General features: G+C 44.0%; 2 protein-coding genes and 1 long non-coding RNA gene across 3 annotated transcripts; 1 reads left to right on the plus strand and 2 right to left on the minus strand.

The window, feature by feature from the left end:
* Positions 1 to 4,398: 4,398 nt before the first annotated feature.
* Positions 4,399 to 25,549, minus strand: LOC144325635 (uncharacterized). The gene is made up of 3 exons (XR_013390824.1): positions 25,442 to 25,549; positions 15,959 to 16,147; positions 4,399 to 4,588 (listed from the first exon to the last, which is right to left on the minus strand). It is a non-coding gene; the product is annotated as an uncharacterized LOC144325635 (long non-coding RNA).
* Positions 25,550 to 25,678: 129 nt separating this feature from the next.
* NEFM (neurofilament medium chain) lies at positions 25,679 to 36,757 on the plus strand. The gene is made up of 3 exons (XM_028708098.2): positions 25,679 to 26,858; positions 31,937 to 32,061; positions 34,584 to 36,757. Exons 1-3 carry the CDS (start codon positions 25,788 to 25,790, stop codon positions 36,190 to 36,192), a joined length of 2,805 nt encoding a protein of 934 aa, XP_028563931.2. The 5' UTR covers positions 25,679 to 25,787; the 3' UTR covers positions 36,193 to 36,757.
* Positions 36,758 to 47,448: 10,691 nt separating this feature from the next.
* On the minus strand, positions 47,449 to 57,125 carry NEFL (neurofilament light chain). The gene is made up of 4 exons (XM_028708465.2): positions 55,798 to 57,125; positions 51,058 to 51,182; positions 49,539 to 49,849; positions 47,449 to 48,100 (listed from the first exon to the last, which is right to left on the minus strand). Exons 1-4 carry the CDS (start codon positions 56,851 to 56,853, stop codon positions 47,907 to 47,909), a joined length of 1,686 nt encoding a protein of 561 aa, XP_028564298.2. The 5' UTR covers positions 56,854 to 57,125; the 3' UTR covers positions 47,449 to 47,906.
* Between the last annotated feature and the right edge of the window lie 14,659 nt (positions 57,126 to 71,784).

The following is a 71,784-nucleotide window of genomic DNA, read 5'->3' on the forward strand; positions in this document are numbered from 1 at the left end:
CTTCCTGTCATACCTGTTGGGAGCCCCCTCCCCTTGAGTGTGACCAGGTAGAAGGAGTGACCCTAGCTGACCCAGATAAAAGGGCTGGACACACAGCCATCTTCCTCTTTGGGGATTTCTCTTTGGACCTTCTCTTTTGGCCAGCTTTAGCTCCTGGCTCTTAGCCAGCACATGGCTCATCTGTAACAAAGGATGAGACTTAGCTCAGACTTCTCTTCCCGACACTTTAATCAACAACTGTACCTGTAACTGCAACTAAAGCCTGCCTTCAGATTGCTACTGAATGTGAGTACACTTTATTCTTACTTTTCAAGAATACTGTATTGTGCTATTCTTATTTTAAGAGTGGAGTAAAGGAGAAATTATCAGGAAGAATCCAGTGTGCACAAAGGGCACCCTGAATTGCTTAATTAAAAGACTGAAACCAGCTACTCAAGAAGCTTCCTATGTATCTGCAAGAAATCGCTCACCTGTAACAAGGACGCAGCAGAAAAAAACTGCTTTTGTTTCCTGTCTTGTCTGGAAAATTTGATGCTAAGGAGTAACAGAGTAAGGGGGGGGGGACTTTTGCTCCATTGCTGTTCACTGCCACCAATCGAGAGGGATCGGTATACAATAGGTATACATTTGGCGCCCTCCCCCCGAATTCGGCACCCATGTGCCCCACACCCCTTGCACCCCCAAGTAAAGATGGCCCTGGTCAGGCCATTGGTCCATCCAGCAGGGGGTCTGCAGGGTTTCAGGCAGGGCACATCCCTGGCCCTCGTTGGAGTTGAACCTGGGACCTTCTATATGCAAGCAGGTGCCCTATCCCTGAGCTATGGCCCTTGCCCATCTCTGGTGTACATATGGGTTGTACCTTCGAATCCTATGATTCTACTGTATGTAAGAGTGAGATCTGCTGGTTAAACCAGTAGATACTGGAGATTATCCTGAAGACCTGGCAAAATGCCCAAATATCTTTCATTTTGATTGTGGAACTGTATTCTACTTATTTTTACACTGTCTATCAAACAAAGTGAGTGGTTTACAAATTTACTTTAAAAACACAAAATAGAACCAGTAGGGGGGAAATCAGAAATAATAGAAATCAGCTAAATGCAATTCAAAGTGCTGGTTTTGACCTATAAAGCCTTATGCAACTCAGGAGCCCAATATCTCAAGGACCATTTCTCACCACAAGAACCAGCCCAGCCCCTTTTTCATGTGCCTCACCTGAGAGGTGGAGACAGTGACCACATGAGAACTGGTATTTTCAGTGGTACCTCCCCCCCCCCGCCCCCATTTTATAGAATCTTCTCTCCAGGGATAAATTTCACAAAATAAAAGTTAATTGGAGGAGACAAGGTTGAAGGTATATTGGAATACAGTACAAAGAGAAGGAAATAAAGAGAGAAGATGAAGCTGTTAAGAGGTAGAGGGAAGTTAAGCCTTATAGAGAAATAGATGAATACGAATATGTATAGAAAGAAAAATAGATTATGTATGTAACTGTAAAGGAAAAAGACGCTGTAAGATCTGTAATTTTTAAAAAAGAATCTTCTCTCCAGGGAAATGTGTCCTGGCACCACTGTTTTCAGTTTTTAGGTGTTCAAGACCTTTTCATTTACCCAGGCCTTGGGTGGTGAGGCTGGGTTCTACTGTGCCGTAGTTTGTATGCCCACTAACCAATGCAATAAATCATTGTCATCAAAATCTCTGAACAATGACTACATTAAATAAATAAATCAAATCAACACATTCCTGCAACCCAGAAAGCCCTTAAAAGCAACCAGTGGCATCTGCAGCTGGCTTTGGCATAACGGGGAGCCGTTGTAGAAGGGGATTTACTCCCCCACCCTTCCCCTTGCAAGGAAGATGTGATTCAAGCTGCCTGTGTGTGAAGAAACAGCAGTTGGGGAGAAAGCTGCAGAATGGAAGTGGGCAGACTTCAGGCCTGGCAGATTTACTCTGATTGTCTACTAGAACGTCAAGATCAACCAAGCAGAGCCAGGTGTAGTCCCAGATTTATGTATAAGCTAAACAAGCTATAGCTTAGGACCCCACTCTCTTGGGAGTCCCAAAAAAATTTAAAGGGGAAAAAACTAGATGTACACTTCCAAAATATAAGATAATAAAATAAAATAAAACCTACATACAGCAGCAGTGTTTTGTGTTGTGTAGGCTCCTATGATGTGAGTAATGGGCATATACAGCATATATTCAACACAAAAAAACAGCGACAATTTGTTGTTGACAAAGGAGAGCTGGACATATAAAGGGCCCCATTGCCTTCATTAGCTTAGGGCCTCATCAAACCTAAATCCAGCCCTGGCCAGGTGCAAAAGACATTAAATTAGAATGAAAGGATGGGGTACCTTACCTTTGGCCCCTTACCTTTCCCGCCCCGACCTGGCCACAGTGATCCATGCGACGGTCCCCTCTAGGCTTGACTACTGTAATTCGCTCTACGCGGGGCTGCCCTTGAAACTGTCCCAGAAACTCCAGCGGGTGCAGAATGCAGAATGCTGCAGCGAGGCTCCTCATGGGGTCCCTGCCATGAGAGCATATTCACCCAGTGCTTTACTAGTTGCACTGGCTCCCGGTGGAGTATAGGGTCAGGTTTACGGTGCTGGTTTTGACCTTTAAAGCCCTTTGTGGCTTAGGGACTCGTATTTACTGGAAAGCCTCTTCTGGTATGCCCCACAGAAGACCTTAAGGTCCATGAATAATCATAGTTTAGAGGTCCCGGGCCCTAAGGAAGTCACATTATCCTCCACCAGGGCCAGGGCCTTCTCAGTGATGGCTCCGACTTGGTAGAATGCTCTGTCCCATGAGACCAGGGCCCTGCAAGATTTAACTTCCTTCCGCAGGGCCTGTAAGACAGAGCTATTCCGCCTGGCTTTCAATTTGAACTTAGCCTGATCTTTTATTCCCCTTACTTCCCTCCCTCTCCCCTTTTTATGAAGATTATCTGCTCTGGGATCCCACAGCTAATTCTCCCCTGGTCTCCTCGCTGGCCCAAATAGGACTAATTTAGCCAGCTAGCCCTCGTGATCATCTAATGTTTATTGGATGGATTTTCCCCCTAAATTGATTTTTGAATTCTGAATTTATTGTTATTCATGTTTTATACTGTATTTTATGCTGTTTCTTGTTGCATCAATTAAGTGTTTAAAATTTGTTGTTAGCCGCCCTGAGCCTGGTTTTTGAACCGGGAAGGGCGGGGCGTAAATAAAATTTTATTTATTATTTATTATTACCTCTGAGCTAGGGGTGGCATGTAGCATTTCAACTGCCTGAGGTGAAATGGAAAAGTGCTGCCCCCCCCCCCGACTCCACTGAAGCCATATGCTGGAATGCTCCCCCCCCCCAAAAAAAAAACACACACACACATCACATGAGCAGCAATCCATGAAAACCACAGGAAAATTATAGCACACAACCAGGCAGGTAAAAAGGGTTGCAAACCTCTTTTTAAAAAGTAAGTAATTAACATGGAAATGAACATTAGACTTCTACCAGATTGTGTTAGATTTCCAGAAGTGTATTTTGCATTATGTGAAACATCAATAAAATGTGAAAATTAACAGGGAAGAAAATGTGAGGAAAAATGGAATAAAGTGCTGTCTGAATATAGTAATTAGGTGGAACTTTTAAAGGTGCAAGTTACGGAGATCATAGAATCATAGAATTGTAGAGCGGGATGGGATCACGAGGGCCATCTAGTCCAACGCCCTGCAATGCAGGATCAAAGTGATCAAATAAGTATGTATATGTTAAATAATTGGGAGTCAGGAACTCTTGCAGATCTTTGGCAAATCACGCAGAGGTCTACTAGTAGATTGAGGTCTACATCCTGCCCACCCCGGCATAGAGAGACAGGGTGACATTTTTGTTTGGGCTCTGGAAGTAGGTTGTTTCCCTAGAGATCTGATGTGAAAGCAGTGGCATGTTTATAGCTGTGAACCTTCCCCTATGTTCAACCTCAATGCTAGTTCCAAGCACTGAAGGGAGGAAGGGCAAGAACCTTCCATGGGCCGCTGTTTCCTCAGTGAGTCTATCCCCTCCATGCTATTATTGCCAGAGGCTTCTCTTCCTCCATTTGCTATGTGCTTTTCAGGCAAAAAATCAATGAGCAAGCAGTCTGTGGCTCCTGCTTCTACAGCTCTTCCTTCAAACCACCTGGCCAGAGTGAGAGTCGGATGAACAAGCACATTGCAGTGGTGAAAAGGAAGAGCGGGTCCAGGGGGCCCATTCAGTAGACCCCTGGATGGCGCATGGGATCACAACAATTGCCCACCCACCCCAGCTGTTGACACAGAACCTGCTCTGCCTGCACATGTGCAAATAAGTGCAACTATTACAAAGCACAGAGAAAATGCAGAGAAAATAAGGATCAAATGTGATTGATAAAAGGACTGGACAATCCAGAAACTTTTATGCAGTGTGACAAAACATTATTACATTAAAAAATCAAACAATATTAGATTATTCTCCATCGCAAGCTAGTCTCCAGGTATGGACCTTTTAAGCAACATCACTGGTAGGAATCTTTCATTTTTTGTAGGTCGATATTGTCATGAGATTTCCTCTTTGATTGATCTTCCTGTAAAAGACAGACAGACAAATTTAACTCGATTAGCGGGAGAATGCTGGTAGATAAATACCCTTTAACATTTGATGAACATGCTTGAGAATTCCATGTCATGTGTTTTGTGCTCTGTTGTTTTCAAGACAATCTTGGTGCGGCAGAAACTATTTCAAAATGCCATATGAGTGATCTCCTTCCAAAGGAACATACCTCTTTTTAATACCATTTTAAATACTGAATTTTAAATTGTAGCCCTGGGACTTACTGGTGAAGTACAGGCAATAAATGTAACAACCACAAAAAGCATGCTGCACCCCTGGAATTCTTGGTATTCAGAGAACTGGGATGAATATAACAATATTTGAGGTTTTTTTCTATTTCCAAACACAGTTCTTTCACTTTTAATGTATGTTGTCAACTGCAGATGTTGAAGCTCATAGGAGAAAATAGTTACTGAATAGTCATGCAAACAAGCTATCATCTCAAGCAAAAACCTTATATGTAGTTAGGATATCAAGCTAGACAAGTCAAGTGTGGTCTTATTTGGAATACTACCAGTCAGCCCCCATTTTCAAATGGGCCAGTGGCTGCTAAAATGTTAAAGGAAAATACCAGTTCACCATCTTCTAACAGATCAGCCTTCTACTCTCTCTCAGTGGCAATGTTTTCCTTGCCCAATGCAAGAAAGAAGTGCACCAAGCAAGGCAGATTCCTTTAAAAATGAATGCTGATTAGGAGAGTTTTGAATCTATTGGCAATGGCAATTGGATGAATGGCATCATGCATTACACAACTGTGGTGAATAGCAGGATAAAACCATATCCAAAGCAATTTCACATGGTCTCTCACCTCTAACTACTTTCCTGTAAAATAAGTCCAATTTCAGTGATGATTATCTGGAAAGTGCCTTTACACATTGTGCTAAGATTCACCCGGTTTTGCGAGCTACAATAATTATGCAATCATGTCATGGCAGTTAAAGTTAAGACAGAGATAGAACAGAGAAATAGCACTTAACTTCAAACCTCACAAGGCATTCTTAAGCATCAAACACTGAGGTTTTTAATCGTCATAGTGAAATGAATTTTCTTCTGTAATTAGTGGAGCTGCACATCTACGGTATTTCAGTCACTCCAAACCCTTCCCATCCACCAACCAGGTATTATATTTCAACACAGCAATTTTCAATGGAAAGATGGCCAGTATGCTAAAAACAAGAGCAATGATTTAAAATTACTCCCCACTTTCTTTCTTTGTAAGCCATTTTTTTTAAAAAAACAAGCACCCAGTCTTCATTCATTCTATCACAGAATGTTGTGTATACACAGCATAAATATCAGGAGTGAGAAGCAACTGCTGTCCTTTCCAGCTGTGCCCCAGATTGCATATAATTCAGTGGGGGCCACTGAGATCCAAGCCAGCCCCTCTTCCCATAGTCTTTCCCTTATTTTCCTGTACAGGTCATGTTCCTGTAGTGTGTAATCCATGAGATTTGGGTGGATTACAAATTCAGTTCCCTTGTATTTCCAGAATGTATTAATTTGGAAAGAAAATACTCATTCCCCATCAAAGCCCTGAAGTGACCCCATGTAAAAAATAAAGACATTTGCACCCACTGTATTAATGCTGCAAGGGACTTTTTTATGTGTGGTTATGACCTACTGGTGGTGGAAGGAGCGAGCCGCATTCCGGTGAGTGAGCCTGTCTTTGGCTGTGATGCTGGTTTTAGCCCTCTCACTGGTCGGAGCTGAAGGAGCTAATGGGCAGAGGGATTAGGAGAGGGAGGCTGGGGAAGATGAAACAGGTTTGAAAAGGCAACTGAAACCAGTTTAGGTTAGATTACTTTTCAAAACCATTGGGCTTTTTTTTTTTAGAGTAAATGAAGGGATTTCACTCTGCTGAAATTCATCGTTTACAACTTTAAAAAAGGAACACAGGTAATTTTCATCTGTGATCTCTGCTGTGGTTGATTTCAAATACTGCACGCTGCATATATGTTAGTCAGGTATTTGTCCCTAAAAAGTGTTAGGAGAGGCATTAATTTTTAAACTAAAAGGAAACTGAAGAAAAATAGAAGATCAAAAAAGACTTAATCCTAATAACACAGGGACAGTAAATTGTAGACTGATGATGGACTTTGAGAATGTCCCCCCAAAAGACTTTAGCCAAGCAAAATTTAAACTGAAAACTGAGAAAAATACCAACATGGAGATTTTAAAGAGAACCAGGAAAATTAAAAATCCTGGACTGGAAAAGCCAAGAGAAAATAAAGATAAATGAAGGTATGTGAAGGGGGGAATCAAGTTTTATTTACCTTTCAAACTAATGAGTATTTGGATGAAAAGAAGGAGCACATGAAAGGGTACATGGATATGAAGTCTGCTTAAAGCAGTGGGAGAATGAGTAGGGAAAATAGAAGGCTTTTCTTTTAAAAGCCAACCAGACAAGTCGTTTCATGAGTGGAAAGTTTGAGTTTTTGGTTGCTGAAGCTAGAAATGTGCATGTGGAGAAAAAAGAGAGCAAAGAAGACAGGGAGAGGACAAAACCGTTCCTTCTGATTTCATATTTGCTCAGGTTGTCTTGGAAGGAGAGAAAGACAGGTAAGTTAAAAACTTGCTGAATAGGCAAATAAAGCATTTTGAGGATGAACCTGCTGATGGCGACTGGAGAGTGACTGCTCAGGGACATGGCAAGTCCAGGATCCTGTGGGAAAGTGCTTTCTCTGAGGGAAGTTCCTGAGAGTGGCTAGAGTGGTGGATTAGGACCTGGGAGTCTAGAGTTCAAATCCTCCCTCTGCCATGAAGCTCTCTGTCTCTCAGCCTAACCTACCTCACAGGGTTCTTGTGAGGATCAAATGAGGAAGCAGACGAGAACATCAACTCCACTAAGCCTTTCCAGCAGAACCTGCAAGATTACAATAAGATATGGGAAATGGAGCTCAGGCCAGGCAAAATTACCCCTGATGTATAACGTGATTATCTAGTGGCAATAACCAAGGATTTTGGATTTTACTTTATTTTTGCTAAGCATCTTCTAGGAACAGCTATTTAGCTCATTGCTGAGACAACACAAAGTGTTGACTCTATACAAAAAACTTGGATCCTCTAGCACTGAAGGTAATATATTTAAAATACCAATTTAAAAAGCAGATCTAGCAGTCAGCTTCCTTTGCCAGTAACTTCCCATCTGGAAACTAGCGCTGCAGTTGAAGGAAGGTAACTTTTAAATACTCTTGATTTGTCAGAAGTGGTGACAGGTGCAAATACCTAACAAGTAAACTTGAAACGCTACATCATAATTAAAGTAACAATGCAGTTGCATGTATTCCGACTGAAGGGCTTCTAGGTGAGTATCTCGTGCTTGGCTGGAGAGAAAATCTCTTTTCCACCTGCAATTCTTGTGCTAAGACACTTTAAAGTCTTAAGGTTTTATTTACCTTACAAACTAATTAGTCTTTGGATGAAGACTACTCAGTGATCTTTTTCAATGCAATGCTTTTGTACTGGTCTCTCCTTTCTGTATATTCCCATCTTAAAATGGAGCCTTAAGCTCTGGACTATGTCTCCAGTGTGTCTTGCAAGTGGGGGATTCCAGTGGAGGGAGAACGAATGCTTGAGAAGCGTTGTAGTGAGTAGAGCTGTACTGAAATGACTGGCCTTTCCAGCAACAGTGACAAGATTACATAATCAATGGGAAACGGACGTCAAAAGGGCAGGCAAAATTATCACTGGTACGTAATGTGGCTGTGGTAGTGAGACCTCTAAAATCATGGCCTATGATTTCACTGACAAATGTGTTAAGGGGGTGGATTATCCTGTATCCCTCACCGCTCCATGTGCATCCCTCCCGAAGTGGCGCACTCGGTGGAAGAGGACGACCATCCCAGACTGGAGGAGTGTACTGTTCTTCGGTCAAGGGTGTAAGATACCTGCGCTCTCCTGCTTTTGCATTCCATCTGCAACTCTTTGTGTTAAGACTCTTTCAGGTTGCGGTGACTGAGTCGTCAGAAGAGGCCCTATTCCGTGTCACCACAGTGAGACTCACCTGCAGGTAGGAGAACACTTCTTCTTTTGTTCCAGCTCCTCCTTTCTTCAGGCTTCCCAGAGCTCACTGTACCTGAAGCAGATCTGTTCAGTTGATGAGAAAGATGCAATGTGCGTAAGAGCTCTTGATACATCAAGAAAAACCCTGCAGTGAGAGTCACCAGCATTAGGACAGTGCTCCTTTAGTTGAAATGGTATTCCATGATTGACATACATTTAGGTGAGTATCCCTTGCTTGTCTAGGGAGAAAATCTCTGTTGTGTTCCATCTGCAACTCTTTGTGCTAAGACTCTTTCAGGTTGCGGTGACCGAGTCGTCAGAAGAGGCCCTATTCCGTGTCACCACAGTGAGACTCACCTGCAGGTAGGAGAACACTTCTTCTTTTGTCCCAGCTCCTCCTTTCTTCAGGCTTCCCAGAGCTCACTGTACCTGAAGCAGATCTGTTCAGTTGATGAGAAAGATGCAGTATCAATAAGAGCTCTTGATACTTCAAGAAAAACCCTGCAGTGAGAGTCACCAGCATTAGGACAGTGCTGATTTAGGTAAATTCACGTTGCACCATTCAGTGTGTTTTTTCCAGGGCAATGCTTTTTGTATGGGTCTCTCCTTTTTCCCATTTTCTTTTCTGATGGTCTCTTCGCAGTTCTCTCCAAAGATCCTGCAACACTCAAATGAAGCCAGCTCTTCCGGCTGAGTCCCAGAAGTCACGGTGGTTTAAATCTGACTCTCATCTCTCTGTTCTGCCCCTCTAGATTAATGTCTTATCTAGTTTCAATCAAAAATGGCGGTCAAAATGGTATTCCGGGATTGAAGGACATTTAGGTGTGTATACCTTGCTTGGCTAGGGAGAAAATCTCTGTTGTGTTCCGTCTACAATTCTTTGTGCTAAGACTCTTTCAGGTCGTCAGAAGAGGCCCTATTCCGTGTCACCACAGTGAGACTCACCTGCAGGTAGGAGAACACTTCTTCTTTTGCTCCAGCTCCTCCTTTCTTCAGGCTTCCCAGAGCTCACTGTACCTGAAGCAAATATGTTCAGTTGACGAGAAAGATGCAGTATCAATAAGAGCTCTTGATACTTCAAGAAAAACCCTGCAGCGAGAGTCACCAGCATTAGGACAGTGCTGCTTTAGTCGAAATGGTATTCCATGATTGACATACATTTAGGTGAGTATCCCTTGCTCGGCTAGGGAGGAAATCTGTATTGTGTTCTGTATGAAACTGTTTGTGCTATGGCTCTTTCAGGTTGCAGTGACTGAGTCGTCAGAAGTGGAAGCCTTTTGCAGCAGATTTCTTCGTAACTCTTAAGTTTGTTTTTTTCCTGAGAGAACATTCTATTTTGTATGACTCAGTAGAGTAGCAATCATTTTTAAATGTGCACACATATACAGCATTTGCAAATTAGTCTCCTCCTTTTTTTTGTTTTTAAAGCCATGTGTCAGTGGTCACTATACGCAAAGAGGCCAATTTCTGCAATTTGGACACTGAGGGGAGGTCAGAAGGAGAAGATGGAGAGGAGGATCTGGATGCTGAAGGGGCAACAAAGTTTTGTGAGCAGGAAGAACTTGTGAAAGGGAGCAGTTCAGACTCCAAGGCTGAAGCAGAGGAGGGGCCTCAAGAGACTGCTGAGGAATCCAGGGAGTCTCCCTCTCCTGCTGCAACAAGCTCCCCTCCAGCCTTGTCTCCACGAACACACAGAATAATGAGGAGAGTGGGACAGAGGCCAAAGATGCTCAGATGCTGTTTGAGACTGCTGGGGAGAGGAGGAGCCCTAGAAGGCAGGGACTGTCAGTCCTGACAACTGCTGCACAGGGGCAAGACCTACTGGGAAGTCGCTGAGTTGTATGTTCATTTCCTTGAATAAAAAGTTGACTTAGCACTGGAAACTGCCTTTGCTTCTTCATGCTGACCTGCATCCCTGACAGCCTGGCCCTTTGTGTTTCCCCTGATCGTGGGGAAGTGCAGATTGACCCTAACTTTACTTAGGAAGGAGAGAGTGTTGGTCAAAGGCGTCCTGGTAGTTGCCCCCCCCCCTTAAAGGCTGTAGCTCAGTGGCAGAGCACATGCCTAGCATTTAGAAGGACCCGGGTTCAATTTCTGGCATCTCCAGGTACGGGTGGGCCCAACTCACAATCCCCTTTGATATGATCACCTGATCAAAATCTTGGCATTTTGCAGAGATGGCAAAATGGATGGAACTGTTCAAAGATATAAATTTAGAATATTTTAAGGAAGACTGGAAACCCTTTCTAGTCTAAGTAAAGGTTATTATTTCCCCTATGTGAAGATCACAGTGGTTCATCAGTGGATGATCATAGACATATCTCAGCCTGATTTAACCTCACAAGGCTGCTGGGGTGAGGTAGAATGTGAGCTCCTTGGAGGAAGGGCACGATAAAAGCAAAACATAAACCTTGGTCTCTAATCATTAACTGCCATCTTTTCTTCCTCCACAAGGAAGTGGGAATAGAACCAAGAGAACTCAGGAAACTTGGGTTGGGCAGTGCTGAGAGGGACAAGGAGACGAGGCCATTGTCTCACTGCAGTAGTGATCCCAGGGTGCTCCCATTTATTTCAGTAGTGTTGGTGTCGGGAACCTTTGGGCTGCCAGATGTTGCTGAACTTTCAGTCGCCATCATCACTGGTCACTGCACATACTGGGGCTGATGGGAGCTGTACTTCAGCAACACCAGGCAGGCCAAGGCAGGAGATGGTTAGGATCAGAGTTTTCCTTCTCTTAGGTGGGCTACCTTCCTAGGTGGATGAGCCCCACCTGCCTCTCACTGCCCTCTACAGCACATGCAGAAACCGCCTTTTTGATGGTTGGACCCACTCTCGGTCTCGTCTGCTCAATCAGCCAGCCAGAGCCTATCTTTGGATGCAGGGGAAGTCTGTAACTAATGGAGGGTTTGAGACCCAGGGTTTGGTTTAGCCAGCCAGTCAAAGCGTTCCTGGGGTGTGGTCTCTGTCACATGCTGGCAGCTTCTAGGAGCCACAGGTGAGAGGACAAAAGGTGGACAAAATACCCCAGAAGGAGCACAATGTGTTCCCCACTAGAGGGACAACCCAGTGGTGTAGCAAGGTCAAGTGGTACCCAGTGTGGAAAATTCTTGTCACACAAACACACAGACTGAATTTTATTTTATTTTTTGCCTGCAAAAATGGTTTGACTTTATTTCTTATTTTCTTATAAAGGAATGTGGATTCTGGGCCTCTGATAACAAGTAGATGACTGTGGACAGATACTTAAATCTACAGGCTGGATTGTGTTTTGGCTTGTATTATTTTATTTATATTTATTGTTTATTAAAACCTTCAAAGTGGTTTACCAAAACAAAAAACCAAAAAACACCACAGCATTAAAATCAAGAAAAATTAACAACCCTAATTTAAAACATATAAAAGCTAAAATATTAAAACAGATTAAATTTACTTCAACTTCCTAAGCATCTGGGTATGCTTGCCTAAAGAAGAATGCTTTTAGCAAATGCCCAAAAAGAGTCTAGCAAAGGCATGTGCTTTGTTGCAATAGGCGGGGAGTTCCAAAGTGCAGGTGCTGTCGCAGTAAACAATGCAATACAGATATTATGTGGAACCTGTAATAGTGCTTGAAACTACTGAAGGGGAGGTTTTATTTATTGTGATTTCACCGTGCTCTCTATTATCTGAAAAGGAAAACATTTATTTAAAAAGCAGGACTGCACAGCAGCAATCTAGTCTCATCATGATCAGTGGGACTTATTCCTGAGCCGACAGAGCATAAGATGAGCTGCAATCGTTTGCACCCCTTGCATCCAACTTGTACCTAAAACTCTGCACAAGCCTGCGCCAGAGAATTGTAGAGTTGGAAGGGACCCCTGAGGGTCATCTAGCCAAACCCCTGGGGCAATGCAGGAATCTCAACTAGACCATCCCTGACTGATGGCCATCTGTCTTCTGTTTTCCCCCTCAGCCAGGACACCCAACAACGGAGACTGGAGGTGGGGGGAAAGATACATTTTGACAATGGGGCGGATTTGTCAGGCGTGCGCAGGAAAAGCTTGAAGACTTTACACAGAGAGGAACCCCACATGGGTTTCCCCGCATGTAACGTAACAGGCAGGGAGCCAGCTCAGCTAGAGGGAAAGACATTGGGGGAGGGGAGGGGAAAAGAGGACCAAAGTCCGTCCATTTGATCCTCTTTGGGATGGTGGTACTAGGGCTCTGGAACCACCCTCCCCAAAATATTTACTTGTTTTCAATGTATTGTTACCACTGTTACTTTATAGTACAGGACATTTTTAAATTAAACACTTTCTCTAAAATTAAAATGGCAGAAGTAATCAGCAGCATAGATATCAAAGGAAAGGCGAGAGAATAGTCCCTAATAGATACAAGGGAGACCCAGATACACTGCAAGCACACGGAAGTCAATAACCCAAGAGTGGCTTCTAAGTGGGGGGTTGGCTGAGGACAGGGTTGGATGGAAACATGTGGAGCTTTGCAGAGGTGAGACAGAAAGGGTTTGTCAGAGGGAAACTCACTTCCTCTTTTTAAGCACTGGCCAAAATCCCTTCCGTGTTTGCAGCGCCACCCCTGAAGTGACCCTTTAAATCCACTTGATAGTCCAGCTGTAGGCGCTCGTCTTCCAGGCACACCCACTGACCCTGCTTCCTTCCTCTCCCCTTCCCGCCCCCTCCGTTGTTTCCTCGTCTGCCTCCTTCCCGTCCTCTCCCCTGCCTGCCTGCCTGCCTGCCTCCTCCAGCCAGGAGTGTGCTCCCAACTTCCCAAGCCTGTGGTGAATGTCACTCCCCCCCTTAGGATGACACCCGGGGCAGACTGCCCCCACTGCCCCCACCTTGCTCTGCCACTGCTTGGAGATGCTGGGGGTTGAACCTGGGATCTTCTGCATGCCTGGCAGCTGTTCTGCCATTGAGCTATGGCCCTTCCCCAGCCCTTCAGCCCTTGGCAATCCTCTCATCTCCAGGCTGTGGATGGGCTCTGTCTTTTCTGCCCCAGCAGAAAGAGAGATTCAGTTCTGCAGCGTCATTGCCAAGTGGCAGACAGTTAGTCCTCTCTCCACAAATCAATTAGACACATCCCCGGGAAGTGCAATTAACCCAGATACAAATGAGACTCGAAGCAGCAAATGTTTCCTCTTCCCTGTGTCTTCCTTGCAGAAACACTATCTTTCTACAGGGATCTGCACTCCAGTTTTATCTCTCTGGCAAAGGCAAGTCGATAAAAGGAAAAGTCAAGTGCTCCAAGGAAGACACAGATTTGTGGGTGGCTGGGTGGGGGGTCACATTACCTACTGAATAATGAATATAGCAGAGCAAAGCAAACAAAAAAGTTTGGTACTGAATGTTTCATTGATCACTTGAGTAGCATATGCTGCTTAAATTATCTGTCGCCACCTGTCAAATCTGGCAAGTTGAGTACAAAAAAAGAAGGAGGCTGTGCTGAAATTAGAGTTGAGACCAATTTGGGGGAAGAAGGGGGTTTCCCAAGCAAATTCAGATTTGCTCAGAAAATTTCACACCTACCCACCCAATGTTATATATTTGTTAGAGATGGGCTTTCCAAGGCTTCACTTGAATTGTCTTGGAAATTACACAATTTCCCCAAGGAGGGGTGGATAAAGAAATAATACAATTTTTCACAGAATCAGCCAGTCCAAAGGGCTCTCCCTGGCTGCTTCCTTGACCCATGACACTCCCCCTTAGCAACACAGGAAGCTGCCTTATACTGAGCAAAATCATTGATCTATCCAGGTCAGTATTGTCCACAATGGGGGTGCCTTTGGGGGGGTGGCATGCAGCCCCCCGGATCCCATTGTGGCCCCCGGTAGTTTGGGCTGGCTTCATCCTCCCCAGGCCGGATACCTGGAGGTCTCCACCTACCTCTGCCAATCGCCCAATCCCACCTGGGGAGGCGTTGCCAGGGGTAAGGGGAGGGACCGTCCTGCCCACACAACTGAAGATGAATCTTACCTGTGAAGTGGCAGTTGGCTCCAGAGCTTCTCCCACCCTCCCCTCCCTCCACGGGTACGCAGGTGCTGCTATGTCAGGGTTGCTGTTGAAGGGCTGGAAAGGAATTTTCCTGCATTTCCAGGTTTTACCTTTCCCGTAGCAAAATGTCACAACTTTGGAGGTTTCAGGCCTTGGGCAGAATCCTTTAGTCTATCTTCCTAAATGGGGAGACGGGGCGTGAAGCAGTGACCCACGCCCCCTTGCGGCGGTGATACCAGGGTTCCCCGTTAAAGGGGTCTTGAGGGGAGGCATTGGCCATATGCCGAGAGGTTGTCATTGCTCTCCCCTCCAACGGTGGCAAAACGGGGGGCAGGCTCTCTGCTTGAACATATGTTCTCCAGAGCCAGCACAATCCCCACACATTCTGGATAACCCTGAAGTCTCCCAGATCCACGGCTGGGGACTGGGAAGGATAAACGCCCAGTGCCTGAGCCAAGGTCTCCCTACATCTGAAACTTAATGAAGTTGTGGCCAATTTTAATCCCATAGCACGTCTTGAGTCATTATTCCGCTCGGGGGTCACCTAGGGTTGGGGGGACTCCACCTGGCAGCAGCTCTCTGGGGTTTCAGATGGAGAACATCCCCACCTGAATATTGAGTTCTAGCTGGAGGTGGGAACCTGGAGTCTTCTGCATGGAAAGCCAATGCTCTACCACTGACCTTTGAGCCTTTCTCTTCTCATGAGACCAAAGGCAATTGTGAAAGCCCGCAGGAGAACATTGTTTTCAATGACAATACACACCACTGCTGTCTGCCACATCCCAGTGTGCTCTGATCAGCACACTGGAATTTTAGAGACGGACTGAGGGAGGCCTGTTCAAAAGGAAGAGAAGTGTGATTGTATTCTAGGGTTTAGAAATGGCAAAGAGTGCTTCTGGGCATGGAGGGAGATATTTGGGGTGCCTCTGGTGGGGGGGGGGGGGACCTCTCTGGCTAGGATTTGTTCCAGGATGGAATAGAATCTGAGGGACTAAAATTATTGCTTCTCCTTAGAGTTAGGCTTTTTGAACCCCAGATTAGTTTCCAAGCCTGTCTTGGGTGAACTTTATCTAGATTCCCTAGAATGGTTGCATTTTTTCTTATCACTATTTTATACCAGTTATCTTCCATGGAGATCAGTGCACAACACAAATCCCTAACCCTCTGATATATATATATATATATATATATATATATATATATATATATATAAATCTAGAAATTCCCCATCGACATTTTTCATGCTTTTAATATACCCCCATCCCCAATGACTAATATCACTGAAGTCAACTCTTCTTGTAGACTGACACTTGTAAGTTAAGATTTTGAACTTAGAAATTTTATGCAGTACATACCTAGTTAATTGAAAAGCTTGATGCAAGCCATCTTGCTGATGCATCATTTGGCTGCTCCTGGGATTATTGATAGGGAAAGAAACTCTAGATTTGTAACTGCAGACCAAGGATAGGGAGATATTTTCAGCCTGAGGGCTGCACTTCCTTCTGGGCAGCATTCTGGAGGCCACCTGATGGTGGTGGCTGGGCCTGAGGCAAAAGTGGGAGGAGCAATAGAGTAAATTTTACATCTGTACAGGGGACTGGTTTCTCTCTGTCCTCCACCTAGACAAGCAAGAGGTCTCATCAGAGTTCAAGGGCACATGCCAACCAGGCAAAAACACTCAAGAGCAGGGCCTGTGAAGGATGTGGCCTTAGGAAATGGAGTGTGAGCTGTGGTGAGTCCCAGGGACGCGGACTTATAAAAAATATTGGGGGGGCCCGGGAAAGCTCATGAATAATAAATAAGCTCATGAATAATAAATAAGCTCATGAATATGCAAATAAAGTGGCACCGCCTCCTCGTGAGCGAATAGGGGAGAGCGTGCTGCGCCTATTAATCAGCTCCAAAGGAAATTGGGTGGAGCTTTTGCTCGGGAGGGAGGGCAGGAGGCATGCAGCCCGCCCCTCCCTGTGCATTTTGGGCTGGGGGAGGGGCGGCGATGGCGCTCTGCTGGAGGGGCGCCGGAGATTATTGGGGGGGCGGAGCCCCCCCAAACGAATTTTTGAGGGGGCTCGGGCCCCCTCAAGCCCCATGGAGTCGGCGCCTATGGTGAGTCCTGAAAAGAGCCTTCTCAGGCTTGAGGTTCCCTTCCCTGCCATAGTAGCACACATATCACCTCCATATTTAAAAGCAGTCTGACAAAGAGGCCGGTGAAAACACTGTTTCCTGTTAGAATCCTGGACCTTCTTCCAATGCTTACATTGTAAAAGAATGGTTTTGGGACTGCAGAGCTGATGAGAAGCTAACTCTCTCTGGCCGCTGTCGTAGGAGAAGAGACATGGGACCCCTGGGAGGCTGCACAGCCTGCCTCACCTGAAGAACAGCTTGGAAAGCGTGAGACCATCCTGGCTCCACGTATCACCAGTCAGAGAAAGGAGAAGCTGCTCCACTGCTTAATTTCCTCTTCCCTTCCCCATTATTTTATTTTTATTAGATTGTCAGCCTGTGGGCAAGGAGTGTTTTACAATTTAATATCTGTATGGCACTTAGGGAAAAAAATAGGTACCTTAAAAGATTGTGAGGGTGAGGATAGTTTTTATCCAACTAAGTTCTACAATGATTAGACCCATTGTAATTACTGAACTTAAGTGAGTCATGTCCATTAACTTCAATAGGTCTGTTCTGGGTAGAACTTCCATTGGATGCACTGGCGGAGGAAGAGGAGTGGGGGGGGGAGCGCACTGCCCCTGGCAGCGTGATCCCAGTGGGGTGCCATTGCGGCTGCCCCCCCGCCTGCGCTGGGCACCACGCCCCCTCAGGCGGCGTGCCATGCCCCCAGGACATGCACCAGCCCCGCCCCACCTGCTCTCTGCCCCCCCCCCCAGTGCCAGAGCATGAAGCTCTGCCACTGATTGGATACAGTCCATTGAAATTAATGGACATGGCTATCTTAGGTCCAGTAATGTCAACATATCTCCTCCGAGTTGGATACAACCCCACCCTCAGCATCAGCACTTGTGCTTGGAGGTTCTTGTGGCCAATGGCTGTTGTTAGCCCTTGTGTAATGAATTTTTCTTTTGTGTCACCTAGGTAATGGAAATTACTATGGTTTATGTTCACACCCAGGCTTCAAATATCCTAGGAATAATTAAGTATAGCACCACCATCCTTCACTGGAAGAACATCAAATCAGGAAGAAGACCTGGAGAGGGGGAGACCATTGGCCAGAGGAGGATCAGCTATGGGAAACTTGGTTCTCCCCTCCCCACCAGAAAGAATGCTTGGCCCCAGCTTCCCGTTTCCCTCAGATGGCAAAACCAAAGAGAAGACCAGCCTGTCCTTATCCATCAGAGTTTTTGAATTGTGCAAAAATCTGGGGAGCAAGAGGTTGTATTAAGGCAAGTCTTTGCTTGTAAACCACCTTGAGAATCATTCAGGTTTTTTTGGGGGGGGGGATAGAAATCACCCAAGTTTGAATTTGTCATCGAGGGGGAGCCAGGACACCCAGAAAGGTATAAGGTCATGACATATAACTCACATGTATGCAATATACTAAGTTTTCCAAGCATAGTGCAACCCAGGTGAGGGGTGTTGCTTTTCCAGGAGCCCCCTGAAACTGAGATGAGGAACTTAGAGGCAAGACCCAGAGCTGACAGTGATGCTTTGCCCAGGCACTGAGGGGCCATGTCCATTGTTGTCCAAGAGATGAAAGAGACATAAGCAGTAGGGCCTTGCTCTTAAGCTTCTCTATGCTGATCTCTTTAGGATTGTGCTCTCTTGTGCTGTTTCGTGCCTTGATATGCTTTGTAGAAGGCAGTTCTAGGAACTGGACTTCCTAAAGGCCAGCTTTGCTGACATCCAATGAGTTGGGATTGGACACACTGGTGGGACCATGGCACTCCAGCTGGAGTGCTTAGCTTTGCCCTCTTAGAACCATAGAATCATAGAACTGCAGAGTTGGAAAGGATCCCTAGGGTCATCTACTCCAATCCCCTAAAATGCCAGAATTTCATCACACAGTCCCCCATCCAATTTGAAACCATACCTGAACCTGCTTAGCTTTGCAAATGTGCTAGCAGTTCTATTGCTGCACCATAGTCTTTATGTTTATTGCTGCATTAGTATATATGCATATCTGATAATGGTACATCTGATAATGAGGCTGTACTTAGGCTGTCTTTAGGCTTATTGTGCAACTTATGCTTTAATATGCTTTGTCCAGACTCATTCCATGTTTTATGCTCAGAAACAAGCTAGCTATGTGTGCTGTACACTGATTCTTGCTGTACATGAATATCAATCAATCTTTGCTACAGTCAAAGATCAGACAGCAAAATTAACAACACCAACATACGCTTCATCAGCATCAAGAGGTGGACTTAATTGGAAATTCTCTATAAACTTATTTACATTAAAAGCAACACTCCTTCAACTAAAATCTGTGTTGTACATGAATAACACCTGCAGCCTTCATCCAAAAGTGTGCTCAATACCTCCAAATCATAAAAATCATAAAAATAAAAAATCACATACAAGGGCACAGGTCTATAGAGTAACCACAACAAAGTGCTGAAAGACACGTGACTGTCACAACAGTGTATTGATAATGCAGAGAAGTTTACAATAAAATAGACAAAATGTGCAAAGGGCACATTTCATCAAGTCTTACAAAGAACCACATAGCAAAAAAATAATTAAGAGGGTTTTGGACCCTTGCAGTGGTTATTATCCTCTTGGAATCGAGTAACTTATCTGGAGGGATAAACATTCCCAGAGTCCTCCCTGTTGTGAAAACTGAAATCAGAGCCTTGAAACGTTTGTGAGGTGTTGTCATCTGGACAAGATCTTTGAAACAGGACCTTATCTGGAAGCTGAAACATAAAGAACAGCTGCCCTTTGGCAGAACACTGCCCCATCAAAGAAGTGAGTTGTGCCATTACAGGATCTTATGGTGCTCCAGCAATAATTTCCAGAGTATTAAATTGGCATTGTCCAATGGCATAGCACTGGGAAAGGTGAGAACAGTCAAGAAGTGGCAATTCACCTGCAAAACGTCTTCAAATAGCTGAAGGGCTGACACAGCAAATATGGCAGGGACTAGGCAGGATTAGACACAATGGGTAAAAAAATGCAAGGAAACAGATTACAGCTCTACTTTCAGGAAAGCATCCTGTTGGTAAGAGCTGTTTGACACTGGGAAAGACTGCTTCAGAAAGCAGTGGGCTCCCCTTTGCTGCAGGTATCCTAAGCAGAGGATGGACAGGGATTTATCAGGGATGCTGTAGTTGTACTAACACTGGGTGAGGGGTCGGACTAGACGACCTGAAAGGTACTGTCCAATTTTGATACTCTATTACCACCTGTCTCGTGCAGGCCACTAAACCAGCAGAAGCACATTTTCAGGTGTTTTCAAATGACATCTCTCCACTAAACTTGAGGCAGCAAAACTGTCATATTCTAGCCAGAGAATAGCACAAAAATAAATTGCAGTTGCAAGTGATAGGCAGACCCTATTGTGCAGGCACATCCAACAGGTAGATCACTGCCAGTCTTTAACTCTGTGAGTAGATTGTAGTCTCTTGGGAGTTGGCCACCCCTGCTATTGTGGAACCATAAGAATAATCCTGGAGCCAGGCAGTCTCCCCTCCAGGCAGCAACCAGATCCAGAATGGCTTAGCTTCAGGAAGGTGGCTCCATCACAAGCATTCAACAGACATGTGGCATCCTTGGACAGCTGCCAGGCCTCCAGCACACCTGCCCTGGAGCTCCTGCCCTGAGTGGCTAGGTTTAAATTTCCACAATGCCCCTCATTTAGTGTTGCATCAGGGCATTGTGGGGAATTCAGATGGGAGCACAGCTGTCAGGCAGTGGTGGGTGGTGCATATTGGGACTTGTGGGACAGGCTGAGGGACCAACAGTAAGCAGAGCCAGAGCCAATGACAGGCAGATCCAACTAATTCTAGTCTTCTCTCCTTCCTCCCTGCTGAGATCTACAAGGACAAGACGGACAGGCAGTGGTTGTAAGGAAGAAGGCCAGAAGGTGGGGGGATTGGCTGAGGGTAGATATTCTCATCACCATTTCCACCACCTGCTCCTCCTCTTCATCATGGTTGCTACCAGCTGCTTGCTTGCCGGTAGTGACCAGAACAAGTGCTTGTGGTTGAAGCAAGCAGGTCACAAGTGGCTCTTCTCAGTGTCTCCCCCCCCCCCCCCCGCTGGTGTGTGGGCCCTCAGAAGAGACCCAGCCAAGTCCACCACTGATACCAGCCCAGCCCTTGGGGCAGACTATTTGTCCATTTGGTCAGTACTGTCTGCTCTGACTGGTAGCGACTCTCCAAGTTCTCCGGAAGAGATCTTTCACATTACCTGCTGCTGCGTTCTTTTGACTGCAGATGCTTGGGATTTACTTGGGAACTTCTGTATGCAAAGCATAGGTTACTTCTCTGCATAATGTTCTCTTCCTTCCTCTTGCTCAGCTTAAACAATAAAGTGCCAATAAAAATGGCATTGGTTTTCTACTGCCTCCTCATTAAGAAGTTTTGTTGGTGAAGCAGAATGAAAACTATGCAACCCATTTTCTCTGCATAGCTGACCTTTTTCAAAGCAAACCTTTATTTTAGAGAGGTGGGAATGGGGTGGGGGATCTGTAGACCTGAACTCCTGGACTCTGCTGCTGGACTCCAACTCCCATCAGCCCCATCCAGCTTGGTCAGGAATTATGGGAGTTTTGGCATGTAAGGGATTCTTCTGCTTGGAATTGTGTTTTTTTGATGGGAAGGGGATCTTCTTAAAAATAAGCTTTAGGGTTAAAAACCTGTGAAGGCTATAAGATGTGGTAAGCAGTTCCAATAAAATAACAGTCATCTTCCAAATATGTGTATTTTGCCTTAAGCAGAAGTTGTGCCAGAACTGCAAGATATACTTGCTGCAATCCCACATGCAGTTAGCTGGGTATATGCAGACAAATTGAATGCAGAATTGCAGCCACTGATGTTGCAGCTGAACTGGCTTCTTTAAAAGTTTTTGCAAACAGCCCACCAATGTATTTAACCTTCATATCACCTTCATAAAAATATTAGGAAAGTAATATTGTCCAGCCACACATTTATGGTCTGGAGTTCATGGTATAAGAGCAATAAATCATTGGAAATGAAAATCTTGCATTTAAAAATATCTGAAATAGATGCAGAAATTTTTGCATAAATATACACTCATTTCTCCAGTATGCTATAATTCACTTAATCTGAAGCAACCTTATTGCCTTTAATGACTCCACTCTGAAGAATGTGGGTTGGAAATAGCAGTCACAGATCCTTTCAAATAATGACATTATCAGAAGAATTGTATGGGCTATGAAAATAACTGCACTGAAATCATTAGACAAGCAGAGTTTTCAGAATTTTAAAAATTCAATAAATATGTCAAGCTGAGTAAGCATTCATTGTGGTAGATGGACTTACAAGTAATCCATACATCAGAAGGAAGGAAGGAAGGAAGGAAGGAATAGTTGGTTGTGAAATCAAGCTACAGCTTAGGTACTTTTTTGCAGTGTCATCTTGCATCATAGCATTGGATTGTAGCCAACTAAGTCCTACTCAGAGAAGAACCATTGAAAACCATGAACCTAAGTAACTTATGTCCATTAACTTCAGTGTAAGACAAGTCTGGGATACAACCAACCTCCTTACAATATATGGGGCTTTTTAAAAGATGGAACTCACCAGAACTCAGTTCCAGCACCTCTCAGGTGGGTGCCATTGCCATTATTAGAGAACAAGGAAGGCATTCATGGTGAGTTCCGGCACCTCTTTTTCTAGAAAAATAGCACTGGAGATGATAGAGATAGATAGATGATAGATAGATGATAGATAGATAGATAGATGATAGATAGATAGATAGATGATAGATAGATAGATAGATAGATAGATAGATAGATAGATGATAGATAGATAGATAGATAGATAGATAGATAGATAGATGATAGATAGATAGATGATAGATAGATAGACAGACAGACAGAACATAACCTTAAGCCAGCTTGGCACATATTTCCTCGCTTTGCTCTATTTTTATTTTGCCTTTGCAGAAACTTAAGAGCCTCATTCACAGTCTAGCTAATCTGAACTATTTGGATTCATGCCAGTTTAGCCTACCATGATCAAGAACACATCATCAGAAGTTACACTGAAATCCTTGTCACTTACTTCCAAGTAAATTCCATGCAGAAGCCACATTATGTCCCTTCATTCCTTTAAATGGTTTGACATTCTTATAGCCCCTCCCACCACCATGCTCTCAAGCATGCTTATTTAGAAGGAAGGCTACTGACTTCAGGAATGCTTTCCCCTAAATAAGTGTGCAGATGGTTGCAGCTGTCCTGTTTCTCCCCACCCCCACCCCCACCCCCACCCAGATGTCCTCCTGCATTCAATGGAAACAGGATTGCAAATGTTCACAATGCCTAGTGTTGTGTGCCTTGCAAAAAGTAAATATTGGTTTTGCTGTAAATTGAATTTCTTCTTGTACAACCCAAAGAATTATATCCTGCCCACATGCTGTCTTCCTTCCCCATCCCCCACTAGGACTAGCACTTTAAACAGCTTTGCTGCACCATTCAGACATCGATTTCTGCCTTCATCTACTACCCCTTCTCTTCCCAGGGCTAACTAAGCAGATTGCTTCACCCTTCAGCATTTTGAGAATCTTGGGAAATATCTCAGTATTACAATGATTCAAGCAGCACAGTCCTACCCATCTCTACTCAGGAGTCAGTCCCATTATTTCAATGAGGCTTGTTCCCAAGCATGTTTGCAGTCTTAATATACACAGGATGCAAGCTGTGATAAAAATGGCACCTTTGGGTCACACATGGTCGGAAGAATATTAAAAAGAGTCAGTCTAACAAGCTGTCTGTGCAAATGCAACTCTGCAAACGTCCCAGAGAAGCCTGCTTCAGTTTCCCTTCTCCGCTGACTGCAGTGCTGCAGTTCTATGACAACACCATATTAATGAGCCAGCAGCAGTGTGGACTTCCGGATGGCTTTCAAAGTTGATCTTCCAACTTTGGGTAATAGTGGGACCATGAATAACCTCTCTTACACAAACAAGAATGCAAGAATAACCTCTCTCTCTCTCTCTCTCTCACACACACATACACACACGACTTATAACTAGCCAAGCTTAGAATCATTTTGCAGGTGCCTCCTTAGAAATCTGCATGCATGTTCTGAACCCTGCAAAGCCAAGAGCTGTAAAACAAGTCTGAATGAGGCTCCACACCTACATGGAAGGAGTTCCATTTCATGAAGTGGGACTTACTTCTGAGAAAAAGTATGCCTTTTGCCATGGGATACACAAAGAGAGGTCTTCCCTAGGTTTAGAAATGAATTCTCACTCACTTATTCAATTCGTTTTTTAAAAAAAACCATTTTTAAACTGCTTGTTTTATTTTATTTTATTTTAAAAACACCATGCCACACCAATTCCATTGAGTGTGGAATGATCCAGTTCATGAACAACTTACTCTGGAGTTGTTCCACTAGATTCAGTGGGGCCGTTGTGAAATAAGTGGAGTGTGGGATGAGCACCTGCTGCTGCAATAAAATTGCAAGTTGTGCAGCCCAATTTTATCAATGTCTTCAGTAAAGTAAATCCCACTTAGTTCCGTGGAAACTCACTTTCTTCAGATGTGAAGAGCCTCATAGGTTTCAGAAATGAAACAGGGGAGTTGCCATGTAAGTCTACTGCAGCAAACAATATGTGTATTTTTTATATATAAAATAATAGCTCACTGCGGGTGTGTAATGAATAGAAGGATAGACAGACAGATGGGACAGCTATTAAGAATGTGACTTAATGCCGATTTTAAAAAGGATAGACTTGGTGAATGCAATATCACTCATACAATGGTTAAAGGCTGGACTGTAATGTAGCCTCCCCAGCTCTTAACTACTTTAGACATCTCTTCCTTTTAAATCTCTCTTCCCGCCCCAATTAGCCACCGCCCCGGGCTGCCTGACCTTTCAATGTCAAGCCCTTGATAGGTACTTTAACTACTGATCCTTTGATTACCGCGATTCCTTTTAATGAGGATCTGTCATATTTTAATAGAAAAGTCTTGTTTGTTTTTCAGGAAATAGAAATTCTTTGTTGGGAAATCGAAAGGGTTAGGAAGGGGCTCTTCCTGCCGCTCTGCATTGCAGATGGGGAATCAGCTCCACATTTAGATCTTTGCAGAAAAGCGGCAGGACGGCCGAGCTTTGCTATGTCAGTTTAGAAGCAAAAATTCAAGCACCAAACACACACACACACACAAGCCGGTACTGGGGAGGTTTATTCAGCAGCGAAACTCTTCCTCCTTAGGCCGTCCACGGCCCGTTTTTCCCTGCGGCGCTGGCCTTGGTGCTGAAGCCGCCATGACTGACACAGACAAGACACGCGCCCGCGCCTTACCTGAAAACCCACCGCGGCAGATCGCCCACCTCCCACCCCCACCAACCCAGCATACGATGCTTGCCTGGATCTCCTAGAAAGGGATCCAGTAGCCACTCACGCCGCCCCCCTGCCACTGTCACCACCCTGCCCGATGTGGGCCAGGCGGCGGCTCGCTGGGTGACTGCTCCACAGGGGGCCGCTGCAGCGACGTCTGGAGCCGGGACAGGAAATCGGGGGGGGGGGGGGACGACTTGGGAGGAGACGGGGGGAGGGGAGGATTGGATGAAACAAGAATAAGGAGGTAGAAATGTGGGTGAGGAGCGGGTTACCATGGGGGGGGGGGGAGAATGTGCACCATTGCACTCCTATATGCACACTTAAGCCCCACTGAACATTGTGAGACTCACCTCGCAGAAAAAGTGCACCAGAACCGTAAGTGAACGTTCAAGTTCCGTTCAGAAGGCGCGCAGTGGGGTGTGGAGGGGGGAAGTAGCCAAGGAAGGAAGGAGTTTATGAAAGGACAGTCTGGCATTCGGGTGCCTCTTTCCAGGGGAGACTCTGAAGGAAAGGGTGTGGTTTACTCTCAAAGGGCGGGGCTTCCGTCCCTTGGCCCCGCCTCTCCTCGCTACCTCATACCGGCCGGCATGTCCCCTTCAGAGGCAACGTGCGTCTCCGGTATATAAGGCGCTGCCTTCTGCCGAGTCCCCGCTGCCCTGAACTCAGCGCCGAGCGCCTCTCACCAAGTCTTCCAAGATGAGCTACACGCTGGAGCCTCTAAGCAACCCGTCTTACCGGCGGGTGGCCGACAGCCGGACCACCTTCAGCCGGGCCAGCATGTCGCCTTCCAGCGGCTTCAGGTCCCAGTCGTGGTCGCGGAGCTCCCCCAGCACCGTCTCTTCGTCCTACAAGCGCAACCTGGGCGCGGCGCGGGCTTCCTACGGCTCGACGGTGCTGAGCTCTTCCGAGAGCCTGGAGCTGAGCCAGTCGTCGCTCTTCAACGGCGGCGGCGGCGGCAGCGGCGAGCTGAAGCTGAGCCGCTCCAACGAGAAGGAGCAGCTGCAGGGCCTCAACGACCGCTTCGCCGGCTACATCGAGAAAGTGCACTCGCTGGAGCAGCAGAACAAGGAGCTGGAGAACGAGATCGCGGCGCTGCGGCAGAAGCAGGCGGGCCGCTCTCAGCTGGGCGACGCCTTCGAGCAGGAGCTGCGGGAGCTGCGCTGCGCCCTCGAGCAAGTCAACCACGAGAAGGCGGCGCTGCAGCTCGACTCGGACCACCTGGAGGAGGACATCCAGCGCCTCAAGGAGCGCTTCGAGGACGAGGCGCGCCTCCGGGACGACACCGAGGCCATCATCCGCGCTCTGCGCAAGGACATCGAGGAGTCGTCCATGGTCAAGGTCGAGCTGGACAAGAAGGTGCAGTCCTTGCAGGACGAAGTGGCTTTCCTCCGCGGCAACCACGAGGAGGAGGTGGCCGACCTGCTAGCCCAGATCCAGGCCTCGCACGTCACCGTCGAGCGCAAGGACTACCTGAAGACAGACCTCTCGTCCGCCCTGAAGGAGATCCGCTCCCAGCTCGAGTGCCACTCCGACCAGAACATGGTCCAGGCCGAGGAGTGGTTCAAGTGCCGCTACGCCAAGCTCACCGAGGCCGCCGAGCAGAACAAGGAAGCCATCCGCTCGGCCAAGGAGGAGATCTCCGAGTACCGACGGCAGCTCCAGGCGAAGAGCATCGAGCTCGAATCCGTCCGCGGCACCAAGGAGTCCCTGGAGCGCCAACTCACCGACATCGAGGAGCGCCATAACCACGACCTCTCCACCTACCAGGTAGGCGCGGGGAGGGGGTCTGGTGGTGGGCGTGGCTTGGGGAGGGGGCAGTGATGCTCTCCACCTGCCAACTGCGGCTGCCTACATTTGTTTCCATGCAAAATGCAATTGGGGGGGGGGCGATCAGGAGACGGTGCGCCTCAAGGGGCGGGGCAAGCCCCCCGCCCGAAAGTAGTTCTACCCGCCCCTCCCAGCTGCAGGATCCCTGCAGTTACTTGAAGGAAGGGCACTTTCCAACGGAATTCCAACTGAATCAAAAACTGAGCTTCAAAGTAAGACTTGCTCAAAACTTAACTCCATTGGAATCGATAACTTCGGGGAAAGGCATTCATGATCGGCACCTTAATGTGAAAAAAATACTCATTGCTCTTTCAGAAATGTGATTTGACCCTTCAGTACGTGGCATTGAAAGTGAAAAGGGGAGTCGTTTAACATTTGAGCCACACCACACCCTCAAAATGAAGCAGATTTCAGAGAGTGGGGGATCCATGGACGTAGCCAGGATTTATGTTAGGGGGCAAGCTTCATGTTAGGGGGGCAGAACCTCAGTTAGTTAACTATATTATTGTTTTACTTGCTCTAGGGGGGCACTGTCCCCCTTGACTACCCCCATGGGGGGATCCCAACTGACCTCTATGCAAAATGGATGGAAGGGCCAGGAAATGTTCTTCAGCTTCTTTTCTTTTACCAAAGGGGGAGGGCCATAGCTCAGGGACAAAGCTCCACCTTTGCCTCATGTTCAATCTCCAGGGTGGGAATGCCCCCTTGTTTCAAGCCCTGGAGTGTCACCCCTAGTCAGTGAGACAGGGCTAAGCAAGAAGAATCCAGTGGTCTGACTCAGCATAAGGCAGCTTCCTTTGCACTTCAGTCCTAAGGGATACCTTGATTGCATTGGTGAATGTGTGTTAGTTCGAATGGGGAAATGATGCCACAAAATACATAATGAAAATATTTATTTTGGTTTTGTTTTTTTAAAGTGGATAATAAGTGTTTTTTCTTGCCAGCAAAGTGGAACTCCGAGAAGAGGAAGGGATGGGGGGGGGGGAGCCATCCCACAACTTGCGCTAAGCTCCACTCCTCTAAATGGCAGAGCAGAGATGGGAAAGATTCTGCCTGCCTAGTCCCATACAAAATGCAGCTCCCCAAATGAGAAAGGAGGGGTCCTACTTGCTTCCATGCAGGATGGAATCATCCACTTCCAAACAGCTCTCTGGTAAAAAATAAAACAAAGCATTTTCTAGGAGTGTAGGAAAGTATTGTGCCCTAAGGCAAGACTGACTTTGGAATGAAGGATGCTAAACTTAGCCTGAAAGAAGTGTCACTTTGGAAGTTCTTGTGATAGCTCTGGAACTCCATTCACCAACCATAAGCATCCCTGATGCAGAACATCCCATAACTGATGCACTGCAGAACTACCACAGGAAGAAGTGAAAAAAATGTGCATATGCTGCCTCCCAAAGTTGTTAGTAGTACCAATAAAAAATGAATGTGTTGTGGCAATGCAGTTTAAAAATTGATCCTTTGATGACAACCTGAGCTGCAAAGCATGACCTTTACAGTAGTTCTTTCTGATCCAGTGGTACTGGATATAATTTAATGTTCCAGAGCATAGTAAATGACTAAAAGCAACAACGACATCCTGGGGAAAATTGCTATCAAGAACTGCTGGCTGTTATTACAGTATTAGCATTTCTGAACATTTAAATAAAATGCAACTCACAATAAAGTGTGTATGAAGAAATTCAATAAAGAATAGGAATTCTGATCAACAGCATTGTGTAAAATCAAACCAGGCTCACATAATTTCTGCAACAAAAACCCAATGTATTTGAAATAATATTTTATTGGTATTTATTTTTATTAATAATCATTATTTGAAAAGGAACCTTTTCTCATAGCATGGGGAATCTGTGGGAATCAGGATGGACTTTTGCAGGATGATTCATCATAAAATTTAGAGAAGGCTCACACAGCAGTGGGGTGCTGTGTTTTGTATGCCGATAATTAAAGGTTATATTTGCTGCAAAATGCCAGCACCACTGCAGCCACCATCCTGCATCAGTGTCTGCTGAACTTCAGCAATGCAGAAGCTAAAAGTGCTGAGCAGATTTTCTGATAGAGCTGATCAGTGCAAAAGGCAAATCCCAGAGTGCCTGCTTTGGGATAGGAAGATGGATTCTGAGCTTGAATTCTATACTCTATAGACTATATGTGAACACAATTCCATCACCCCCACCTGGGCAAATCACAAAGCTTAAAGTGGCTTTGGCTAACATGATTGCAGTGAGGACCAGTGCTTGCATTGAATTAACTGCCATGGAGGTGACTATGGATAAAAATAAGATGAGCAAGCAACAAAAAGCAATCTGAGATGGCTCTCTCTGCCAAGTACACCCCAAACTTCTGCAATGCAGAACTTGATGGCACCAGGGAAGTCATAAAACCACCCTTCCAGTGCAAGAGGCAGCCCTCAAAGATTTCCACTGATAAAGGAACTTGCGCACTGCAGAATGACATTGGACAGAGCATCTGAAAAATACTTGAATCCCTCTAAAATAAATATTAGTTAGGGAAAAAGCAAATCAATAAACAGACCAAGTAAACCTTATTTTTATGGTGCAAAATGAGGCAATGCAGAATTGCATAATGTGATCAAAGTCCAGACATGAAAGAGAGCTTGCACTGCCTTCTATCTCAGCCTATTTCTAATGCCCCACATATAGCAAAAGCTCTGGTGACTTATCCATTTGATTGCAATGTGCTTTTTGTCCCGTATAGGATTCAGATACGTAAATAACATAGCAAAAATGTATCTTGCAGCGCAAATTTGAAACCAACATTGAATTTGATGAGACCGCTCAAGGGTATTATCCCAAGACAACAGAGTGTTTTTTGTTTCCAGATATTTAACCATTTAGCCACCAAATACTTATTGCTATGAAAAATGTTGTAGAAAATGCGACCTTAGGCTGCACATCCCTCATCCATAAAAATAATGCTTTCGGTGCAACAAAACTGCACTGAACTCCATGGGATTTCATTCTAATGTAATTGTTTGGATGGAAACAGCCATTGCCACCCATGCCTGAGTCAAAGGCACCCTTCTCCACCCATACAAGGGAGGGGGTTGCATGCGGTTCTCCCCTTTCCAGCTGCAGCCCCTGAGGGCACACCCTGAAAAACGGCTTCAGACCCCCAGAAGTGACTTTGTAGGAGGGCTGCAGGAACTTCCACCACAAGGGGAATAGAACAGTCTCTCACATAAGCAACCTTTCTGCTTGCTAAAGTCAATGGGCTTAGAAGTGAGCTAGTGATGTGCAGTTTTAGTCTTAAGAGACAAATACTGGCAACATTTCCCATCAATTTTCCTATAGATATTGCTTTTTAAGTAGAGTAGTATCTAGAGCAATCGACCCACGTAAGCATTGCTGCAGATCTAGTTAACTCAATGGATTTAGACTCTGAGCTTTTAAATCAATTGCATAGTTAGACTCAAGTAAATTACTATATTTTGCTGCTGGCCTCAAATATTGGAGCTGAGCCCAAATTTCTCAAATGATTTTTTTATTGAGAAAACTTTTGAGAGTTTACTTTTTCTCATTTCTCCACTAGAAAAAGATCACTTTACATAATTTTCTCCACTTGAACACCATCATTTTATTTATTTATTGCCCTGAAAATTAATAAATAAACTGTCCTAATGGTGAGCCCCAACCCTAATAAATTGTTGCAATCTTTTCTTCTTCCTCTAGAGAAATTGAGAGAACTGCCTACCCTCACCATTTCTCATCCCACAAATAAAGTGAAGAATTTCAAGTTGCCATTTCTACACAGCCTTAACAAATACACAATTTTACCCAAACTTTTAAATAATTATATTGTTCTGTTTAACAAAGGTGTGGATAGTAAAGGACACTAGAGTAGGCTGCTAGGCTGCAGTGTTCCTACCACTGACTTTGGAGCTAGTTTCCATAATTCAGAAGTTGCATTTTGAAGCACAAGGATTGCATGTTTTTGTGGGAACTACAGCAATTTGGGAAATTAATTTTTTCTTTTCATAGGTCAGTGTGATTCACAGCTTGGTTAAGCAAAATAGAGAAATACAAATTGATGAAGTCCAATTTCCAAAACTGACTTACATTTAAGTATATTGTCTTAACCAGGTTCCAGTTTTTACCTAGTAATTTTAAGAGGCAATCTTAAATAAATGATAACAATAGCAAGCTGATGTTGTGTAGATTGTGCTTCTGGTTTTCAGATTGTAAGTACAGAGTACTAGGAGCAGGAATAGGCTACTGGTGTCCTTCATGACTTTGCTCCAGATTTCTCTCTTAGAAGTTAATCCAAAACAGAATTTCTCACAGCATAGATCTTTCTAGTTTTGATTACTTTAGTCTATAGGAATGGTTGATATGGAGATTGAGGGGGAGAATTTTCAACAACTTTTCAGTATTCCCATAAAGTTCAGTAATCCCATAAGGTTCCTCTCAGTATTTCACACAAGAATAGCAATTTACTACCATCCTTCCCAGACCAGTGGTCTCTGGGACTTCGTTTTCTGGGGGCTCACAACCTATGAGCTTTTTATTGCTGTAATAAAAGAGATCTTTAGGTCATTGGATCTCATCTAGTATTGGCTGGTCAAGTTGAGGAGATGGAGACCCTCACAACCTAGGCCACTTCTTCAGGAGTTGAGGAGCCCAATTCAAGCTTCACTTATCCCATCTCTCATAGTTCAATCACTCTTCCATCCATGTCCTCCTCGTGAATATTGAAAACTTTTGTATGTTGTCAGTTATATGCTGGTAATTAAGAAAATACTCTTCTGTAACAGTTGATCTCTCTCTCTCTCTCTCTCTCTCTCACACACACACACACACACACACTCACACACACACACACACACACACACACTGTATGGCTTTATGTATTCTTATTGTGAACTGCTCTAATATTTCTTTCTGAATAACAGTAGATATATAGTTTAATAAATAAATAAAGTGCTTTATTCACTACTGCACTCCTATTTACAGTTTGCTTGTAACCATCCTAAATAACTGCCTGTGTCTTGGTTGCAGGATACGATTCAACAACTGGAAAATGAATTGAGAGGCACAAAATGGGAGATGGCTCGTCATTTGAGGGAATACCAGGATCTCCTCAATGTCAAGATGGCTCTTGATATTGAAATTGCCGCATACAGGTATAGTGAACAGAATGCCGACGTGGCTGATTTAGGAATTGCACTGCAGATGTTTTTAGTTCCAGCAGCAGCAGCAACAACAGCAAAACCCCACAGGGATAATCTTTGAATCCCACAAGGCATTGTTGACAAATAAGCAAGGCATTTTGCCAGATTCTTAGCACAATTTGAAACCTGGGCAATAACGTTCTGCTTTGTGCTGTAGAGTTTCAGCAGAAAAGACGTTAGCAAGGTAACATACCAAAGATCAGTGGACAAATTGATAGGGCAATTTATGGTGATTATTATGGTTAGTAATGGTGGTGATAAATAAACAAACTACTTAATGCCAAAACAAACAAACAAAACCCTGGTCTTCACCTGGTGCCGATAAGACTATGGCATGGGCGCTGGACACACCTTTTCGGGGAGAATATCCCATAACTGGGGTGCTGCCATGGAGGTGAGGGGTCCTTTATCCTTTTCTTCTTCAGCATTTCCCCCCTTAAAATTTACAGTCAATAATACAAGCAAGAATGTGAAATTAAGCTGAAAATGCAAAGCTTTCTCTATCCATTATAATTTTCCATTTAATTTCTAATTTCTTAATACACAATCATATTTGCATTGCTTTTGTAACATGGCAAAGAGAGAGATAATTTAAGCTTATGAAATACTCCAAAAGGAAATGCTAAAGTACAAATCTTTTTCAGTCGGAGATGAGCAGACTAGAAATGACTACTAATTCAGCTGGTAGACTATGCAAATGTCATCCAACCCTGATCCACAGTAAAAGTATAATACGCAATAAGTGACAACTTCCTGCCTTTCTCATCCAAATTCTACTTCCTGAAATCATGAGATGACTTGGCCCGCATATATTGTTTCATACATTTACTAAGAAACAACATTCGGAACATAGGAAACTGCCTTATGTTCAAAGCAATGGTCCATTAGCCTAGAACTGCCTGCACTGACAAGCTGCATCACAGCCACAATAGTACTCCTGATCCAGAACACTGCATGGTTTTGGAAGCAGCATTGTCTGCTGTGTTCATAGGGACATAGAAAGCTGTCAGACCGTCAGACCATCTAACTCAGTACTGTCTACACTGACTGGCAGAGGCTCTCCAGGGTTTCAGGCAGGGTCCTCTCCCAGCCCTACCTGGAGACTGAACCTGGGACCTTCTACATACAAGGTGGATGTTCTACCACTGAGCTATGTTCCTTCTCCAGAGGGCACTTAAGATTTAATATTGATATGCAAAAATGCTAAATATTGAAACAACACAATTTAGATTGATGGAGTATAGTTCTTCTATACTTGCCCATATCTCTTACAAATATGTTATTGCTATGTGCATTCCTAGATTTAAATAATGCTAAGGGAAAAAGCAATACGTTCGAACAAAGTAAATATTAGTCCTGAAATTTAAACACTCACTTGAATTTTTTATGTTGTTATTTTTCCTGTTTCACTGTCCAGGAACATGTGTGTGTGTGTGTGTGTGTGTGTGTGCTAGTTGTCCACAGGACAGAAAGCAGCTATCTAAAGGCAGTATTAATTCATCCTTAGGTTATATACTGAAATATATATATATAAGCTAAACTTTAAGCACTCACTCACTGAAATCAATGAAATATGAAAGTTAAGCTCATGGTTAAATTTCTCTCATTGAAATTAATGGAGCTTAAATTTGGCATTATCATGTCCCATGTATGTGAACAACCCTTTGAAGTAAATATAGAGAATTTATAATCTTATATGCAATGGCCCTTTAAAAAGCAACACAAATATTTATCCCTCAGTAGGCAATCATAGAATTTTAGTGAGAGGGCACTATTTGTGGACAATGCTCTACAAGTTATGCCTAGCTAGAAAAATGTCCATCTAATGATGGAATGTGTATGAAGAAGCTTAGCTGATCATTGTTCACATTGATTCTTGATGCTTTCCTTCCAAATTTGCTAGTCTTGTCCCTTAGTTGCTAGGCAGGCAATTGGTCTGAGAGGAGAGAGAGTATTGGTGTGGCAGTTGATGATGTTACAAATGCATTGATAGGCCCCTAAAGAAGGTCCAATATGAAAGGGGCATTTTCTCCTAAATGAAAGTCTGCAACTTCCCCCAAACACAATGTATTTTCTCCTCATTCCTCTAGGTCAGGGTTGGGGAACCTTTGACTCTCCAGATGTTTCTGAACTACAACTTCCATAAGGTCCAGTAAGCATAGCCAATGGCCAAGGATGATGGGAGCTGTGGTTCAATACCATTTGATGATCACAGGTTCCCCATCGCTTATCTGGGTTTTGTGTTGGTACCTTTTCCATTTATGTCAGCAATTTAGTTCAGAAGGAGAAGATGGGTTGACAGGTTTGCAGGGTGTGGGATGCTATTTGATAGTTTAACAAGCTAGAAGCAATTTCCAGTTACTCAAAATAGCTTTTTAAATCTATCATAGCTACTTACAGAGGTGCTTGTTCATTCAAAACTTCATCTTGAAATGTTAGAGATGGATGTTAATTCCTCCCTCTTCTTTCCCTAGGAAACTTCTTGAGGGTGAAGAAACAAGATTCAGTGCCTTCTCTGGAAGCATCACTGGTCCAACATTTACACATAGGCAACCTTCAGTAACAATATCATCTTCCAAAATACAAAAATCCAAAGTTGAACCTCCAAAGCTAAAGGTCCAGCACAAATTTGTAGAAGAAATTATTGAAGAGACAAAAGTTGAGGATGAGAAGTCTGAACTGGATGAGGCCCTTGCAGCTATGGCTGAAGAACTGGCTGCTGGAACAGCACCAGAAGAACAGGAAGAGGAGGAGGAAGCTGTAGAGGAAGAAATTATAGCCAAGGAAGAGGCCAGAGTTGAAGCAGCAGCTCCAGAAGCTGAAGAAGAAGGAGAAGGAGAAGAGGAGGGTGAGGAGGAGGGCGGTGAGGAAGATGAAGGTGCAAAGTCTGATGAGGCAGAAGAAGGAGGCTCTGAAAAAGAAGAAGAAAAGAGTGAAAAGGAAGAGGGTGAGGAAGAAGCAGAAGAGGAGGAGGAGGAAGCAGGGGAGGGAGAAGCTGGAGCTGAAAGCAAGGAAGAAAAAGAAGCAGAGGAAGAAGGTGAAGAGGTGGAAGAAACCATTGCACCAGAGAAAGTAGAAAAGACCAAAGCATCTCCTCCTAAATCTCCTGCAGCAGAAGAAGCAGAGGATGGTAAAGAAGCTGAAAGTGAAGAGCAAAAGGAGGAGGAGCAGCAAGGTGAAGAAGAGGAGAAGTCCACCTCCCCAGCAAAGGCAGGTTCTCCTGAGAAAGCAGGGACACCAGAGAAAGCATCTCCAGAGAAAGCTGGGACACCTGAGAAAGGGTCTCCTGAAAAACCAGCAACTCCAGAGAAAGCAGGGACTCCAGAGAAAGGGTCTCCTGAAAAACCAGCAACTCCAGAGAAAGCAGGGACTCCGGAGAAAGCCTCTCCAGAAAAAGCAGGGACTCCGGAGAAAGCAGCATCTCCAGAAAAAGCAGGGACTCCGGAGAAAGCAGCCTCTCCAGAGAAAGCAGGGACTCCGGAGAAAGCAGCCTCTCCAGAAAAAGCAGGGACTCCAGAGAAAGCAGCCTCTCCAGAAAAAGCAGGGACTCCAGAAAAAGCTGGGACTCCAGAAAAAGCTTCATCTCCAGAAAAAGCAGGGTCCCCTGTGAAGGAAGTGGAAGAGACCATCTCAGTCACTAAGGCAGCAAAAGTTGGTACAGAGAAGGATTCCAAAGAAGAGAAGACAGAAACAAGTGAGAAAGCATCAAAAGAGTCCACCAAAGAAGACATAGCAGTGAATGGAGAGGTTGAAGAGAAGAGTGAAGAAAAAGAAGACTCAAAGGCAAAACAAGTAGAGGAGGAAGACAAAGGGGTGGTGACCAATGGCCTAGACATAAGCCCCTCTGAGGAAGAGGAGAAGAAAGGGAAGAGTGAAGAGAAAGTCATGGTAACCAAAAAAGTTGAGAAATTCACTAGTGAAGGGGATGACGGGACGACCACATACATCACAAAGTCTGTGACTGTCACCAAGAAGACAGAAGAGCATGAGGGGACAGTTGCAGAGAAGTTGGTGTCCACTAAGAAGGTAGAGAAGGTCACTTCTTCACATGCCGTATTGAAAGAAGTTAAGGAGAGTGACTAAAATAATCATTCTCTCCCTCTTCTTGGGTCGGTGCAAAAGGTTAAGCCATATGACAGCTGCAAAATGCATGTAAGTGACGGCTTCGAAGCAGAACGGGTTCTCTCGTGGAGTCTCCAGATCCACTCTTTCATTTCTGATTTTATTTTCATGCAATACCCAGGGATGTCAGGGGGGGTGCATGCAAGCCCAATGTGCTCCCTCTGCAGAAATTAGAGAATTTTTAAAAAATGCATGAGCTGTTATTCTTACAGAGGAAGTTGCTGAATTTCCTAAGCTGCTGATGGGACGCTTCTGAGGAACGTCTTAAGATGTATTATGCAAAGAATCAACTGAGCCAAATACAAACAAACAATAACAAACGAATGAATGAATGAGTAATAATATTAATCATACCCAGAACTCTCCTAGCCTTAAGCTATTTAATCATTATGTTTACCTCACTGGTGCAATTAAGATGGACTTTTGTTCATGGGAGAACCTACCTTGACATGCACAGTATGCAACCTTTTGTTGTTTGATGTAAGCAGTCACAGCAATTTGTGCTCAATAAAGGTCATATTGGAAATGTGCCTGGCTTTGCCTGGATTTCTCATATAGCTCCACAGTTTTATAAATTATTCAGTCTTTGCAGCAAACTAGGAACATGCTTCTGTTGGAAGGTATATGCTGGGCTGCATTAAAATCTAATAAGCATTATTGCTTGTAGCCATAGGCTATTGCAAATATAGTAAAATGCCTTCTAGCACAGACATAAACCAGGATAAATATGCACTCTATTTAAAATGCAATCAAAATTACATTAAACCTTGCATGCTCAAACTAATGAGTCAGCTTTACAAACCACAGACATTTGGTTTAAGATCCTCATTTGGATTGCCTTTGTTGCAGCTGCAAACAGTGCAAGTTGATAGGAGAGCAAGTAAATGACTTTATTCTGCATTGGTCACCTAGTACAATGTGATACAGGATAAGGTAACAATTCCTGTGCTGTTTTCCTACTTCCACTTCTGACCCTTTGATTCCAGAAAGTATTGAGTTCCATACAACCAAGTCATGGTGACCTCTGGTGTTAGGGCTGCAAGGGCACACTCAGTCCAATTATCACATGAGTTCCCACTGGGCACACATGAGTGAGCCAGCTCAGAATCTGTAATTCAGAAGGAATGGAACAAAGTCAACAATGAAATATAGACAACATAATGCAAGCTTTGAACACAATTCCTAAGGACTATGAATCAGTGATGAGTTTCCTTGTTTTACCTTCTGTGAGAAGAGTCCATGAAGGCTAAGGGGGATTTCATAACAGTCCTTTGTCTGCTAATGTTGGCTGGCATCCAGATAAGCTTAAGAACTGGTTTCTGTGAATATGCCCTGGAATTTCCTTTCTAGGGAAATGTGCTTAGAATTACAGCCCTGGACAGCTCCTGATCTCGATTTTGACATCAATGGTTTAAAAGTTAACTGCTCGTTCTACTTCAGTGGTTTTAAACTTTCTACATAATGGAAATCATTCTAAGGTGAAGCTGTGTGCAACTGGCCTCTCAAAATTATCCATCCTATTTGCAGCAGTTCTCTAGGGCAGGGGTCAGCAAACTTTTTCAGCAGGGGGCTGGTCCACTGTCCCTCAGACCTTGTGGGGGGCTGGACTATATTTTGGAAAAAAAATATGAATGAATTCCTATGCCCCACAAATAATCCAGAGATGCATTTTAAATAAAAGGACACAGTCTACTCATGTAAAAACACACTGACTCTCAGACCATCCGCAGGCAAGATTTAGAAGGCGATTGGGCCCCCAGGCCTTAGTTTGCCTACCCATGCACTAGGGCTTCAGGCCGAGTTTTTCTCCATCACTCAATACAATTAGGTTACAATCCTATGCATGTTTACCCACAGCAAAGACAGTGGGAATTGCTTCTCAGCAAACATGCCCACTAAGTTCTACTCAGAATACAATGGTACCTCTAGTTACAAACTTAATTCATTCTGGAGGTCCATTCTTAACCTGAAGCTGTTCTTAATTAGAGGCGTGCTTTCACCAGTGGGGCCTCTTGCTGCCATTGTGCCGCCGGCACACGATTTCTGTTCTCATCCTGAGGCAAAGTTCTCAACACAAGGTAACTCTTCCAGGTTAGCAGAGTTTGTAACATATATCCCTAATACAGACTGGGAGTAAAGCTGCAGCCCAAGGCCGAAGAGGTTCTAGAACAGAGGTAGGCAAATTTCAGGACTGCTTGATGTCCATCAGTCACAATCAGAAGCAAAACGATGCCTCAGAGCATGGAGCCAGTTACTGGTAGCAGCCCATTAGTCATTCACTGATTAACCTGCATATATCCACAAACATAAACACAAATCACATCTAATACAAAACTTGAAAACAGACCACCCATGCTGAGCAAACTTGGCCAATCAATTAATATTGATATTTTACAGGTGAGGGACGCGGGTGGCGCTGTGGGTTAAACCACAGAGCCTAGGGCTTGCTGATCAGAAGGTCGGCGGTTCGAATCCCCGTGACGGGGTGAGCTCCCATTGCTCGGTCCCTGCTCCTGCCAACCTAGCAGTTCGAAAGCACGTCAAAGTGCAAGTAGATAAATAGGTACCACTCTGGCGGGAAGGTAAACGGCGTTTCCGTGCGCTGCTCTAGTTCGCCAGAAGCGGCTTAGTCAGGCTGGCCACATGACCCGGAAGCTGTACGCTGGCTCCCTCGGCTAATAAAGCGAGATGAGTGCCACAACCCCAGAGTCGGTCACGACTGGACCTAATGGTCAGGGGTCCCTTTACCTTTAATACTGAAGTTGAGAGATAAGCATAATATTTTGATTATTATTAAAAAAATTTAAAAAAGATTAATTGTACACTATTGACTATTAGAAATCCTTGCTGATCTACTACACATCTTTTTCAGTAGATTCTGATCTAAGTTGTGCCCCCCCCCCATCCTCATACATTTATGTGCTGCTTCCATGCATTGGAATCGAAAAGGCTGCTGAGCACCTGAAGACAAGATACATACCCCTTATGAAGTATATGGTTCTGCAAAAGAAACTACCAAACTCCACACTATTATGCAGTCAGTTATCTCAATTTAAAGAGGAAATAAATAAATGTAAAACCACATCATCCCGATTTGCTATCTGTCTGCAGGCAATTTAATGCCCCAAACTCTAGCTTTCATAGATGTGAATGCAAAAACAGCCACTCTCTGGGTTACATTTCTACCTCCATTAAGAAGACTTGTCATTTCATTGTGCAACTTCTTCAATACAGTGAAGGGTCTCTTTTGCACTCACTCTTGATCTTGCTCTCATGAAGGCTATACCTGTGGAGGAGACCATACATACTGGACCTGCCCCTGATATTGCCTGCCTGCCCCATACATCTGTATGTCCAGTGCAACTTTGGTAACAGCTGCTTATGTGCATACAGCTGTACACATAGCACCTAACACACAACTGGTAAGGAAGGCAGGGGGGCTGGTTGGTGAACAAAGGGCCTTCAGACATGGTCCTCCTCCCCTGCCATGTATTTGGTCTATGCATGGAAGTAAACATGAATGTGTGCGTGCATGTGGGTCTATCCTTCTCTCCCACTCATGCATACAAGCACAAAGGACTAAATTGCTAAGGGCCCCAAGTTATGCTAAGGGCAGCCAAGTTGTGGCTGGGCAGGATTTGTATCCACTGCCAGGGTTTCTATGGTATAAGTCCTCTACCCAGGCCTGTGGTCTCCAAATATATAACTGGATGTCAAGTCTCATCAGCCACAGACAGCATGCCCAGTGGTCAGGGATGATGGGAGCTGGACACTTCTGGAGGACAAGTTACCCACCCCTGATCTAGCCATTACACTATGCTGGATCTTGGTTATCAAGATCTGTCATTGAATTCCAGGGAACAAGGTCTTGCATATTCTTCTGCATGTGGAGACCCACCCTTTCCACCCATGGGTCAAAGCTGCATCTCCAGCATCCTTTTGTAGATTCAGAATTAGTACTTTTTTATCTACAGCTGCAGTGTGTGTGTGAATGTGCAGAACAAGCCAATTTGAGTGTTTCCCCCAAATACATTTATGCATCTGAAATGCCCAGTGGAGTTGCCATTTCAAAATATTTATAAATAGGAGAGTTTAATTCTGATGAATATTTCATTTTGCCATGAGGTTTCATATATGGCTGACATATAACATCATACAGAGAAGTGCAAGCATTTTCTCTTTTGTCCAATCTGCATTAATGCCTCTCTCTCTCTCTCTCTCTCTCTCTGTGTGTGTGTGTGTGTGTGCGCGCGCGCGTGTGTTAAACACAGTGTAAACTTCTGACAGAATAATTGATTCAAAAACCCTCAGAAGATTGTTAATCCTTCACAAAGCCTGTGCAGATTCTGTTTAATTGTGGGGGAGAATTTAGAGCAGATGCATAGATATAGACCAGTTCTAGCGATGGAGGGTGGTCCTTTAGTGGGGCACTGCCCCACCAACCTCAATTTGTCCTCAGCCAACCCCTGCCCGCCTGCCTTTTTACTTACAACCAGTTATGGGGTGGCTCTTGCTGTCAGCTTCCTCGTCCTCCTTAGTCTCAGTGTTGCCCTTGTGGAACTCAGCAGGGATGAGGATGGGGACAAGACTAGAATGAGACAGGCTCTGCCTGTCATTGTCTCTGACGCTACCTGCTGTTGGGCTCCCTGCTTTCCGTCCCATCAGTCCCAGTGGACACCAGCCATCACTGAGATAGAGATGAAGACATCATGCCATGACTACCCAAAGAGCCCTGACATTTCACAACCAGAAAAAGATGTCAATTGTTACACTAAAGAGCCACTTTGTTTCAACAGAATTTATCATTTTGCGGGAATTTTCCTGCAAGGCCACTTAGTCCAAGGTTATAAAGGTAAAGGTAAAGGGACCCCTGACCATTAGGTCCAGTCGTGGCCAACTCGGAGTTGTGGCGCTCATCTTGCTTTATTGGCTGAGGGAGCCGGCGTACAGCTTCCGGGTCATGTGGCCAGCATGACTAAGCCACTTCTGGCGAACCAGAGCAGCACATGGAAATGCCATTTACCTTCCCACCGGAGCGGTACCTATTTATCTTTGACGTACTTTCGAACTGCTAGGTTGGCAGGAGCAGGGACTGAGCAACGGGAGCTCCCCCTGTCGCGGGGATTTGAACCGCCGACCTTCTGATCAGCAAGTCCTAAGGCTCTGTGGTTTAACCCACAGCGCCACCCGCGTCCTTAGTCCAAGGTTATACACACCCTTAATTGTGCCCTGTCTTCCCCCACAAAGTATTCCTTAGTATTTGAACTGTCTGGGGATGAAGGCAGTGCCTGGATATAATAAAAATCAGTCATGGAATATGATTTAATGCAAAGGCTAAGCCTCAACGGGCGTGAAGTAATTCTACAAATAAGGGCACCGCTACACATGAGCAGAGTGCATTGCTTTCTGTTGCCCTGGAAAAACTAGTCTGCCCCCAGAAAATATCTCCACGGTTTGGAAAACCTACTAAAGGGGCCCTCGCTGGGTAAAATGATACCTATTTCTGCTGTGGCTGCAAGGCTCCAACAAAAACAAGCCCCCTTTAATTCAGCTGGAGTTACTTTGTCTGTCTCTTTATCTCTGTCTTTGCTGGGCAGGATGTAAAGCGCCAGCAAAAGTTGTCTCGGTTCTTTTCTTTTCTTCCCCCCTCTCCCCCACCTCCTCCGCCCTCCAATTTGCCCGGTACGCGGCTCTCCTTTACTGCAATGCGTCAAAGCGAAGCTCCGAGATTGAGCCACGAGACCGACGAGGTGACTGTTCCTAGCGAAACCAGCAGGGACGTCCCAGGAAACGCAGGTTTGCGAAAGGAGCGGCGGCGGTGCTCTGTGGCTGCTGGATTTCCCTGAGCTTCAGAAAGTAAGCCCTCCCCCCAATTGTCTGCTGGAGCGCAGTCTGTTTTCATGAGCAGCTTAGGGACTCTACCGCCGCCCTTCAGAACTTCAGTCATTTTTCCTTTAAGAAACAAAAACCCGACCGGCAAGGACAAAAGAACTTTCGCTCTTTCTAACACACTTTTATTGATTTACTTAACAGCCTTTCTAAACCAGTTTGTGTTTTTTTAAAAAAGCTATTAAGCGGTATGCAGCAATATCCCATAAAAATTCAGTAAAACTGGATTAAAATGCAGGTATTTATTAATAACAGGATGCAATTTTATGGGTCAGAGAAAGCCTTAACCAAAAGATGTGGGTTGCATCCAGTGCTAGGTCCATTTAGAGTAGACTCATTGAAATTATTGATCATGACTAACTTGTGTCTATTAGAGTATGGGTCTACTCTAAGTAATCGTTAATTGGATACAGTCCTGTGTTTTATAAGATGTTTGAAGCAAGTGATGGTGGAACAATGCCCCCCATATCCCTTTAGATCCCTTGATCTTTACTTCCATTTGGAGTAGTGATGGCTTCATTGAACAATTCACAGAGATCTAGCAGCATATATAGTAAAAGCACCCAAGATACTGCAGGCAAAATATTGGAGATGTCATCCTTACTAGAATAGATGGGATGCGGAGCTGAGCTCAGCATTTATGGCAAAATTAATGAATTCTGCAAGGGCTAAGAGGTGGGGAGAGAAAGCTTGAATAATTTTAATGCAAATTTGATGTCATTTATTGATTTCTGTAGAATCAATTGTTTATATCCCAAGGCTCAGCTCTGTTTCTCAATTTTTAAAAATTAATGTTAAATTCAAAAGTTTGTGTGTTCTGTATTAATTTGTTTATAACCACCATCCTAAATGTTACATTATTCTTGGGATATTTAATGACTTAGGCTGCAGTCATAACCCTACTTTCCAATTACAGATGGGTAGCCGTGTTGGTCTGCCATAGTCAAAACAAAAAAAATTCCTTGCAGTAGCACCTTAAAGACCAACTAAGTTAGTTCTTGGTATGAGCTTTCGTGTGCATGCACACTTCTTCTACTTTCCAAAACACTAGAGTCATTTGTTGATATATGTTTCTCTTGTACTTTTACTGTTTCTTTAAACCAGGCATGTCCAAAGTCCATTTTGGGGGGCTAATCTGGCCCACCGGTCAGTTAAATCCAGCCCCTGTGGCAGTTCATTTCCTGGGGTGAAATCCTAAAAAATCCTGAATAACTTCAATCCTAAAAAAAGGGGAAAAGGTCAACAACTTTGGGGGGCCCTTTGGTCGGCCCAGGTGGCCCTTCACTTCATCAAATCTGGCCCTCTTTGAAAAAAGTTTGGACACCACTGCTTCTAAACCAATTAAATACTAGTACAGTAATGGAAAAGAAAAGGACCCCAAAAATATCTGAGCAGGATCCAGTGGGAAAGTTAGTCTGTTTGTTGCAGCAAAAATAACAGTGAGTCCTGCAGTACCTTAAAGATCAACAAATCTAAAACTTATGCATAAGCTTTCATGCATTTGATGAAGTAGACTCGACATATACAAAAGCTTATGCCACCTCAAATTTATTTAAAGTGCCATAAAGTTGAAGTTTTTGAACAAGATGTGTTCCCATTAGATAATCAGAGGTTTTATTATAGCACTCTCATTTCTTTCCCTGCTGTTTATTTGTGCATTTCACCTTGACTTTTCCACTCACGTAAAGGAGAACCGTTTTGCAGGCTTCCATTCCAAGCAGTCCATCGTCTTACTGGCTGTAACACCAGCATCATTAGAAGTTGATTTAGGTGCACCAGTTATGTCTATGTCAATCACCCTTTACTCAGAATGAGCCAGTAACACTAAGGAGGTAGAATTCTGCTCAGTGCTGAAGGTGAGGGATCATGCTTCTCCCACCCAACATGATAAATTAATTACCATAACAATTTGGTCCTATGCTAATGTACTGCATGGTGGAAAGTGTTTTTCAGATGTACCTCAGAATGCATATGTATGTATGACTCACACACAGTAAAGTGAACGACTCTGGGGTTACAGCGCTCATCTCGCTTTACTGGCCGAGGGAACCGATGTTTGTCTGCAGAGTTTTTCCAGGTCATATGGTGAAACCAGAGCAGTGCATGGAAATGCCTTTTACCTTCCCGCCGGAGTGGTACCTATTTATCTACTTGCACTTTGATGTGCTTTCAAACTGCTAGTTTGGCAGGAGTTGGGACTGAACAACAGGAGCTCACCCCGTCACAGGGATTTGAACCGCCGACCTTCCAATTGGCAAGCACAAGGCTCAGTGTTTTACACCACAGAGCCACCCATGTCTTAGTTCAGACCTAAATTGGTTTTATTATTTATTTTTGAAAAATGAGCAAGGAAACCCCTAAATTGGTGTCTTAATCACGGGCATAGCCAGGTGGGTAGGTGGGGAGCTGCCCCCCAAAATCAAATAAGTAGAAATAACCAACTGCTCAACTGTGTTGCAGATAACTTGGTTCTGCCCCCCCCAACATAATGCCTGCCCCCCTAAAATAAATTCTGGCTATGCTCATGGTATTACTATTCCAACAAAATGAGTGACTAGGCATGTGCAGAGTGCCTTTCTTTCAAATTCCTACTCGGAGTGCTTGCACACACATTAATATACCCTTGGCATAAATCCAATCACCTATTTCAAAAGTTAACACAAGTGTGATTAATCTGTGGCCCTAGGAGTAGGGTTTCATGCAGCCTAGTTTCAAAAGTCCTCTGCAACAAGCAATTTAAACCTCTGGCGAGACAGACAGTGCAGTCCAGTGCAGTGAAAGAGAGAGAGACCCCACCCATAATTAATAAGTGAGCCCTCGTAGGTTGCCCTCACCAGCTATAAACAGCAACAACAGTTCCCTACATGTGGGTGAAGACACTACTCTTCAGCTAGTGGATTGGGACCTCTGGGAGGATCTGCAGTCAAATCACAAATACATGATTGCTATCCCCAAACTTGTGTGGTGGAAACGGAAACAATAGAAACTTAACCTTTACTTCATCCTGTCACCACACTCTTCTTACCTGCAATGGAGTAGGATGTCTGCTAAGCTCTCTGGGGAGTGCACTCCATTTTGAACTGGACTATGGACTTTTGTAACTTTTAAGAATTATTGCCTGTCTGATTTTCATCACTGTAATTGTTGAATCTGAGCAAGACTATGATGTGAGTAAACCTTGTATTTTTCCTGTTTACTTAAACAGTCTGAGTAATTTCTTTGTTAAGAGGGAAACATAAAGAGGGAGAAGATGATCCAAGTCTGCCTAAGCATCCTTGGATATCATAATTGTTGTAGAAAGTTATGCAACCTTGTCCCAAATAGCTTCTAAATATAAGCTATACACACTGGTGATTTTTAACTCTGCTGAATTACTGTAGGTACTTGCATTCTCACACATGTGAAAAGAGAAAGGATAATTAATAAATAAAATATCCTCTCCTTCTCATTAAAATCTATCCAATCCACTTACTGGATCACAACCTGAACCAAGGTGGGCTGCAAAAGGAGAAAGACCACCATACAAGCAGATGGTAAAAGATTAAGAAATGGGTCCCCAAATGGATGTTGGGGTGAAAAGTGGGTCCTGGATTTGAAAAGATTGGAGATACCTGGTTTAATATACCTTTATCAGACTACATGAAATTAACCCAAGTGCTGGGCACTTTTGGCCCTCCAGATGCTGATGAATCACAGTTCCTATCATCCATGGCCATTGGCCACACTTCTTGGGGCTGATGGGAGTTGTAGTTCAGCAACATCTGGAGGGTCAAATGTTCTCCATGCCTTGGCTACCACAAGACTACAAAGGAGGTAATTATTGTTAGAGGGGTTTTTTGGGGGGTGGGGTAGTCTCCCCTTAACCCTAAATTTAGTAAAGGAGTAGAATTTAGCTGATTTTTGGAGTATGAAAGGAAGATACCAGGCCAGTGCAAAACACAGGCTGGACCAGTTCTCCTGTTCAGGAGATCACTGATAGTGATGCCATTAGCAACACAAGGTACTGCAAATACTCTCCTTCCCCTGGCTTGTGGAAGTGGACAGAAGTAGAAGAACTGAGAAGGGGGTGGCCAGGGGTAACACAGTGGTGTGTTGTTACCACATGAAGAAAGGTGTCCTTTTGAAACAGGACTGGTTTTCTGCAAGTGCTACTGGGAAGGAGGGGGAGGAAGTGGGCAAAATTCCATGTGGGGACTGGAGGGCAGCAGTCATGCTGGCTGGCTGGAGCAGTCTATTATAGAGACACAGGGATGGTGCTTAGGATGCCTCTGAATCCAAAGTTGTGCTGCTGGGAAAACAAGCCCCTCTTGGGGTGCAAATGCTATGAAATTTCAGCACAGCACTAGCAGTTTTGCAACTCTAGTTTTACAACCCAGTCCAGACGCTGCCCCTTTGTTTCATTTCAGTGTGCAACTCACTGCTTCTCTGTATCCTGTGGCGCCACTCTTTACAGTGAAATTTACAATGCATCAGGTGATGTGGGCCATTCTTCTGCCACAATAACTGTTAGCTTGAAAGATACCACAAGATGCTGTTTGTGCTGGGCCAAGATTAACCCATTTAATTTACATGATCCATTTAACTGGGCATAACACGGGCTGTGCTAGTGAATGGTTCCTTAGAAGTTGAGGAGGGATATGACCCTCCAGATGTTGTTGGACTCCCACAAGCTCCAGCAATCAGCAAAGTCAATGGTTAGGAATAATGGTAGTCCAACAATGTTTGGAGAGCTACAAGTCCCCCACTCTTGAGTTGAAGTGTGTTATGTCCTCCACATCTGATTGGGATTATTCCAGGGGAAATGTGTGATGATTTCCTGCCTGCCTGCTCTTAATGAGGACACCAGAGGTGTGATTTCCCTTTTCACTATTCTATTCTATTCTATTCTACTCTGCAAAGCTTTTGAGAGGAATCACTTTCAGTGTTATCCCAACACATCCTCTTCACACTCTTTTTGTTTCGTTATCATGGCTCCAACAATTATTTTCCACCAGAGGCAGGCTTAAAGTTGCTCACTGTTGCATGTGGAAGCTCTTCAGGCAATAAATGAGATGCTCAAGCAAAGCTTCTCACAGCCTTGCTTCCTGAAGATGCCCAGGAGCATACCGGGTGGGGTTGCCATCACTGAAATGGATGGATTTCACCATTCAGCATTGGTTTCTTCACCATCAATGCGTTTAGTTTCAAATGTAGCAATCAGACAAGGGCTTACGTGGGAGTAAGCCCTACAAAACATGATGAGTCTTACTTCCAATCGTTTATAGAATTGGCTGTAAACTTTTTGCAGTAAATCATGAATGGGAAATATTGAAGACACACAACAAAAAATTGTGTATGCAGCTTTGTTTTAACTTTATTGACTAGCTTGATTTCACAGACTTCATTGTTGTTATTATTGTTAGTCACCATCCAAGGTTTCCAGAACAACTTTGAAAGTAGCTTTGACATATATATATTTCCCCCCCTTCCCTACTGGCTTCCCTGCTTTTTTAAAATTTGATTTGATTTGCTTTTTAATATATGTAGGTATCTATTTGGGTTTGAATCAGTCAAATTGCACGTTGCTCTGGGACTCATTAGAAGACACCATGCTTAGTTTGGTAGCAGCCAGTGGGACACATGGCAAGCGTTAGGGTTCCTTTGCATCAAAAGGGGAGGGGGGAAACAGAGGCATAGAGACAATTAACTTCTTTAAACCTAAGAACAGTTGGGGGATTTAAATACATGGCACAGCAATTTTAGCTCAGTCACTTAAACTATCTGGGAAACCTACATCCAAGTCTATATCAATCCTTCTTCTTCTCTTTAGGGGCTTCTTCTTCACCAGCATCCTCTTGTTCATCTTCACCTTCCTTTTTCTCTCCCTCATCTGCTTCCTCATCAGCCTCTTCTTCTCCTCCCTCTTCTTCTTCTCCTCCTTCCTCGCCTTCGCCTTCTTCCTCTTCTCCTTCACCCTCTTTAGATTCTTCTTCCGTGGCTCCTGAAAGAAAAGGTACAACAAAACAAAAAGATTGAATGGTTCGCTGCAGCATGAAGTAGGCAGAGTTGGCAATGGGTGTTGTTCTATAGTCACTTGGAGAAGACCAGGAGTAAGCCCTGCTTGAAAGCATTTCATAGTAATACATTTCTCAACATGAGAAGGCAAAGGAAGGGGGCAGAAGGCAAGGACAGCAGCTGCCCCCCTCACTTCCCGGGCCTTCCCAACATGGATAGTATAGTAGATTATGGGTTGTAGCCAATGCTGATTCTGCTCCAGACAGACCCACTAAAGTCCACAGACACAGAATCACAGAATTATAGAATTGTACAGTTGGAAAGGACCCCAAGGGCCAACTAGTCCAAACTCCTACAATGCAGGAATCTCAGCTAAAGCATCCAACCTCTGCTTAAAAACCTCTAACGAAGGAGTACACCAACTTCAGAAGGAGTTCGTTCCACTGTGGAACAGCTCTTAATTTTGGATTAGTACAAAGAGGATGGGTTTAAATTCCAACAAGGGGAAACTCTATTTTGTCCAGAAGGCGGGTGCTTGAAATAAGTCAAAGTTTATGAAGAGCTTTTTGGATTAGTCAGACATCCAATGGAAGTGAGGTTCATTAATTTCAGTGCATCCACTCTGAATAGGACTAGCATTGGCTCCAACCCTATGTTTGCTCTACTTATTAATCTGAATGAGAAGGTTCCTTTAAACCAGTTTCTGTGCATGCCCAGGGATACTATGCACCATGATGGGGAAGAAGGGGGTTCATGCTTTACCTCAAGTAGCAGAACATATTGGGCCAGCCCTGTTTCTGAAGTCTTCAAAAGAGATTTTTAAAATTATTTTTTTGATTTTAGCTAAAATCTTGGATTCTTTGATTCTGCAAATAGTTCTGTTTAAATGGAATAAATAATACACTGGAACCAACAGCACTCTGCTCCATAATGGACACCATCTCATTGAAGTAATTGGAACCAAAGCAAATTCAGATAAGAAACTTCAAATGTGCAAATTTCTGAGATTAATTTACTAGTGTTTTTTTAAATAAATAAATAAATAAATAAATAAATCCTTACATATACTATGTTTTTCATATCAGCAAAAGTGTTGTTGTTGTTTTATAAAAATCAATATCTACAGGCTAAAGCTCCTCTACTGGCTAGCAAGGCCAATCTTACACCTTAATAACTGTTGATATATACTATTGTTGTACTGTGTATTTTGGGTCTATGTACCACAATAAAGCTGAGTGTGTGATTTTTATAAAAAGTTGCACCTTAATAATAGGAAATGAATGACATAATTCAGCTATAAGTGTCATAATTTGGGGCTAAAACATCCCTAAATTTAAAAGTTCAGCCATTTCAAAATATGTGAACTCATTAAAATTTCAAATTTTGCTCTTTTTGTTAGGGAAGGGAGAAAACAGCAACTGTACCTTCTTCCTCTCCTTCCCCTTCTCCCTCTCCCTCTCCTTCTTCTTTCTCCTCTTCCTCTCCTTCTGAAGGGGGAGACTCTTTGGCCTCTTCTACTTTGGATGCTTCAATCGTCTCCTCCACTTCAATCTGTTCTTCTTGCACATGGCTGGAGTAATAGGCAGGGAAGGACCGGGCTGACATCAAGTAGGAACTGCTCTGCAAACCGCTGTAGGCTGACCTTCCAAAGGTGGAGCCGCTCTGCGTATAACCACTGCTCATGCTTCCAACGCTGGTGAAACTAAGCCGGGTCTCTTCACCTTCCAGAAGTTTCCTGGGGGAGGGGGAGGAAGAAGCACATGAGCATCAGGCAATCGGCATAATCAAAACCAAGATGGAAATTTATTAAAGAAGATTGCTATTAGACAATGATATCATGTCAATGGATTTACAGTGAGTAAAATGCACGCATGCACACAGAGAGACACAAATCAATCATATTTACATGCACAAACCAAAGAAGCAGCCCTGAGGAGATGGCTTCTGCTCTCAGAAAGAAAGCAGTCTGGGCCCAGGGGCATAGAAGCACCCATTTCAACACTCTTGCCACACTCTTCTGACATCATCAAACAGCTCTCTATTCTCTACTTTTTGCCTTCTACTCACCTTCCCTTGTCATTTTAGTTTGTGACATTGAGGGCATGGCCTGATCTTCTATTTGTCTGAAACTATAATTTTATAAAATACATATAATCTGCTGAGCTTCAGTTTCCAAAATGCTCCCTTTGGGTGCGTTCCAACTACTCCCAGAACCTGTCTGAGAGTCAGGAGGCTCCCTTCTTCTCCATCTGGTGCCATCTGTTGAGGAGCTATGCATGATCATCACCATCAAAGCTGGGCAACCATTTCTTTGAGACAGAGTCTTCATCTGCTCAAAGAAACTGCAGATGACCAAGGCTGTATGTGGCATCATTTGGGGGCAGGATTCATGATTCATGTCAGCTGAGGACTGACACTCAGATGTTCATTTTCACACGGGATCACCCTCACTAGATGGTTGTGATGGTGATGAGGCTGCCTTCAAAGTGCCTTCATGAACTTCATGGCCTTCATGGCCATACTTTCAATACTTTTATACTTTCAATGGCCATGAAGTCTGGTCATGAAATCTATTTAGAAGCTTTGTCAATTTTTAAATCTTCACTGGTATGTGAAAGACCAATGCAGCTCACAGCTATACTGCTTGCCAGATTCCAACAGAAGTGTTAATTCTAAGTTTTCAGTTAAATCCTATGTTAGAGATCAGTTACAATTATTTATTTTGGAACTAGCTGAAACAGAGAAACTGAATGAAATATTTAACTCCTGTTGTCAAACATTGCATGTGTAAAGGCCACCACCAATTTCAGCTGAAAGCACTTAAATAAAAAGGTGAATTAGGACCACAGTCTTCAACACAAAAATAAAAAATACATTTATTTAATTTTAGAAGGAGGGATAAATAAATCTGTGATTGCTGAACATTTTTGTGAGATTACCTACCTGTATGCTGCGATTTCAATGTCCAGAGCCATTTTCACATTGAGAAGATCCTGATACTCCTTCAGATACCTAGCCATTTCACTCTTTGTAGTTCTCAGTTCATTTTCTAATTTGCTGACTGTATCCTGTTGGGAGCAAGGACAGAGATAAGAGCACGAACTCGTTCATTCTAGTAAAATTCAGAGAAATGCCACCATTGGATGGGTCAGAGGCTACATTCTTTCTTCCTTGACAAAGGAGAGTGTTCCTCACATTCAGTGGTCCAGTCACTTTGTAATGCTTGAAATTTCAAAAGGTATCTGAAACTTCTAACTTTTTTTCATGTAACCCATCACAAGCTTGTTTGCATTTCCACGAATTAAAAAAACCAAACAACTTTCAGGAGGGTTTGAAAAATAGGGTTGTATTTCTTCTAAGCCGGTCTATTCTGTATGCCCTATGTGTAATGCTGAGTACATGCCATATATTTAAAATACACCTCCTGCAAGTTTCCTGGGAACTGTAGTTTGCTAAGGATGGTGGGAACTGCAGCTCTGGTAAACAACAGTTCTCAGAATCTGGGTGGGGGGGCTACTTTAAGTGCTCTGTGTGTTCACAGCCTAAATCATTTTTTTTTTCACTACTGAATTTGTTGGCATTATCCATGGTTAAGAATGGGGCTAGAAACCTGGTCCACAAATTTTGTTAAATTGACTTAAGATTTAAAGAAAGCCAGTTTATACCCAACCTGTCCTAACAGAACTTGCTTCTACATAATGGGCACAATTCACAGAAGCCCAAGTAGATGGTCTCATTCAAAAACCAACTAAGGCTTCAAACTTAGGAGAACGTCCCATTGAACTCACTTTGACTCACTGCTGATATAAGTTTGCACTCTTGCAGCCCCTTAAAGACTAAGAAACATTGCCGCATCAAATTTCATGGGCTAGATGAAGTGTTCCCAACCTTTTTGGATCTGGGGGCACATCTAAGAGGCTCGCAAGATCCCAGCTTCAAAGAAGAAAAATTGGTGGTGCTCAAAACCTCCCTCCTCCCTCAAACCCAAACAAAACAGAGATAGAAAGAAACAGGCAATACATCCCAAAACAGGCACACTTTCCCCAAGCAACCAAAACAAAAATCCACTTAAAAAAAGGAAACTTAAAACTTCAGAGGGGCCTGGAACCTTGTTGAGTACCACGGATTATCTGAGATTGTTGTGGTGCCCATAGATGCCATGATGGGAACCCGAGGGCTAGGCAGTGCATCTGGTGAAGTGGATTTGAGTCTACAAAAGCTTGTGCCATAATAAATGTGCTGGTCTTTATACTGTGCAAAAAGACTGGTTTTGCAGCAACAGAGTAATATGGCTATGATTCTGGAACTTGTTTCATCAGATCAAACTCCAGAAACAGTCAATCTTAAATTCAGCTGCTGCTATTTTACTAAATTGTAGGTCAAATTGACAAGAACATATTCCATTTGCAGTCCTCAAAGGCTACATTTAGAGGGTTGTTTAATGCATAATGAGCTCCCGGTAGTTCTTTTTCCCTGCGCTTATCATTAATTTTCCCTGTATCTTTTGAATTTTTTAGCATGATCTTGCTAATGAAAGTCATGAAGAATTAACACAGTTTCCTGTTCATTGGATAGCAGCTTTTTAGTTCAGTCTTCCAGCATAATAACAAATAGGCATGGCATAAACAAAGAAACATCATTTATTTTAATATAATCCTTATGAAGAATCACACATACAAGCAAACACCCAGAATTAAAATCATATTCATGCAACTGAATAGTACTTTAACTATGCATTGTTAATAGCATGTATTTGATTTTAGCTGTTGACTATAATGCTAAGTCCAGTGAAACTGGAACATTTGGTTTTATGCTAGTTTTAACTTCATTGCTTATAATGAGACAAAGGATGCAACGGGACTTACTTCTGAGTAAGTAGGCTTAGGATTGTATTGTATGTATAGTTTTGATCCAAAAGCTGAAGCTTAATAATTTTATAGTTTGTAAAAAGGTAAAGGTAAAGGTACCCCTGCCCGTACGGGCCAGTCTTGACAGACTCTAGGGTTGTGCGCTCTAATTCTTTGTTTCATAACAGGGAGCATTTTATAACAGATTTTTTCTCTCTCTATCCCTGCAGATATCATTGAATCATAGATGGAATTGTAGAGTTGGAAGGTACCCCAATGCAATGCAGGAATATATTGAACTGGGAATATATTGTATAGTTGCCAAAGTGAGGAGTTGCATATCAGTTTTTCCATATCATTTCCATATCAGTTTTGAAAGGTGGTTTCCCCCCTCTTTTTTCATTTTGAGAACTTTCCATTTAAAAACAACACCAATGGAACTTACTATTTAATGTATTCTTAGCACTGTCCATTTATCTTTCTTTTTTTTTTTGCAAGGCACCATAAAGTAACAAGAATTAAAACAGAAGAAAATTTAAGTCAGACGCATTACAAGGGTTTAAGTTCATTTGTTCTTGTTCTTACCAAACTTTGTTCAATAAATTATGGGGTGACCCTGAATTTAGGTCTTAGTGTAACAAGAAATTGCATTTTTAAAATCTCTACCAACTCCAAAACCTCCCATACAGCCTAGTTTAAAAATGAATTGAGCTAGGTAAATTGGAATCTAGATTTAAGATTTTGAATTCTGAATTATGCTTTTATCACGAGGGACTAGATTAGACTCAACCTCCAGTCATATGAAGATACAAAGATTATTTAGTTCCCTTAAAATATTAAAGACCCCAGGGAATAAGTTGGCTTAAATCTAGATAGGTTTGTGTGGTGTGTGGTGATACAGCTGGTGCCTTAGAACTTAAGGATAAAAAGGATAGATAACATTGTTACATGGCTAGGAATCTTGTATTGCAGCAAGCAGGCATTGGTTTCAGACCCTGGTGTGCTGGACAGCTCCCAGGTTAAACTGGGTGGGGCAGAAGTGGAGGTGGATGTTGGTGCATCCTCCAGCAGATGTTGGTGCATTGCACCAACTTGGAGGCTGCTGCCACGTTTTGTTAGGATGAGAAAACCTAGCTCTTTGTCTAAGACAAGAGACAGGAATTACATTCTCCAAATGTATTAAATGGAATGCATGAATTTTAGCCAACTTAAACACTTTAATCATGGCAGTATTGAACTTGTGTGTATCCCAAAATGTCTCAAACATCTAACATGGACTGATTGAGAAGCAAGTTATCAAGGGGTGATGGATACAGGGGACATTGCCATTTGATGGGTGACTTTTACAAACTCAGCAAGATTTGCCTGGTGGTGCATCTATGGGCAAAAGCGACAGATAATACATAATAATGCCTATTGTGATATGCAGTGGAAAGGACCTGCTTCCTTCTCCTTAGATGTGTCATGTGGTAACCAGATAAAGGGCACATATTTGATTCAAAGGGTGTTGTGATGAGACTGACTGTTATTTGCCGCTGCCACTTTCTCAGAACCTCCTAAAGACCCAAACAAGCAGCCTAATTCACAATCTAAGCAGCATTTAAACAGATATATGACATTTGTGTTTACTATGACATAGCCCAACCCCCAAGTGAGTGCTTATGGGACTGCACAGATAAATCTCATGGAAATCCATGAGGTTGGCCAATGTTTTCTAAAACCACTTTCCTGGAAGAATAATCCATTGAAACCATGTACCCAAGCAAACTTCTTTCCACTTTGCATTATAATAGGCTAAGTCTCAAGCATCTTGAGCTGTGGATTAGGGTGGTGTTCTAGACCACCCTCCATTGGTTTCAGCAGAATTTACTTAAAACAGAAAATGTCTGGATGAGAGCTACACATCCTTACACCCACCTTGGACCCTATCATTGGATAGCAGCTGCCCAAGCCAAAGTACAAAGGTGTTAAAAGACACACACAACTGTGCTTTTCAAAGTCTGAAAGCAGTGTGTCTATGCTGAAAAAGGGAAAGTTAACCTTTCCCCCCTGTGCTTTTTTTCTCTAATAAAAATCCTGCCACCCATCTTGGGGGTGGGGAGGCATATGCGCACTCATGGCTGCATAACGCATGGAGACACTCTTTCATACAAAGGAAACAGAGCGGGGGGGGGGGGACGGACGCCAGCGGTAGCTTCTCCCCACTCAGTTGCAGAGGAGAGGATACCTCCTCCCATGGGCAGGGTGGGGTGGGTGGCTGCTACCATTAGGCAGTGAGGTAGTTGCCCCAGGCAGCTGATTTTGAGGTGTCATGAAAGGGCCGCAAACTGATAGTTATTAATCATGCACTCCAATGCAGATCTACTCAGTGAGTATAGGACTGCAGTTGTGCTTCGTTTCCTTCTGGAAGAGGGGAGAGAAGGACACCATTTGCTGCTCTGCCTTGGACAGCAAAAAAAAGTGTATTGGGTTGGCTCCTGTCTTCCATGCTCTCTCCTCCCTTCTGTCTGGTTGCAAATGAAATGCGCTCAACAAAAACTCCACCAGCATCCTAAGAGCCAGGGATTGGAAACCTGCGGCCCTCCAGAGGTTGTTGCACTCCACTTCTCATCAGCCCCAGCCAGCGAAGCTGGTGGGCTCTGGAAGAGCACAGGCTCCCCATCCCTGGGTCGGGAGTGCCACCAGGACCTACAAATCCCCAGCACTCAGCCATAAAAGCTCAGAGGGTGACCTGGACCAGTCGCCAGCGCTTTGCCTTAACCCTAAAATTGGGGGGGGGGGGCTCCTTGGAAGAATGGGGGGGGGGTGTCAGTGTAATAAAAGGATAAAGACCCACCTGGAGGGAGGCGATGTCGGCGTTCTGCTTTTCCTCCAGCTCCTGCAGCTGCTTCTCGAGGGCTTCGTTCATGCCACGGGTGGCTTCAATCTCCAGCGTCTTGGCCTTGAGGAGGCGCCGGCTCTCGGAGACCTCGTCCTTGGCGGCGCGGACGGCGTCGGTGTTCTTGGCGGCGCTCTCGGTGAGGACGGTGAAGCGGCTGCGGAACCACTCTTCGGCGTTCTGCATGTTGCGGGCCGCCAGCTTCTCGTACTGGGCGCGGATGTCGCGCAGGGCGGAGGAGAGGTCCGGCTTGGCCGAGACGTCCATCTCGACGGAGAGGTGAGCGTACTGGATCTGGGCCTGGAGCTCGGCCAGCTCTTCCTCGTGCACCTTCTTGAGGAAAGCCAGCTCGTCGAGGAGGCTGTCGATGCGCTTCTCCAGCTCGGCGCGGGCCAGCGCCGCCTCGTCGGCGCCTTTGCGCACCTCCAGGAGGCGGGCCTCGGCGTCCTCGCGGCTGAGGATCTCCTCCTCGTAGCGCGCCTGCATGGCCCGCAGGGTCTCCTCCAGGCTCTCGCGCTCGCCCTGCAGCGCCTGCTTCTCGTGGGTGGCCTCCTCGGTGGCCAGGCGCAGCTCGCGGATCTCTTGCTCGTACAGCGCGCGGAACCTCGACGGCTCGGAGTGCTTCTGCCGCAGCACCAGCAACTCGGCTTCCAGCACCTTGTTCTGCTGCTCCAGTTCGTGGACGCGCTCGATGAAGCAGGCGAAGCGGTCGTTCAGGTCCTGCAGCTGAGCCTTCTCCTGGCTCCGGATGGTCTTCAGGTCGTTGCTGATCGCCGCCACCTGGGTCAGGTCCAGGCTGTCCACCGAGGGCATCAGGGAGGAGGAGGACGACGTGTAGCTCCGGCGCACCGACACCGACGAGACGGGCGCCGAGAGGCTCGAATAAGTGGAGCGAGCCACCCCATAGCCGCCGCCGCCGCTGCTGCTCCGAGCGCTGGACAGGTGCACCCGGGAGCTGTCCACGTAGCGCCGCTTGTACGACGGGAAGTAAGTCTCGTAGCCGTAGGTGCTCATGGTGTCGGCTGCCGCTCGGCGCTGCGAGAAGGGGAGAAAGAGAAGAGGAGAAGATGCCGCCGTCTAACAGAAGGGGAGAGGCTGCTCTGCGGACTGCTGCTCACGCTCGCTCCTATTTATACGGCCGGGAGGCTCTGACGCAGCTACGACAGCTCGAAGACTGGGTGCCAAAGGAGCAGAGCGAGGCTCTCTGCGCAATGGGAAGGCGGGCAGGCGGAGCCTTTCCCCGGCCAGCCAGCCAGACACCCCTTGCCTTTTCCGGCCTTCCCAGCGCAGGGCCCCGAGTATTTCCCGTGGAACGACTCGGCCCACCCCCTTCCCTTTTAGCCACGCCTAGTTCGCAACCCGTCACGTCTTTTGTCGTGCTCTTTCTTTAAAGATATCATTTCACTGTTACTATTACCTGCAATAAAGTGTTGCAGTGCAGAGCACGACTGTCCAGGGGTCTAGCCAGCCACGCCCTTTCCCTGGACTCCGCCCCCCCGCCTGCCCGTTATTGGACCCAAACAGTTAGCCTTATGAACCGACTCTGCAGGCTCAGGCTTCGCCTCGCTAAGGTGTTTTTTTTTGGGGGGGGGGGGATCGTCTTCCCCTGAATGATGTTCTGCACCTATACAAAATGTAGAGGTTCCCCCTTGTCCGTGAGTGGTGCCATTTTGGCCACGTAAGGATTAAAACTCTGGGTTTCTATTCTCATTATTATATTTTTATGTTGATAGTAGTAGTAGTAGTAGTAATAATAATAATAATAATAATAATAATAATAATAATAATAATAATAATAATAATAATAATAATTTATTATTTGTACCCCGCCCATCTGGCTGGGTTTCCCCAGCCACTCTGGGCGGCTTCCATAGAAACCAAAAAACACTAAAATATCATACATTAAAAACTTCCCTGAACAGGGCTGCCTTAAGATGTCTTCTGAATGTCAGGTAGTTGTTTATCGTTTTTAAGTTATCGTGATAGCTTGATGAAAATGGCCAGGTCAATATGCAGCAGTGAAAAGGCTAAATCCCATGGTAAGAAATGTTAGGAAAGGGACACAGCTGAATCGTCAGTGTGACAAGAGTTGCATTTGTAGGGCGGCTTATTACTTTCCCAGACATTTCTGTAACTGTTAATTTCCACGATATATCTGAGCTTCCACACAATGCAAAAGCCACTTCCAGAAATATAGTGGAATACAGGTAAAGTTTAGTGCTCATTTCCATGTTATTTGTTCTATTTTCTGCTGTATTTTCTGGAAGTGGCTTTAATTCATATGAAAGCTCAAATATAATGTGGAAATTAACATCAGGAAAATGGAATAAAGTGCTGTGTGAATGCAGCTACTTTATATAAATCTACAGTTAGGCATGTTTCTGATACTACTACTCCCTGCCTGCCTCCCCGCCCCCGCCCCCACTCAGGTGCATTTAACCCTAATTTTCCTTTACAATGGCAGGTATGGCAGTGAATTAACTAGACTAGCATTAATTTCCCATGGTGAGCTGGATTAGAGCCAATAAATTGAAGCTCATTCCAGATAAGACTGAAGCATTGTTAGTGTATGGCTCCTTTGATTGGATAGGTGGAGTTCAGCCTGTGCACAGTTTGGGGGTACCTCTGGGTCTACCGCTGTCACTGGAGGCACAGAGTCTTCAGTGGCTCAGAGTGCCTTGCACCAGCTTCTGCTAGTAGCAACTTTATCTGGGTAGGGATAGTCTGGCTTCTGCTGCCTACACTCTGGTAAACTCTAGGTTAAATTACTATAATGCATTATATATGGGGCTGCCTTTGAATGTGACTGGAGTGAGGTTTGATCATATAACACCAGTCCTCGCCCAGCTGCATTTTGTGTTCTCATTTTGCATTTTTATCTTGTGAACCACCCTGTGATCTTCAGATGAAGGGTGGCATCCACATTTTATTAATTAACGAAACAGCAGCAACAACAATAACAATGTTCGCCATGCCTTAATCTGAGCTAGTTGGTTCTCTGTGCCACAGCATGGCAGGATGTTGTTTTTAAACATACATGCCTCTAAGGCATTTATTTGCTTCCTTTCTCCCAACTTTCTGCTAAGTATCTCTGCCCCCTCCTCTCACAACACGCTTTGAGGCAGATCCAATTAATAGTGGCACCATCTTATGAGTTTCGTGACTGAGTGAGGATACAAACTTGAGTCTTCTCAGTCCCACTGCTGAGCAATGCCAGTCAAGCCTAAAAGACACAACGTCATCAGAGATCCAGATCTCTAAAACTAAACAAAACACAATATAAGAATCTGCCTTATACCAGATCAGACCAGTTCAGTATTATCTCCTCTGATTGGGCAGTGCCTCTCCAAGATCCACAGCAGCCAGGAGTCTTTTCTGTCAGCAGCTACCCCTGGTGGGCTGAACTCTGGCTTGGCCTTCCAGAACTCCCTGTCTGGCCCTCAGGCCTCTTCCAGATCCCTAAGCCACACCCCTCACTAAGCCTCATTGAGTGCTTCTGCCTGGGTGAAATGTGTCCTTGAATTTTGATAACTTGCTTGGAGGAGTGGACTGGGGAGCATGTGGGCAGGTGGGCTTCTAGTCACTCCGAGCCAGAGTGGAGAGGCATGGTTTTTGGTGCACGCACAAATACACACACCCCAGGCCTGTGCCTTTGGCAGGTGCCAACCTGACCGACCCTTAGGTATGCCCCTGACCATACACAAGCTGGATGGTCACCAAGCTGAGCTCAGTGTACTGTCTGCAGTGAGCTAGGGTGGCAATAATAATAATAATAATAATAATAATAATAATAATAATAATACCCTTCCCATCTGGCTGGGTGGCTTGCAGCACATAAAAAATGGTAAAACATTAGGCATTAACAACTTCCCCAAACAGGGCTGCCTTCAGATTTCTTTTTAAAAGTAAGATAGATAGTTGCTTATTTTCTTGACATCTAATGGGAGGGCATTCCACAGGGCGGGCGCCACCACCAAGAAGGCCCTCTGGTTCCCTGTAACCTCACTTCTCGCAGTGAGGGAACCGCCAGAAGGCCCTCTGAGCTGGACCTCAGTGTCTGGGCTGAGTGATGGGAACAGAACAGAATACGTTATACAGACTATACAATAAACCAATGCAACAGTAGAAACTAAAAATAAAATAAAAATTACAGTTATACTAAAATTAAAATAATCCCCAACCCCAACTAAACGTTTATCCCACCCCCCAACCCAATAATAATAATAATAATAATAATAATAATAATAATAATAATAATAATTAATTGCCACAGATTTAAAACTATTTTAAAACATTTAAAATGTAACCTGTATTTTCCCAAGTTTCTAAAGTTTCTTTGGATACTAACTACAAAAATGATATTACTTCCATTATCGTTGTTGTTGTTGTTGTTGTTGTTGTCTTTCATTTCCATTTTGATGCTATTTGTGCTGGGTAAAAATCAGTGGACACAGTTTTTCTTTGAGGCAAGGTGGTAAGTGGCTAGCACTTCAAACACTATAAAAATTATAAGCACTATATTTATAACAATAATAAAACAAAGCTATAAACTGTAAGAAACCAGCTGGATACCTCTTTTATTTACAACTTTTATTTATTATTTTTAAAGAGTAAAAATTTGTATTCTGAAATAAAGAAAGGGTACCAAAATATAGGAACTGCTACAAAGCAAAAAAATAAATAAATACTAAAGGTAAAACTTTTGAGAGTTCTTCTGTGTCACATGTGGTTTTTTGTTTTTTTCTAGCTTTGGCTTGTGCAACCATAGCAAAGTAGCTGAAGGATCAAGATTTTTAGCAATGTCATTCTTGATGGATCAGGCAGTAAGTGATGTGAATCTCTCATCTGCCATGGCAAATACAGGTGTGGTTTGATGAGTTTCCATTTTAAGAAGCTCACCACTAGCAAATACAACTGGAAGCCTCAGGAGAATTTGTAGTGCTACCCAGCTATTTGGTAAGACACCAGTCATTTTGGTGTCATGCACACACTGCAGGGCATCTTGTGGTTAGTTTGTTCCAGGTAGTAGAGTGTGACAGATGGCCCAGCTCAACACAAAGATCTGCACCCCTCAATGTTGAAGTGGTTGCCATTGGTGGGGCTCTGCGTAGATTCATACAGTGAGTGGTAAGCATCTGTTCTGGTAGCTTTTCAAGGTGGTACAAGAATCCCCGTGTATTCTGTGAGATTCAAGCTGCTCAAATTGCTCTTCAACTGAAACATGAGCAGTGTCAACAAGAGTGTAGAAGGACTCCTGTTTAAAGATTTCTTGTGGACACTGGCGGAGGAAGAGGAGTGGGGGGAGTGCCCCACCCCCGGCAGCGCGATCCCGGCAGGCAGTGGCGTAGCATGGGGGGTGCAGGGGGGGCCGGCCGCACCGGGCGCAACATCTGGGGGTTAGGGTTAGGGGGCGCAAATCCACGGGTTAGGGGGTGCAAATTACTTGCCTTGCCCCAGGTGCTGACAACCCACGCTATGCCACTGCCGGCAGGGTGCCATTGCAGCTGGGCCCCCCACCTGTGCTGGGTGCCCCGCCCCCAGGACACACCCCACAATCCTGTGGGCAGCGCGCCCCACCCCAGGATGCACGCCAGCCCCAGCCCCACCTGCTCTCCGCCTTCACTGCTTCTGGATGACTGCACTCCTTACTGTGAGTCTGATCCTCATAGTCATACTGCCTCCTCTTGCAGTGCTTACAGGGGCTCAGCATCAAGGGTTTCTGGGATTTCTGTCACTGTGATAAAAACTATCTCTGCATAATCACTTTCCCTGTACAATTTGATGAACGCCACACATTTTCTCATGAAGAAGGCAGCAGTTATGATGTCCATTGTGTGGGGTACTTATTGCAGTCAAATCAACAATTCATGTTTTCCTAGATAGGCACATAACAGGGGCTGAAGCTCATTGAGTTTCCCTGTAGTATTTACTAGAGAGATCTGCGAGATCACTTCCCTTTATATGCCCAGAAAAGAAAGAGATGTATCTTAATATGCTCCTCCCTTCCTGGGCACACACTCGATTTCCCATCATGTCTGCAAAATGAAAGCATCAGTCTGAGCTCCAGTTCAGGCTCCATTTTTAAGCTAGACTTTGGTATCTGTTGTCACTCCATTAGCAGTTTAAGCTTGCCTACATCATGCTGCTGTATCTGCTATTCTTGAAGACATAAACTGAGTGAGTAAATGTTATTTTTACTTTTTCTCTTTATTGTTTGTGTGGTTATTATTTTGAGGGGCAGAAAAGGGGGAAATACCAGGAAAATCCAGTCTGCCTTAAAGCATCCTGGATTATTATTACTAAAGGGTTAAAACTAGCCTATCCAAGCTTCCTTTTAAGCTGCAAAAGCATAGCACTCTGCTGAACTCACTAACATGAGGAACAGAGGATAATATCTAATAAATATATCCTCTCCTAGCATCTAATCAAATCTCAACACACTGTTGTTGTTGTTTAGTCGTTTAGCCATGTCCGACTCTTCGTCTGACCCCCTGGACCAGAGCACGCCAGGCACTCCTGTCTTCCACTGCCTCCCGCAGTTTGGTCAGGCTCATGTTTGTAGAGCATCACAAATCCATACTTGCAGTATTCGCATACAACAGAATGCCGTACTATCTCAAGAACTTGAAGTCCATTGGCTGGTCTGCTAGGCACTGTGCTGCATGGCAGAGAGCTGCATCTGCTTGAGGCAACTCTGCTACTTCCATCAGAACATCATGGACTTCTTTTGTTTGTTATCAGATAGGCTTCATGTTTTCTTTTTTTTTTTTTTTTTTTTTTTTTAATATTTTATTAAGGATTTTCTTGTTTTACAGAAGTGTAGTGCCTCATATATATTTTTCCCCATGTAACATTTTTACAAATCCGTTTCATTTGTTGAGGCATTAGGGGGAGAAGAAAATAAAAATAAAAATAAAAAAAGGAGAGAAAAGAGAAAGGGGGGTGGAGAGAGGGAAGATGGATGGGGGTGGGGTCGGGTGGCGGTGTTTCTATGTTTTCTAGGCAACTTTCCTGGAAAGTGCTACTCGGGGCTTCATTGTGAGGTTGGACACGTTGTTTTCTAACATCTGTCACCACTGAACAAATAATAGCACCAAGATGCAGTGCAGCACGCCAAAAGGGTTAACAGAATCCTTTGATGAGGAGGATGCATCTGAAACTCATTAGTTCAGTGTACGTAGTCTTGCCTGGACATCTTTTCTTCCACTCTTCATGTTGGCACCTTTATCATAAGCTTGGATGTAGCAGTTCTTACTGTTAATGTTGTTGTTCCTAAGCGTTTTCAGCAAGAGTTCCAGTTTATTCATGAACTGCCCCCAGTCTTATGAAGCGTTATTTTACACAACTCTTTCCTCCATCTTTGTCAACAAATCTCGCTGTGAATGGCATTGTCTTTGAATAACTTTCATCACACATTCAATCCCCTATTACAGAGGAATATTTAGCTTTGTCCAACCTGTTTTGTATGTCCTCTTAACACTTCCTTGGCCATAAGGGATATCAGTTCATTCTAAATGGTTTTTCCAGTGGTAATCATTAAAAAGGTAAAGGTAAAGGTACCCCTGCCCATACGGGCCAGTCTTGACAGACTCTAGGGTTGTGCGCCCATCTCACTCAAGAGGCCGGGGGCCAGCGCTGTCCGGAGACACTTCCGGGTCACGTGGCCAGCGTGACATCGCTGCTCTGGCAAGCCAGAGCCGCACATGGAAACGCCGTTTACCTTCCCACTAGTAAGCGGTCCCTATTTATCTACTTGCACCCAGGAGTGCTTTCGAACTGCTAGGTTGGCAGGCGCTGGGACCGAACAACGGGAGCGCACCCCGCCGCGGGGATTCGAACTGCCAACCTTTCGATCGGCAAGCCCTAGGCGCTGAGGCTTTTACCCACAGCGCCACCCGCGTCCCCGTGGTAATCATTACACTCCTTTGAATATACATGTCACAAATGCTCTCCCATTACCTCATCATAGTTGCCAAGCAGCTGTATACACCCCAGAAAATTTTCGTTCTGTGAGCAGCTTGTCCAAACATTCCTAGAATGCCAAGTTGAACGGCCTAATATTCACTACGGATCTGAGCATGACCCTCCAATGCTGAATTTCTTGGTTTATAACTGACCAATGTTCTGCATCAAAACACTTGCTCAGTCTCAACCTAGATTCTGTTTCTATCTGCTTGCAGTATGCTATGAAATTCTTGGGTGACTTTATGTGCTGTTTTAGAATGACATTCAGGAGTTTCCAGCCATTGGTCTCAATACTCACAAGTGAAGAACTGGCACTGACCTAAAAAAACACCTAAAAATGTTTTGCAGCAGAAGCAAAAAAGATGTGCTGATACTCTTAGAATTGATAAGCCAGTGCCTTTTCAGCATGTCATCTCACCATTGCCTCAAACCCTTTCAGCAAAAGCTTTCAAGAAACAATGTCTGTTGTCCTCTAGAGAAAAAGCCGTATCCTTGATTTCACTCAGTCCATTGGAAACCACTAAATCTACAAATGTACGATCTGTTCCTTTTGGCCATAATGGTTAATTAGAAGGACCATTGCAAGGTGTAGTACTGTAGGTTGGGACTCCTTCAGTTTTACTATTTCAGCAGGCCTCTCATTGGAGGCAGAGCTCTCACAGTCTTCTACATTAATAGAAACTGAATCACCTACACTGTTCTCACTGAGCATTTCCACACTTGCACTATCAATCCTTGAAGAACTGACTCCTTCAGGAGGCTGAAGGAACTTCTTCATACTATCTCTCTTCCTACAACTGTTGCTGTGCTTTGCACTTTCTATTCTGACTGCTTTTTAGAAGACATTTTCACAAATACCCCAGTCAAGGCACTGATGTATACACCATACCACACCACCATGTAGATGGTATGGTGGTATCAGCCTCACTTGTGCTACATAGTTAGTTGGCAAACAAGGCAGCTGCTAGGCTTGGGTACATGGTTACTGCAGCTCTTATGTTTTTTAATTTTCAAAGTTAAAAAGAAAAAGCAGCAAGAGATGAAGACTAAAGAAGAAGCTTCAATCTGGGAGACTGTAGTATATGGTGATGGTGTCCCTTTAAGATTAATTACACCACTGCAACAGAGGGCCTATGTCTTTTAGCTGAGGGTGTGTTGGAGCTCAGGCAGGAGCAGGAGCCATTTTTTGCGTATGCTGAAGATAATAAAGAATGAGAATCATCCTTTGAGAGTTTATCGGGGGGGGGGGTTAGAATGAAACATAAACTGTTTATAGACATCAAAGACAGAGGTAGTTTCTCTCTGCCAGACGAAGTTAGATTATGAAGCGTCCTGCCTCTGTTGGTTACGTGAATGGATGATGTTACAAAATACAGATTTGTTGGATCTTGAGGGCTTTGACAAGAGATTCAGTTGGCACGCATATTTATGTTCTCAAAAAGTCAAAGTTCATAGAGGTTTTTTAAACCACGTAATAAGTAGATCGCTGCATGAGGTGTAGGATAAATACAAAAACTTGCTGGAGCAAAAAACGCCCTGGTGGCTATCGCCATTAGAGGCAATTTCGTTAAAGAAAAAGAATATGAGGGGAAATTAGATAATATATAAAGAATTACTTGAGGAGGAGGAAGGTCAGTTGAAATTGAAGAAATAAGAAATCATTTATTTTATTTTTTGTAAATGCTTTTTATTAACTTATTATTACAGCACATACACACACAACACTCAGAAAACAAACAACAAAAGAAAACACAAAATAAATGATAAACATATATCCATAAATCCACAAGTATCTGCACACATACTATGTTATCCAGCCTTTAGTTCTTATTCTATTCTAATAGACTTCCTTCCTCCTCCTGATTTAAAACTTGATAAACTTTCTTTCTCATTTCATCTTTTCTACCCTTCGCCATATGTTGTATTTGTAAACCGTATTTTGTTTTGCAAAAATTATACAAAGCAAGTCCAGATTTTAATTTGAGGGCACTGTTGTTGTTTTTAAATAATCTCTGTACTTTCCCCACTCTTTTTGAAATTTTTGTTTAGACTGTCCCCTAATTGCATCCGTCATTTTTGCCAACTCAAGGCAATCAAATCATCTCTCTTGCCACTCTTTTTTTGTTGGTGCTGTTTCACTTTCCAGTTTTTTTGCAATTAGTATTCTTGCTGCGGAAATCATTTAACTGACAGGTTACAGTTCCATCAACTGAATGGCATGTTCAAATTAGATAAAAGAAAAGGGTTTCCTACTGAAATTTTGAAACTTGAGAAAGACTTACTACAAAGCAAGGACAAACTACTCTCCAAAATGTATAGGCTCCTGTTGGATTGGGAGGTGAAAGAGGAGGAAAGTGGTGATCCAGTGGTCTAAACATCTTGGTTACAATATACAGATGGCAGCCTGGGGAAAACTTTGGAGAAAGGACTTGAAGTTCACGGCTTGCTATACTTTAATAGAAAATTGTATGTAGATGTTTTATCAATGGTACATTACACACAGCAAGCTGGCAAAAATGTGTAAAACCAGCTCAAACCTTTGCTGGAAATGTAAAGAATCTGAGGGAACAATATACCACATGTGGTGGAAATGTAAAAAGGTAAAAAAAAACTTTTGGGAAATTATTTATAATTAGCTAAAAAATGTTTAAACTGACTTTCATAAAAAAAACCGGAAGCCTTCCTTTTCGGCATCATGGTTGCAGATATTCGAAAGGAACTGAGGAAGGTAGTCATGTATGCAACTACTGCCATGAGAATGCTGATAGCCAAATGGTGGAAGGGAGACAAAATACCAACTAAAATGTAGTGGCAGGAAAAATTATTTGATTATGTGGAATTGGCAAAGATGACAGGAAAAATTAGGAACCAGACAAACCAAAAGTTTAACAAAGAATGGGATATATACAGATTATATTTAAAAGAATATTGTTCATATATGAAATCTTTGACATGCTTTGATTAACTTCTGCAATGTTATATGCTACAAAGTTTATAGATAATTTATGATACCGGTAAGTTAAAGGCCACACAATATGCAGTCAACAAGGAAACAAAGGACCCATACTGAGAATGATGGAAGTCTCAAAGTATGGAAGAACTTTATTTTATATGTAACATTTTTTAAAATTTGATGTGATTAATTTTTTTCTTTGGTTCTTTTTGTGGTGAATGGATTTAATATTTAAAATCAATAAAGATTAAATTGCCTATTACACTGCCATGTTTTGCAATCTTGCATAAGCCATACAACTTTGTAACATGGCAAAGCTGAAGGGCTGCTGGTCTGGGTGGCAGTGGGCAGCTGGGGCAATTTGCCCCCGCCTGCACAAAGCCAGCCCCTCCCACCTCAGTTCCTGTGGCCACCAGTGGTGCATGAATGCCACCTAAGATTTCCTAATACCACAACACACATGTAACTGGCTGTAAAGTAACATAACATTATATATAATAAATCTGTAATCGTCATATCGAAAAATTACAAAGCACAGTTCCTGATGGCAATAACATATCATATGACTATTAACCTTCTATATGTTTTTATTGTCGTAAAGTCCAAGGATAGTCAAGTCCAAAGATTGTCAAGTCCAACGACATAGCTTAGCTTCAATGATCATTGATACGGAGCGTCTCTGGCTGGCAACTTCTGCATTCCCGTGGACTATTTCAGCTGAAAAAACCTACTGAAAAAAGACATAGGACTATGCAGAAGGCAAGTTCGTTTGTTACACTTTTAAGACATAGGGCGATGAAGATATCATGCTGTGATCACCAATAGTCAGCATGGATTTCTGAAAAATAAGTCATGTCAGACTAACCTGATCTCGTTTTTTGACAGAATTACAAGCCTGGTAGATGAAGGGAACGCAGTGGATGTAGCCTACCTTGATTTCAGCAAGGCATTTGACAAGGTGCCCCATGATATTCTTGTAAAGAAGCTGGTAAAATGCGGTCTTGACTATGCTACCACTCAGTGGATTTGTAACTGGCTGACTGACCGAACCCAAAGGGTGCTCATCAATGGTTCCTCTTCATCCTGGAGAAGAGTGACTAGTGGGGTGCCACAGGGTTCTGTCTTGGGCCTGGTCTCATTCAACATCTTTATCAACGACTTGGATGATGGACTCAAGGGCATCCTGATCAAATTTGCAGATGACACCAAACTGGGAGGGGTGGCTAACACCCCAGAGGACAGGATCACACTTCAAAACGACCTTGACAGATTAGAGAACTGGGCCAAAACAAACAAGATGAACTTTAACAGGGAGAAATGTAAAGTATTGCACTTGGGCAAAAAAAATGAGAGGCACAAATACAAGATGGGTGACACCTGGCTTGAGAGCAGTACATGTGAAAAGGATCTAGGAGTCTTGGTTGACCACAAACTTGACATGAGCCAACAGTGTGATGCGGCAGCTAAAAAAGCCAATGCAATTCTGGGCTGCATCAATAGGAGTATAGCATCTAGATCAAGGGAAGTACTAGTGCCACTGTATTCTGCTCTGGTCAGACCTCACCTGGAGTACTGTGTCCAGTTCTGGGCACCACAGTTCAAGAAGGACACTGACAAACTGGAACGTGTCCAGAGGAGGGCAACCAAAATGGTCAAAGGCCTGGAAACGATGCCTTATGAGGAACGGCTAAGGGAGCTGGGCATGTTTAGCCTGGAGAAGAGGAGGTTAAGGGGTGATATGATAGCCATGTTCAAATATATAAAAGGATGTCATATAGAGGAGGGAGAAAGGTTGTTTTCTGCTGCTCCAGAGAAGCGGACACGGAGCAATGGATCCAAACTACAAGAAAGAAGATTCCACCTAAACATTAGGAAGAACTTCCTGCCAGTAAGAGCTGTTCGACAGTGGAATTTGCTGCCAATGAGTGTGGTGGAGTCTCCTTCTTTGGAGGTCTTTAAGCAGAGGCTTGACAACCATATGTCAGGAGTGCTCTGATGGTGTTTCCTGCTTGGCAGGGGGTTGGACTCGATGGCCCTTGTGGTCTATTCCAACTCTATGATTCTATGATCAGTATGAAATGGCATTGCCAACAGGAACTGTACATTGTAATCATTGGACTTGACAATCTTATAGTATTATGCTACTTTACAGCCAGTTATGTGTGTGTTGTGGTATTTTGAACATGATTTACATAATGAGGCAATTGTGGTGTGTGCTGACCTAAGATTTCCTGGCAAGAGGCTGCCATTGCCTGAGTGTAACTTTCGAGGCATTTGCCACAGGTGAAAGCATTGAAGCCTTAAGGGAGGACTCCTTCCTGAGTTGAGTATTGGAGAAAGGCCAGCAGCAGCAGCAGCAGCAGCAGCAGCAGAAAGAAGCTCCACCAGAAGAGAGTTGGAATCTGCAGAAGTACAACCTGATACCATATTCCCTTAGGGTTGCCATGCGTCCGGGAATTCCTGGACATGTCCTCTTTTGGGGGTCCTACATACCCATCAGGGGAGGGGGGATTTTACATTTTAAAGCAAATGTCCTGAATTTTGAGGTTTTTAAAAGAAAGAATTGGGGGGGGGGGGCTCTGGTTTCAGGCTCTTACTCTGGCTCCAGCTACGGTGTGGGCGACCTGAGCTCAGAAGCAGTGGAGGGGCTATCGTGTGATTGCCCTGAAAAACCTCAACAGCTTTTTGTGTCCAGATTTGTACCTCTTGAAATATGGCAACCCTACTCCTACATGAGAAAAAATGAAGCACATCTTTCTGTTTGATCCCAGGGCATGGAGAAACTGCAAGTGAGAATTTGTAATTCATGCATGCAATAATTATGGCATGTGCCCCCCCACCTTTGTATACACACACAGGTCCTTCAAAGGGGAAACAGCAGCATCACACATGCACCAGACCCTGTAAATCCTCTTGTGGCCCTGCGAAGCTGACTGGGTAGGGAATGAAGTAACTCCTTGCTGAGGCGTTATAGATCCTGGGTCCAGCCCTGCAACTGTTCACAGTGCTTTTCCAGCTGCAGTGGCTGCTGGTGGAGTACAGGGTCAGATTTAAGGTGCTGCTTTTGACCTTTAAAGCCCTTCACGGCCTTGGACCCTCGTACCTTCGGGACCTCCTCTCCCGGTATGCCCCACGGAGAGCCTCAAGGTCCATAAATAGCAACACCCTAGTGGTCCCAGGCCCTAAGGAAGTTAGATTGGCTTCAACCAGAGCCAGGGCCTTTTCAACTCTGGCTCCGGCCTGGTGGAACGCTCTGTCTCCTGAGACCAGGGCCCTGCAGGATCTGATTTCTTTCTGCAGGGCCTGTAAGACAGAGTTGTTCCGCCTGGCCTTTGGTTTGGAGCCAATTTGATTCCCTCCCCCTCTTTCTTTTTTTCTTTCTCCTTTCTCCTCCTGTGATGTGGCTGCATTTTAATATTTTAATGTTTCAATATTTTTAATGTTATATTTTAATCTTGTTTTTAAGCTGTATTCATTCAACTTGTTTTATTATTGGTTGTTAGCCACCCTGAGCCCGGCCTTGGCTGGGGTGGGTGGGGTATAAATAAAATATGATGATGATGATGATTATTATTATTATTATTATTATTATCTGTAACTCCACCCACTTTTTCCTTTAGCCCCACCCACCACTGGCATGCAGCTCCTGGAAGGTTGTGTACTAGAGAATGTGGCTCTCAGTCTCAAAAAAAATCCCCACCACTGTACTGCCCAATCCACTTGCTACATGTGTGCAAAACAAGCGTGCAAAAGTGCAAGCTCTAGCACTGTGGTTCCTCCACATTACAGCTGCCCCACCCATTTAAGAATGCTGTGTAAATTGCACATTCATTTTTGATCTAGGTGTTGGCAGTTCACACAGACTTGATTCTCTGTAGGCAGGAACTGAATGCCAAATGCATCTGCAGAAAGGAAACTCTGAATCAGCACAAAGGCTTGCTGCATTTGCATCTGCAGCACCAGCGTTTGGTTCTGCTTCTTATGACTCTGCAGAAATGCAGAAAGTCCTTTAAAACATGCATGGCCATATACCAGCAATACAAGAGATGACTCAGGGCAAAGACAGTCAGGCTGTCACTCTTAAGGGAGGTGACTGGTGTTTGTAAAAGGGATTGTGGATTTGTGGATTTTCAATATGAGCTGGGCTCCTTTCTTTGAAAATACCATGCCCATTTTTAAATTATTATTACAGTTCCCTGCTTTCCATTTCCTCAGCTGCAGTACTACCTCTTGCCATTTTTTAACAAGGAAAATTAATTATTTGCAGTCTTTTCAGTCTCCTGTAGAATATGGATTTCTTCATTTCAGCAGATGGAGAAGAACCCACCTAAGACACAAAATAAGGCAGATCTTAGATCACAGAAAGACTGCATTTATATCCCACCTTTCCTGTAAGAAGTTCAATGCAGCATGCAAGTTTTCTCCCCCTGGACTTTAATCCCCGCAATAATCTTGTGAGGCAGGTTAGGCTGAGAAATAGCCCAAGGTCACCCAGCAGGCTTTAGGTTTATGTGGGGATTTGAACCCAGATCTACCCAGTCCTAATCCAACCCTCAAATAATTTCAGTCCTATACTGGTTCTGCATACTAGCTGCACTGCACCTTATTAGTAAGCAAGTATTGGATTGTAGCCACAGTCTTTCAGTAGTCATGAGGACTTATGCCAAATAGCTAAGCACAACACTGTAGCCTTAGGGTACAGACCATGTCACCCATCATCCCCCCATTAATGCTGAATAATTGTAGCCCCTCTGCCCAATTTAGAATGGGCCTTTCTGTACTGTATGCTTATCTGTATTCTTTTGCTTTTCAGTTAGCCAATAATCACACGAGACGTAACCGGCTGTGTTCTTAGATAAATAAGGTATACTATTCATTGTATCAAATTGTAAATTTCAACAGAAGTAACTCAAAGTTGTCTGGTCCTCCGCGTGGTTTATTTAAATGTGGGTATTGTACCTCCTGCAAATATGCTCTGCAGGCAAAACAAAGAACGTTTTAAGTTTGTTTTACAGGCATTTGCCACA

The sequence above is a fragment of the Podarcis muralis genome, chromosome 15 (genome assembly GCF_964188315.1).
Source record: "Podarcis muralis chromosome 15, rPodMur119.hap1.1, whole genome shotgun sequence".
NCBI lineage: Eukaryota > Metazoa > Chordata > Lepidosauria > Squamata > Lacertidae > Podarcis > Podarcis muralis.

Coding starts and splice junctions, on each gene's coding strand:
- NEFM (XM_028708098.2), top strand. CDS start 25,788: ATGAGCTACACGCTGGAGCCTCTAAGCAACCCGTCTTACCGGCGGGTG. Junction 26,859..31,936: donor ACGACCTCTCCACCTACCAG/GTAGGCGCGGGG, acceptor TCTTGGTTGCAG/GATACGATTCAACAACTGGA. Junction 32,062..34,583: donor ATTGAAATTGCCGCATACAG/GTATAGTGAACA, acceptor TTCTTTCCCTAG/GAAACTTCTTGAGGGTGAAG.
- NEFL (XM_028708465.2), bottom strand. CDS start 56,853: ATGAGCACCTACGGCTACGAGACTTACTTCCCGTCGTACAAGCGGCGC. Junction 51,183..55,797: donor CCGACATCGCCTCCCTCCAG/GTGGGTCTTTAT, acceptor TGCTCCCAACAG/GATACAGTCAGCAAATTAGA. Junction 49,850..51,057: donor ATTGAAATCGCAGCATACAG/GTAGGTAATCTC, acceptor CCCCTCCCCCAG/GAAACTTCTGGAAGGTGAAG.